Source organism: Cibotium barometz, chromosome 14 (assembly GCF_041138505.1).
Source record: "Cibotium barometz isolate CiBa-2024 chromosome 14, ASM4113850v1, whole genome shotgun sequence".
NCBI lineage: Eukaryota > Viridiplantae > Streptophyta > Polypodiopsida > Cyatheales > Cibotiaceae > Cibotium > Cibotium barometz.
The window spans coordinates 32,511,068-32,583,156 of record NC_141059.1 but is presented as its reverse complement, the minus strand read 5'-3'; the positions used below and the strand labels follow the sequence as shown (position 1 = coordinate 32,583,156).

General features: G+C 40.1%; 3 protein-coding genes across 3 annotated transcripts; all 3 read left to right on the top strand.

Annotated features, from left to right (window-relative positions):
* The first annotated feature begins 51,681 nt into the window (after positions 1-51,681).
* Positions 51,682-53,181, top strand: LOC147631937 (microbial Terpene synthase-like protein 13). The gene has a single exon (XM_086807905.1). The coding sequence runs from the start codon at positions 51,696-51,698 to the stop codon at positions 53,028-53,030; it is 1,335 nt and encodes a 444-aa protein (XP_086664031.1). The 5' UTR covers positions 51,682-51,695; the 3' UTR covers positions 53,031-53,181.
* A 7,143-nt stretch (positions 53,182-60,324) lies between these two features.
* On the top strand, positions 60,325-61,572 carry LOC147631936 (pentatricopeptide repeat-containing protein CRR2, chloroplastic-like). The gene is made up of 2 exons (XM_086807904.1): positions 60,325-60,905; positions 61,155-61,572. The coding sequence occupies exons 1-2, from the start codon at positions 60,335-60,337 to the stop codon at positions 61,196-61,198; spliced, it is 615 nt and encodes a 204-aa protein (XP_086664030.1). The 5' UTR covers positions 60,325-60,334; the 3' UTR covers positions 61,199-61,572.
* Positions 61,573-61,580: 8 nt separating this feature from the next.
* On the top strand, positions 61,581-62,210 carry LOC147631935 (pentatricopeptide repeat-containing protein At2g34400-like). Its single transcript, XM_086807980.1, has one exon. The coding sequence runs from the start codon at positions 61,581-61,583 to the stop codon at positions 62,208-62,210; it is 630 nt and encodes a 209-aa protein (XP_086664106.1).
* The last annotated feature ends 9,879 nt before the right edge of the window (positions 62,211-72,089 follow it).

The window sequence follows — 72,089 nt, the reverse complement described above, 5'->3', positions numbered from 1 at the left end:
TAGATGCACATACACAAGCTCTCTCACTCTACATCTCTCACAACACACACATACAAATCCTCTCTCCAAACATAATTAAGAAGGTAAGAAGAAGGATGGAGAGAGGGGAAGGAGATATACACACACATCACACATACATTTACCCTAATTCTCTCCACACACACACACACACACACACATAAGAGGATAAGGAGATGGGGAGAGGCAAAACGCCCAAGGAGAGAGAGGGAGATCTACACACACATTCACTAATTCTCTCCACACACACACACACACACACACACACACACACACACACACATCAAGGTGGGTTGAATGGAACAAGGCGAACGCCTGAGGGAGATGAGGGGAAAGACACACATACCTTGTCTTGACATTCCAAGCCTTGCAAAACAGAGAATGAGAGGTTCTTGGCTGTAAAAAAGTTGTGGTCATCGGTATCTGCGTCAAAATATGCGTCGGAATATGCTACGATATAAGCGTCGGTATCTGCTACGGTATATGCTATGGTATAAGCATCGGTATCTGCTATGGTATATGCTACTGTATAAGCATCGGTATCTGCTACTACGGTATCTGCTATAGTATAAGCGTCACTATCAGCTACGGTATAAGCGGGCGTCGGTATCTGCTCTACAGTATAAGCGTCGGTATCTGCTACTGTATATGCTACTGTATAAGCATCGGTATCTGCTATGGTATCTGCTACGGTATAAGAGTCAGTATCTGCTACTACGGTATAAGTGGGCATCGGTATCTGCGTCAGAATATGCATCGGAATATACATTGTCCACATGAGAATACCTTGCACAGTTGCAAGTCTTTGGCCACTCTGCTTTGACATGTCCTTCACTTCAATTCCGTTCCACAAGGTGCGTAACTCATCAATAAGTGTGGTGCCAAATATACATCCATGTTCTTCACCTTATACTTTCCTGGAACTATTAATGAGAGCAACAAATGACCTTTCTTTATTGCTAACCATGGCGGAAGATTATAATTCACAAGGCAAACAGGCCATGTGCTCCATGAAGAGCTCCATAAACCAAAAGGGTTTACACCATCCACCATTGCTAGGCCAAGACGGAGGTTACGACGAGGATCTTCCCTAAAAGCCAGCCATTTCTCTTCAATGTGTCTCCATGCGGGTGAATTAGCAGGCACACGCATCACTTCATCTGTGGATCGAGTTGTTGCATGCCATGTCATCAAGCTTGCTTATAGATTTGTACCTGGACATGGTTTTTATTCTTGGGATGATTGGAAAGTGCCTAAGAACCTTTACTGGGACAGCTTCCCCCTGAACATCTTCTCTATATCTGTTAGAGCCACAATGGGGACATTTCTTGCAAATGCTCGTATTCATGGCAGAAGAGAATACAATCATTGCGACAAGCATGAATATTATTGTAATCCATGCCTATGGATTTCAATAACTTCTTGGCATCTGGCACGAGATGGAGGCATCTCGTTGCCGTATGGCAATATCTGGTCTTTCAAAAGCCTGCAAGTATGGCAATATCTGATCGTTACTATTAAGATTTAGTCAAATACAAGTTGAAAATTTATCATTCCAACATTAGGTGTAATCTCCATAAATCACTTACTTGAAGAGTTCAGTGACACTTGTATTAGATCATCCAAAAATTGACTGTAAATTTAGCATTGTAAGAGATGCACGCAATACATATATCTTGGTACCATTGTATAGTGGAAGGCGTGCAAGTTTACGCATGACCTCTTCCTCTGGTTCATAATTTGACCGTTGAGAATGTCGTGGTTGATGATCTTCATGTTCATGCTCCTCGAAGACACCTTCTTGTTGCTCGAGAAAGGCATCCAACATTTCCTCCATTGGACCTTCTTCCATTCCCTCGGGTGCTGTTAATTGAGCTCCATCTGTCACTCCCTCCTTTGATATTCTCATCCTTTGTTGGGGACGAGAATTCATAGGCACAATGTTATCAAGATGTGGTTGCACACTTGCTTGGTTGTACGATTGAAATCGTAAATTTTATAAGCGCTCCATTGGAAATATGACAGCGTCATGAATATGCTGGTTGTGCAAATCCTTCGTTTTTAGAATATTTGGTACTTACATCGCATGCATGGACACGCTATTCTCTCTTCCAGATTGAGAGGCTCCATCTAGCAGGATAACCCTGTTGTAGCTCTAATTCTTCAAAAATTGGCTTACTGTTGGGGGGCGACTTGAATCACAAATAGCCAGCGTGGATCTTTTGGATCTGCTTTAAAGACAACCTGCTCACAATTCTGTGGGCGCACAAAAGTATCTTGCTGATCGGTCCATACCTTTGTGGAGTCCACTTGGATGAGGCCACTCTTGTCTCTACGTACAGTTGCATGTGGCCCATTTGTGATTACCTTGAACCACTTCACATCAAAGATAAACAACTCAAAACTTCTAAAGCGAACCTTTAATATGTCTTGAATGGTTCCAAAGTAATCAAGCATTCCACTAATTGTGTTATCATCACTTTCACTTGCTCGACTTTCTTGATGAACAAATTGTGCTGTGACACCACAATCAAAGGTTACTCTTCTTTGGTCTATTCGTTCTACTAAAAAACGACATCCATGTGACCAAAACGCCCCATATTTGTGATACTACAAATAGCACATAAAGATTGTTGATGGACAAATAATAACTGAGACATGTAGAGAAAAAAAAGAGAGACATGTAGAACTTAAACACTTACATGCCAATCGCATCCTTTTGTAAGCTCCTCCTCCTCCTCTGTTATAGTTAAACCAGCACGTTTGGCTTCTAAAATTGTAGCTTCTAGCCATCTACCTATGGGAAAGTCAGGAAGAGCTTGCAGACCTTCTGGATATGGGAGATTTCTTATAGTGCGATTCCTTCTGAAACTTAAATGATCTTGTACTCGCTGTCGCTTGAGAGCTTCATATGTCTCAATCCACTTCTCCATTACATGCGAGTTCAAGATGCAAAATTTGTTGATTTTTTCCTGCAAATTGTTATCCATCTTTCTCTTAATGCCTTGGCCTTGAGGTTCCTCACCAATGACTCGCCTGTTAGACTCTTGAGACCATAGTCGAGGTATCTCTGGATCTGATGAACTTAAATATTCAGTGATGTAAACAAGGGACTCTTGTATCAGCCACCCTTCTGACATACTTCCCTCCGGGCAATTTGGCGAACAAATCCCTTTAATGTCTTCATAAACCTCTCCAAAAAGAACATCCATCTTGAATGTACTGTTCCAGCAACTGCAACCTCATCTACAACATGAACTAGCAGATGCATCTAGATTGTTAATAAACTTGTAGGGAAAAACTTCTCTACCATGCAAAGTGATCTATGGAGTTTAAACACGCTGTCTCCAAAGTGTCTCTCTTTATCTCTTTTGAAGAAATCCAATGCACCAATGTGCTAATCTTATAGATAGTAGCTCTAATGTCTTCAGTGAGGCAATCCTTTATTGCTATGGGGAGCACAAATTGTAAGAACTTTTGCCAATCACAACTCTTGAGGCCACTAAGATCATCATCCTTTGTAAATGCACTTTTCAAGCAATGCATACAACCTGTAGGAGTCTGAAACTCTGAAATTGTCCTCTTCACTTGTTGTTCGTCCATCTTACTAAAAACCCATGGGGCTCTTGGAAGTACCACCTTTCCATTGAGTCTAGTGGGAGCCCACAACTCTTGCATGCAACCCATCTCTTCTAAGTCGTCCCTTTGGCCTTTAGTCTTCTTTTTTCTTGTCATGGTCTTCCACAGAATGTCAGCTACATTCTTGAAAATATGCATCGGCGGGTCAAGCAAATGGTTTATAAGAAGATCACCCCAATAGGGGAGTTGGTGAAAGATAGAAAGCCTCTTCATCCCAACACATGCCAAGTTGCCACATTCCTCCCATTTAAGCTTCCAATCGCTTGCCTTCAGTGCACTTGAAGGAGGTCTTCCTAGATTACCATCCCGCAATTCATGATTTTCTGGAAGATACCTAACATGTCCTTGGTAGACATTCTTTCGTAATGCTTTTGAGTATCTTGAATCAAGTTGAGGACCACATAGAGGACATGCATTATAACCCGATATAAACAAACCTGAGCATTCTCCATAGCCATGCCAATCATGCATTGTCCACATGAGAATACCTTGCATAGTTGCAAGTCTTTGGCCACTCTGCTTGGCCACTCTGCTGCTTTGACATGTCCTTCACTTCAATTCCATTCGACAAGGTGCGTAACTCATCAATAAGTGGTGCCAAATATACATCCATGTTCTTCACCTTGTACTTTCCTAGAACTATTAATGAGAGCAACAAATTACCTTTCTTTATTGCTAACCATGGCGGAAGATTATAATTCACAAGGCAAACAGGCCATGTGCTCCATGAAGAGCTCCGTAAACCAAAAGGGTTTACACCATCCATTGCTAGGCCAAGACGGAGGTTACGAGGATCTTCCCTAAAAGCCGGCCATTTCTCTTCAATGTGTCTCCATGCGGGTGAATCAGTAGGCACACGCATCACTTCATCTGTGGATCGAGTTGTGGCATGCCATGTCATCAAGCTTGCTATAGATTTGCACCTGAACATGCTTTTTATTCTTAGGATGATTGGAAAGTGCCTATGAACCTTTATTGGGACAGCTTCCCCCCCTGAACATCTTCTCTATATCTGTTAGAGCCACAATGGGGACATTCTTGCAAATGCTCGTATTCATGGCAGAAGAGAATACAATCATTGCGACAAGCATGAATATTATTGTAATCCATGCCTATGGATTTCAATAACTTCTTGGCATCTGGCACGAGATGGAGGCATCTCGTTGCCGTACGGCAATATCTGGTCTTTCAAAAGCCTGCAAGTATGGCAATATCTGATCATTACTATTAAGATTTAGTCAAATACAAGTTGAAAATTTATCATTTCAACATTAGGTGTAATCTCCATAAATCCCTTACTTGAAGAGTTCAGTGTGAAGAGTTCAGTGACACTTGTATTAGACCATCCAAAAATTGACTGTAAATTTAGCATCGTAAGAGATGCACGCAATACAGATATCTTGGCACCATTGTATAGTGGAAGGCGTGCAAGTTTACGCATGGCCTCTTCCTCTGGTTCATAATTTGACCGTTGAGAATGTCGTGGTTGATGATCTTCATGTTCATGCTCCTCAAAGACACCTTCTTGTTGCTCGTCAAGAAAGGCATCCAACATTTCCTCCATTGGACCTTCTTCCATTCCCTGCCCTTCTTCCATTACCTCAGGTGCTGTTAATTGAGCTCCATCTGTCACTCTCTCCTTCGATATTCTCATCCTTTGTTGGGGACAAGAATTCATAGGCGCAATGTTATCAAGATGTGGTTGCACACTTGCTTGGTTGTACGATTGAAACCGTAAATTTTGTAAGCGCTCCATTGGAAATATGCCAGCGTCATGAATATGCTAGTTGCAAATCCTTCATTTTTGAAATATTTGGTACTTACATCGCATGCATGGACACGCTATTCTCTCTTCAAGATTGAGAGGCTCCATCTAGCAGGATAACATGTATATGTAGCTCATTAAATGCAAATCATTACGCATTACACAAAGCATTATGCAAACCACAAAACAGGGCTTCTTTTCCCTAGTCCTGAGGGAGATTTTAAAAATAACATTTAAAGCGTCAAACGGGCTTCTTTTCCCCAGCCATTGAGGGAGATTTTAAAAATAACATTTAAAGTGTCAAACGGGCTTCTTTTCCCCAGCCGTTGAGGGAGATTTTAAAAATAACATTTAAAGCGTCAAACGGGCTTCTTTTCCCCAGCCGTTGAGGGAGATCAAGTATACATTAGCAATGTTTAGGCATATACATTAGCTTATGGATATGTGCTTTAGGCATATACATTACAGTATATACATATAGACATAGCGTTGACATGCATGTCTTAGACATTAGATTTCAAGTCGAAAAAGAGACCGAAACGCCTTGGGTATGCGCCAAAAAGAAAATCTCTCTCTCTCTCTCTCTCTCTCTCTCTCTCTCTTGCAAAGTGTGTGTGTGTGTGTAAAGATAAATAAGCACATACATTAATTTCTTATACACTCACATATATGCTAATATTAGCATATATGTGCATAAAACAACAAGCTTGCATACTCAATTTCAATTAATAATTACAAATTGAGAACAAATTAAAACATAACAAAAAGAGAAGTAATAAAACAACATATTTGGTAATGTGCTTACCTCTCAAATGTGGATTGGATAGTGCGTGTTCGTCGAAGCAGATCTGCAAGCTAGGACACACGTGGGAGGAACAAACCTACACACACACATTGCATACATTAGTAATAGATGCACATACATAAGCTCTCTCACTCTCTACATCTCTCACAACACACACATACAAATCCTCTCTCCAAACATAATTAAGAAGGTAAGAAGAAGGATGGAGAGAGGGGAAGGAGATATACACACACATCACACATTTACCCTAATCTCTCTCCACACACACACACACATAAGAAGATGAGGAGATGGGGAGAGGCAAAATGCCATAAGAAGATGAGGAGATGGGGAGAGGCAAAACACCCAAGGAGAGAGAGGGAGATCTACACACACACTTCACTAATTCTCTCCACACACACACACACACACACACACACACACACACACACACATCAACAAGTGGGTCGAATGGAAGAAGGCGAACACTTGAGGGAGATGCACGCATACCTTGTCGGACATTCGACGCCTTGCAAAATAGAGAATAATCGGTTCTCGGCTGTAAAAAAGTTACGGGCATCGGTATCTGCATCGGTATATCCGTCGGTATCTACGTCAGAATATCGGTCGGTATCTACATCGAAATATCCATCGGTATCTGCATCGGTATATCCGTCGGTATCTACGTCGAAATATTCGTCGTCGTCTCGGTATCTGCATCAGAATATCCGCCGAAAAAAGCATCGAAATAGGCATCGAAATATGCATCGGTATATGCGTCGATATACGCACTTTTAAAAATTACCTGCCCGACTTTTTGCCTCCAAGTTTAGGATGTACATACCGACGCTCGACATTTGCATCGGTGTTCTAGCGTCGGATGCCTTAAACCTCTAGTAGTGAGACCTTCTGATCCCGACCGGGGAGGCCATTTCATCGCCTCGTTAGGGAGATTATGGATGACTTGAACTTGAGCCGGCTATCTCGATGGCATCATCGGGCCAGCAATAGTGAGGCTGCCACACGATGGACAACAATAGCTTTGGAATCTCTTCAAGAGGCTGCTGAAGCTTTTTTGGTGGACATATATGGTGACACAGTATATGCAGTAGTCTCTCATGCCAAGAGAGTCACCATCACTAACAAAGATATGCGGCTAGTTCTACGCATGCGAAAGTGGAGGGAAGATTATGGTGATGAGCCGTAGTTTAGGATTTAGGATAATGTCATGTATATTTCACAATGTAATCTCATGTGATCATGATGTAAATGCTTTACTTAATGAAAATATTTTTTTTGATCCTTGCCAAGTGTCTAATTGTATTTTTTTGTGGCAATCATAATTGTATTATGATTTTAATTTCAAATTAATGAAAATATATTATTTGTTGATTGCACGAATACAACAAAACTTCAAAAAATAATTGTATTATTTGCTGATCGCACGAATACAACAAAACTTCAAAAATATATTTTTATTAATATAGAGACTATTACACATCATGACATAGAAGCAAGTACAAAAATGCTAAACTCTGTGCCTCTTAGTACTAGGCACAGCAAAGTCAGTAGATAGGAGGTTTAAGAAAAGGAATTACAACAAAATATTCTTCAATGGATAGCATGAAGATCAATCCTCCCAGTAGCAAGGCCTAGGCCAACTGGTGAATGAATCTTCCCTCCACGCTAAGCTTCGAACAAATACAGGAGCTTGGAGCGCTTCACAAGCACCACCTTCTATAAGCTTGGTTTCACAGGCATGGACTTGAATGCAACACCCTTTGTTAAAGATTTAATCTTCATGAGAGATACTTGTCCATCAGGGGAGCATACTTTATGAAAGATAAATGATATCTTGGAAGATTTTGCCAATATACTCCTTCAATGCTGCATCCTGGACTCTTCCTCCGCCACCTCTTGTTCCACCAGCTCTTGATGCAAACTCATCGACAGAGACAATTTCTTGAAGAAAATATTTGCATGCAAAAATAAAATATCAAAATATTTCAAAATACAATTTCATCAGAAAAATAATTTTCAAACGAGTTTAAATTGTCTATGTGGGGCCTCAGGGGCCTGAGGACCCTACACATGTAATTTGGCATGCATCGAGGCCCTCCAGCCGTGCAAAGGTTGGCAAGGACGGCCCTGAATCTGCAAATTCAGGGCCATCCTCACTAGCCTTCGGCTGGCATGCTTGGAAGGCTCTAATGCATGCGAGATTACATGTGTGGGGTCCCTAGGCCCTTAACCAAAATTTTCAGGAAGATTTAAAATAATAATAATTTACGTACCTTCTCAGCCTCATCTAGGTCTACTGTCCCAGGGATCGCTCTATCACCATGTATAGGGTCCGAGAGGTGAGGTCCAAAGAGCTCCTCCTACAACCTCTCAAATTCTTCATCTGAGATATCATACTCACGAGCAGTAGAGCTCTTCCTCCCTAAGATCCAAGACCTCAAGGGCATCTTGCATGATCAAGTACTCAAAACCATCTATAATGATGGCACTCAATAATGCAAGTTTTGCATTCTCAGTAGTAGGATGGGTTGCCTCTTGGTGGATAGTCGACAAGTCCAAAGACAAGCTATGTGCCTCTTCTTCTTGCTTGTCTAGGATTGTCTCCTCTCGCTCCTTCTCTTCATAGGTGAGAAGAGGCACCACTGGCTCCTCATCATTCTCCTCTTCAAAATCAGAGCATAATATATAAATAGCAAAGGCAATATCCCGCTTGATGAGATCGATCGGGTTTACCTCCTCAAAAGTGAGGGGCACAGAGGTAGATTGGAAGGGGGTTGGGGGGAACATGTGCAAGTGCTCTTTGAACAACCTTTCTATAGTTGTCATCACCACTCTTCATGGAGAAGAGGAACTCTAGGGGTATTCACCGAGCAGTGGAGTCAGGGATAAAAAATGTGATATCATCACATCCCACGTAAAAAATGCAAGCACTAAGCTATCAAGCTCTAGAGTCCTAAATATATTCTCTAGCTCAACACTCTGACAAAACCTAGGATAAATCTGGTCCCACATCTGACTGGGGAGGGCAACCCCCGGGGCACTCGGCACCCACGGAACCTCGCCGGCACCACCCGGGGAAGGCCTACGTGCCTACCTGATGTGCGAGTGCATTCCTAGTGTGCCTACCATGGGTCCATGCCTTGCCTCTCCTAGCACTTCCTCCTCATATAGATGTAATATATTCGGGGCGGGCTAGCATACCCCTCGGGCACCAAGTCCCTCCGGATAGAAATCCCACCTCACATACACCCCCCCCTTTATAGAATTGACGCCCTCATCAATTACTTTTGAAACTAAAGGTTGAGTGCATGCTCCTCATATAAAGCATCTATGTGCATAGTGGTAGATAATATTTAACCGCGAGAGGTCTTTACCTTGCTTTATAGCCACCAGCAAGGTCAGTGTCTATTACAAAGAAAAATTGTGCATATTTTTGTATTTTTTTGTTTTTTCATCTAAAAGGCCCGGACTTCAAGCCCCCGCTTGAGAGTCCCCCAATCCCCACAACAATGGCGAGGTGACTGCGTGGTCTCACCAAGGCTCCTGTCTGAGCTGAGTAAGAGTGATTACCTGAGGCAATGTAGTGTTGCCCGGAATGCATAAGCCTTCAAGGAAGTCGAGACTTGTCTGCCGAGTTGATGCCAACTTGGTTGCAACATCTTTACTTCAAATCTAACTTCACATTCCTCTTTGTTGGAGCGTTGTCTTGAGCCTTGTTGCTCACCGATGCCCCTTGAGCTCTTTGTGCAAAATCTTCATTTGGACAAGAGTTGCCCACCTCACTGACTCCAGCTTGGTTTGCCCCATCTTTTGCTCCTTCCAACTCTGCACTTCTTCGGCTTTGGTTCACCTGACTTGAGTGCTCTAGCTTGCCTTGACACCAAGACCTGCTTTGCCATGCTCCAGCCAAACTATCCCAAAACCTGTTCAGGCGGTCTTGACCTTTACGCCAGCATATGCCTGTTCCTGTTCACCAAGGCACAAAGTCCCTCCACTTGGTCCTGCTTAGGCCCCCATGACACCATGATGACCCTCACACGGCTTCGTTTTCTGACTCTGCACCATCACCTTGAACCTTGCGTTGTTCTGAGTGTGTCTTGCTGCACTGCGAAGAGCCAGTCTTCTTAGACGTCATCCCAACAAGCTCTGCTTGGACGGCTAGGACCCAAGTTTTACCTGCTTGAACTTCGTCTCGGGCCGGATCTTCAGTTTTGCACCCACTTTGCCCTTTGGCTAGATATGAGTGCTTTCCACATCCAAGCTGCCATCGAACTTTAGTGAGCCAGCTGCCACTTTGCCCCACCCAACTACAGGCACACTGCCACTTGCACATCCAGCTGTTTCCATCTTCTGGTAACCTGGTCCAAGACACCTTCGCACTTCAGTGAGCCAGCTGCCACTCTGACCCACCCAACTGCATGCACACTACCACTTGCACATCCAGCTGTTTCCATCTTCGGGTGAACTTGGAGAGCCAAACGACTCGGGTCCACTTGCCCAATTCCGGTTGTACAAGTTCACGCCCTCACCCAGAGTGCTATGTGCTCAGCACTACGGTTCCATGTCATGTGCTTGAGCGCTCGCAAGTAGTCACCTTCATCAAACTTGCTTTCCAAAGTCATTCAACTCGTGAGCCATACAACTTGAGTCCACGAGAATGAGTCCAGCTGTGCAATCAAGAGCTCCCAATTAACTAGTCCCCTTCTTCAAACCTGCTTTCCCAAGTCTTTCATGAAAAAAGAACTAGTTTGCAGAAGATATAGCGAAATTGAATTCCACCAAAAAAATGGGAAAAATGAAAAGGTAGTGAAATGCAAAAGGAGGGAAAGTAAAAAGTTAAACATAAAAAATGGGAAAAAATGAAATTTGGTTTTCAAACTTCCATGTGCTGACCATAAGGTACATCTGACATGAAAGATATGAAATCTGATATTTCTCTATTTTTTTAAGATATGGGTTGTATTATTTTATTATCTTAAAAGATTTAGGCAAAGATATGACAAAAAGATCCATGTTACATGGATCTAGAATCCTAGCTCTCTCATTGGCCAGGCCAATCTCTTTTTATTCACTCCTTAAGGGGCAAAATGGAGAGTCCATATTTCTCCTAGTGTTTCTTCACAATGGCCTAGGCCAGTTATGAGGCAATTGTACCCATGATCTTTTAGCACATGAGGGAATCCTTTTAAATCATGAAAATATTTTAGAAATTATACTCCTGTTCTTTTATAACATGAGGGATTCCTTTCATATCATGAAAATCTTAAATAGGGTGTTTATTTTTTGAAATAACATGTTTCTCTTTCCCATGATTTTTGAAGGATTTTCCTTAAAATGATCTTTGAAGTGGTTTAGAAGAGAAGAAAGATTCAACCAAATAGGAACACAAAGCTGAAAATCTTTGAGGAAGGATATACAGTATTGTTATTTAACTCCAAGATAGGTCTGCAACCAAAAACATTAAAGATGAGATGGACAAGTCCATACAAGAGACACAAGAAATCTGGAATGGGCATGTTCAAGCTAAGGTGGAGTGAAGTTGCTAAAATGAGTGATGAATGGTTACAGGCTTGAACCATACTTTGGTAATTATTTGGACAAAATGCCATGTTAACCAGGACCAACACGGGAAGGACATGGTGGCAACACCAGAATAGATCTACATGAGGACAAATGCATGCCATAGTCAATGTCAACATGATTTTTTGTGTGCATGGCCAAAACTAATCTAGCTATCAACCACATGTTAAATCTTTAGTACCTAAAATAGCCATAGATCACATGCATTGAGGGAAGGATAAGAAGGTCACATTAGTATTTTCCCATGCCCAAGGGGGAGTCAAACCCTTTGGGGTTCACATAAAAATATGTAAATATACCACATGAGTTCAAATGAGGGGGTTATCTAGTTCAAAATCTTAAGGTAAATTTACAGATCTGTGTGTTATGTAGCTATGATCTAACGTATTCATCTCAGCACATAGGTAGAAGTTTTGTACATCTTTAGCGTCTCTTGAAGCTTATTTTTCTGCATCATGTGCATTAGCACAGGGGTGGTAACTACCTCTACACTGGAGCTGGTGTTTTTGTCAATAGGCTTCATGGTGGGAGTTGTGTGCGAGGAACCTCCCTTTGATGACTTACACGTTCTCTTCTTATTTTCTCATGGTGGGTATTTTTTTTGCATGGTGTTTTTTCTGCGACATGCATGAGTTGAAAAAGGCATGCACGAGTTTTTTCTACGACATGCACGAGTTAAAAAAGGCATTGCATTGTTTTTTCTATGTGTTATGTAGCTGTCATTTAACGTCTTCATCTCAGCACATAGGTAGAAGTTTTGTACATCTTTAGTGTCTCTTGAAGCTTGTTTGTCTGCATTATTTGCATTAGCACTGAAGTTGAGTGATTAGGTGTGCAATTAAAACTTATAGTGCTTAACTTTACTTGGGTGCTGATTATGTTAGTTGGGATGCCATAGCACATGGGCTATGCTATGCATGATGGAGTTAATGATTCGAAGCTTTGTGAGTAGGCATTTATGGAGTTAAAGATCACACGTAAGTTTGGGAAACAATTTGAACTTTCCGTTGGTTGTATATCACATCATGCTGAGGGCTATGGCTAGAAGGCCATCACCTTGATAGAGCATGGATGAAGACATCTTCTAACCTTTGAGCTTTGGATCCAATCATTCAGAATGGGTTGCAAGTGGGTCTTGCCGAGGTTACAGCTTTCGTGCAGACCAAGACCTCAGCGGTGGTGCAGAGGGTACAATCATCAGAAATAGCACCGCCTGATTCATCCCAAGTTGGGGGCGTTGCAAGGAGAGACAATCTTGCTAGAGTTATGTGTAAAGAGAGAGAGAGAGAGAGGACAAATGTGAGAACTGTATTTGGTGATCATGACTCAGCTGATGAGAGTAACAATAGTGAGTGAGAGATGAAATAGTGCTTGGATGTTCAAACTTTGGACACAATGTTGGTATTTTGTTTATCTCTAAGACATCATATTTTGTAGGTTTTATAAAATATCTTCCAAACATCTTTTGGATTATTTAATTAGGATGTTTATTTGGTTTTGAAATCTCATATGCCTACTGATCCTCATTCGGTTTTTGTAGATGGGAGGAGGGGAGGGGGTAAGATAAATCTAGCTCATCCCCTCCTCTTTAAGAGAGCATGGTGTAGCCACATTCACTGTGGTGATAGGGTTCAAGTCCCCAACTCTCTATTTTGTTTTCTTACAGTTCCCTTCAATGCAATTGCTCTTGGTTTTGGACATTTAAGATCAAATGTAGATAAGGAGCTCTCTAGCAATGAGAACATCAATCTTATTCAAATGATGCTAGATTGTGCAAAGACAATGACCAGTGTACTGGATGATGTGACAGACATGGGTACATGTTTGATATTGATGTGCGAGCTCTGTCTGTGTTGCATAGATTGACCCCAATGTAAATTATGTAGATGATGGATTGTTTTTGACACTTATTTAAGAAATTTTTGTTCTCCTACTGCCAACAGGCCAGTGGGAGGAGGGTGTCATGGAGCTAAACCTTGAAGAATTTGACCTTTTTGGAGTAGTCAAGTTCTTGTCATGGGGTTTGAAGGACTTGTTGTATAAAAAACAGATGTCCTATGTAGATCCCATTGTAAAGGCAGTTCTGAGTTGAAATCATGTCTTAGGTGACAAGCATAGGGTCCTCCAAACTCTAGGTATAGACCTCCCAGGATTGTAGTCTTTCATAATTATCAAGTTTTCCATGTTCGCTTTTGAAGAAATTTCCTCATTTCACCTAGCAATTTCATTGTCTAATTGCAAGGAACTTCCTTAGTAACATTGTAAAGTTCAGCCCTTTGCAGGGGTAGATTGGAGTGAAATATTAAATGTGAAGAAGTTTTTCAGAGTGATGCATCCTTTCCATGTCAGTCTAGGGTGCCTCACAAGGTGGCATCAGACCAAACACAAGACTGCTCTCTCTGTTCCATGTTAGTCTGATGAAGTTTGGGAGATGCACTTTGTGTAAAGGGCGGTGTGTAAAGGGGGCGCCCATGCATGGGCAGTCACTTTATTAAAAAAAGCAGGCATGGGCAGTTGGTGTGTAATGGGGTACGCCCGTTCAAGATTGCACAAGGCACTTTTTGGCTGCCCATATGTTGGGCAGTATTGTGACACCCTTGGGCGGTTTGTATCCACCCTAAGATCCTTTTCAGTTTATTTTTTGAACTTTATTTTGAGAGCTTTGCCTGAATAAAAATCTGGTGAAATGCCCATGAGTTTCATTTCATTTTTGCAAACTTTTTAAATATTAAAAAATGACTTTTATAGCGACCGGCGGGAGGTTTCATGCATTGGTTTCCCTGGTTTCAATGAAGGGGCGGCCCCGTTGCCCAAATGATAATATATTTAACTGATAAACTTCCCAGCAAGCAACAGGGGCACTCTAGACTCTACAGGTAAGTGGGGTCCACCTTCTAGACTCTAGTCGAGCGTTCGTTGTCGTGGCAGGCCTTAAAGAACGATGTGTAGTAACACACACATCGTTATACAACCACCTGGAAACACCACGTGTATTTCAACTGATAATTGGACAGTTATTTCTTTGATATTACCCACCTGGCGACAATCTCCTTGCAGCTTTCCAACCCTTGAAAACAGTCCCAACCCTTTTAGATTGAATTAGGGTTTAGTTTTTGCATAAAAGTATCAAGATTGTCTCCAATTGCTATTATCCACACTTCCTCTTTGCATTGGGAATATATGAGACCGATTCAAAAGCATGCACCATATCAATTTGCATCATTGGGCATCCAAATCTAACCCCAAGTTTCTTGCATTTGTGCTTTTTGTGAAAAATTTGGCGGCATCTCCTTTGTATTTGCAATAAAATTTCAAAAAAAACTTAATTGAATTTCACTTGCAATACTATATCTATTGCTTGCCAAATCTTTCACTTGCATCTTGGGTCAAGTAGTTTAATTTGACTTTAAATACCTCCTTGAAGGCATTTCATTTATATGTCATACCATTGTATAATCACTATGCCAAATAATGAAAGAATATATATATAAAGTCACATGACTCCTTGCCCACCATACGGCTAGCACATGCGATTTCAAAAAGTGCAATAATAAGCTCAAACGTCCCAAGGTCATCAGTTCAAATGTCCCCCTCTCTATAGTTGTATTTTTAAATTTCTGCAAAAAAGCTTGATATTATATATTTTGTATGCTTTGAAATTATCAGAAAGTGTACGTAAAGTTCTAACTTTAAAAGTAGGAAATTTGTAAAGCTGCTAATCCTTGTGATTCGTGAATATCATCCTCTTTATCTTGTCTCCTCAAATTGATTCCTCCATGTTATTTTGACATACATGCAAGGTTGTTTTTTGATGGGCGTCGTGCCCATTTTGGGGTAATTTGACCGTAAAATAAAGCCACTTATTTTGAGTGACCGTCAAAAAATAAGATAAATTGTGAAAGAACGGGCATTATTCCTTCTAAACTTATCATTTAGAAGCATGAACTGGCCCGTCAAAAAACATTCTCGCCAGTACATGTATATCCAACAAAAAAAACTAGTTAGTGCAAGCTATTAAAACATAATTAATATACTAGATTGTTGATAAATTTGGATCAAATAAAAAACTTCTAGATAGCTCGTGTGTGAGGATACATTTATCACTCTATAGATTAGAATATCTAGTGCACACTAGACTTAGCATGCTTCCTCTCAAAACAATATGTAATTAGAGCATATTATTTTATCGTATTATTTTCACTTCTTTTGGACCATAAGCGTCAGAATGGTCAGAATTCAGAGGAAAACCGTGTATTGTATATTTTACGTGTGTTCTCGTCACTTGTCTATTAAAGGTGAACCATGGGATCCTAGGTTGAGAGTGCTACCTTTAGAATAGGGGTTTACACTAGCTAGAGTGGCCAAATGAGCCCGAGGACCAGAATTTTAACTTTGGTTTTCCAAGAGTGTGAACCCTAGAGGTGACCTATAACACCTTAAATATTACTCTCATGACTTATTCTATAATGTGTCTTGCTTGCCTAATTTGATTAGAGCTATTATATTCTCATTGTGTATATGTGAGTGTATGTGTGAGAGAGAGATTGAGTGAGAGGAGGGTCGAGCTTCCTTTAGAGTGCGAAGATTTGGAGTGTGGCTGCGTGGAAACATCGCCTTCTACTACAATCCAAGCACAAGTATTCACAAGGTGAGTGACAAACCTTGCCTTTGCAATTGTGAGTTAGGTCAAGTCATATTGGCTTCTCGGTTGAGTTGTTTTATGCTCTCGAGTGTGGTTGGGAAAAGCCCACGATATTTAATTAAATTGCTACAATTTTAATGTAAATAGACAAGCTTAGGGACCAAGTTACTTTTTGATATTAATGGCCGAAAGTGGAATGTATCAAGCTATATTTGTGAGCACTTGCTTTTTTGCTAATACATAAATACATGCATGAGGAAGCATGCTCACTCATGCATGGGGGGAGATTGAACCCACTCTTTTTGTTGTGCATAGTGTCTATGTTTATCTTCTTCTTGTTTATTTGAAAAGCTTGAAGATATGGTTATGGAGGTATATTGACTGCAGGCATAAGAACCTTGAGTAGCCTCCAATCATTATGCATCCAATTCCCAAGGGTGTAGGGCTCTCCACAATGAATTTATAGTAAATTCTAGCCAGTTACTTCAATATTCATGACCCTCTTCTTTGGACTTCCAAAATGCATCCAACAACCCTTCAAATCCTTCCAATGTAAAGGCGAGTTGCCAAGAAGCTTCTTCCTTAGGTAGCCCTCACCATTTGATCAAGTACTCCACTAATGTACGGTTGCGAAGGAGTACTCTTTCTCTTATACCCAAAATCACTTTCGGTGGCATACTCAATCATTCCCTCCTCATCCACTAGAGGAAATTCATCTTGCATAAATACCTTTGGCCCAAGGTAAGCTTTCAGATGTGATACATGGAACACATCATGAATCTTTAAGGTTAATGGAAGTGCCAATTGATAAGCAACTTCACCAACATGCCTCACCACCTTGTATGGCAGCCCATAGTAGCAATGAGCTAGCTTGGTATTTGTCATGCCCTTGAGAGATCCATGTCTTGTGTTGGGAATCCTCGAGAATATCCAATCACCTCTTCCATGAACTCCAATGGTCTCTGATGAGCATTAGCATAAGGCCTCATCCTTTCTTGAGCTTGCTTCATATTAGCTTTGCAATGTTGCAAGATTGTGGCCAGCATTTCTATCTAGTTTAGATCATCTTACTCACTTATGACCTTTCACTTATATCCCTGGTGAGTCTTTTCCTACATCGGTCTCCTCCCTACATGTGTAGTGGTATTGCAAAGGGGTTGGTGGATTATTGTATAAGATCTTTGGTTGAATAATCCAGCACTACCCATTGGATGTACATGGGCAATCACAAGGTCTACTCTAAGGATTTATTCTCATCAAATTGTAGGTAGATATGGTTTTTTAACCAATCATGGACCATTTTAGCATCACACATAAACGGTCTTCCTAAAAGCATCTCATAGTCCTACATTCAGTTCCCCATCACAGTTCCCCATCAATGAGAGATTTCAATGCTCTAAAGAGTTCAGGATCTTCACACAAGTGAGTAGTCATTGTGGGATTTGTTTTCAAAGCCATGAAATCCAACAATTTAGGAATGTTGAGAGGATTCCCCGACACTTCTCTACCATATGAAGGAACTAGGGATACTAGAACCTCCAGTTCTTTAATGGGGTTGAGGTTTTGAAACGTAAACATTATCCTAAATAGTTCGTGGTCCAAACTTGAGGCCAGTGAGTATAATTTTTCCTCCAAAATGACACTAGGAATATACTACGGTTTATGTGCCTCCATGGGCCTTACATTGCCTAGGTGTATGGTATCTAGTATTGTTACATGTCTTGGTTTTGGCTCCACAACTCCTATTGGGTATTGAAAACCAAATCTATGAGTTAATGAAGGTTGGTTCTTCTTTTAATGACACCTCTCTTGGGATGTTATTTTGGGTCGACTACAAGTGGTCGCCGATGGTGGTGTAAAAGATGCACCTTGAGTGATTCGAGGCTAAGCATACTTAAGAGGACATTTTGAGACTGTGTGGTCCTTGGTAGTGATAACATTGAAGAGGAATTCTTTTAGCGACGGCATTAATATCATGGTCAAACAGTGCAATGCCTTTTTCAACTCGTGCATGTTGAAAAAAAAACAGCATGCAAAAACACCCACCACGAACAAATAAGAAGAGAACATGTAAGTCATCAAAGGGAGGTTCCTCAGACACAACTCTCGTGGAATCTATTGACAAAAACACCAGATCCAGTGTAGAGGTGGTTATCACCCCTGTGCTAATGCAAATGATGCAGACAAACAAGCTTCAAGAGACACTAAAGATGTACAAAACTTCTACCTATGTGCTGAGATGAAGACGTAAAATCACAGCTACATAACACATAGAAAAAAACAATGTAATGTCTTTTTCAACTAGTGCATGTTGTAGAAAAAATAGCATGCAAAAATAACATGCATCATTAAGCTGGGTTCTCCTTGCCTTTGAAATTAGCTATATTCTTATACAAAAATTAAAATTATAGCAAAAAATACAGAGTAGAGTGTAGAAAATAAAGTTAAGCAGAACATGCGGCATAAACAGATAAGCAGAGAGAAAAAAATACAGAGCATGCAGCAAAAAATAGCATCTAGATAGCTGAGAGCATGTTGATTTGCAGAAAATACAGAGAGCTCCCAAAAAAAAACATTGGCTAACCTAGAGATGGCGGTGAAAATTGTACGCTTCTGGAAATTGGTTTGCAAAACAGGCTGGATTTACGAACGCTCTTTGTGGCAGGAAACCCAACAGCACCAAGGACGCACCAACGAAGCCGATTGGATGGAGAGACTTGTGCCCAAAGATTGGGCAGCCATGTCCCGCTGCCTAATCTCAAACGTAATTTGGGCGTGGCGTGAAGGCCAACGTGGGAGGAGGTGGTGTGTAAAAGCTCATTGCATGGCAGTGTCCTCCATCAGCCCAGTACACCATGCATGGACGCGAGTGGGTGTGTAAAGGGCCTCAATTTTTTGCATTTGCCTTCCAGCCAAACAAGCTGAATTTACCTATTACTTTTTTTGAGTTTTTAAATTAAAAATAAAAATTGGTATAATTTCCCAAGTCAATTTTGACATTAAGGGTTTTTTCTCAACAATTTTAAGATTTCTTTTCTTGAATTTGTAGATTGTCAGAGATTTTCTAAATTGAGAAACTAAAGCTTGTAGGTAAAAATGTAATGGTCCAAATGGTACATATGGAAGCTGCAGGTTTTCTCACACTGGTCATTGGTGCGAATGCTGCACTACCTCTGTACCTACGAGAGTGTAGGCAGAAGTGTAGGAATCCAGTAGAGCTCCATTTACCCAGCCGGCCCTTGTCTCCACCACGACTTGCGAGAATCCCATCGGCAAAGGACGGGCGCACTACCATGGCACAACCTCTCTGGGCCCCACTTTCGATCCTAAGGATTGTAATTTGTAATCACACATTACATAATGAATATACCCATTTATGATGCTATGATAGGCATGTTCGCAAGATTGCACACACTTATGTAATGGCCATATTTTCAATGTGAAATAATGACATTTCTTTCATGAATTGGGATGTATGAATTTGGCATTGTGGCTTGTATCTAAAATTGAGCTATATGTAAGTTCAACTTCTTGGCATAATAGTGTCTTGAGAACTAGCAATCGTAGGTATAAATTATAACAAATACATTGAGAGTGAAGAAATTCTCTACCACAAGAATCAACTACACTTACATTGAAAGAGCACTCTTATTCAATGTTCTTAGTTGTTATTACAACATAACATGTGGAACACATCACACTACACAAGATCTATAGAGAGAGAGAGAGAGAGAGAGAGAGAGAGAGCATGCTTATTCAATGTTCAACATAACATGTGGAACACATCACACTACATAAGATGTGGAGAGAGAGAGAGAGAGAGAGAGAGAGAGAGAGAGAGATTCATCATTAATAACACACCAATATATATTCACATCTTTATGAAAAAGAGAGAGAGGGTTATAAAAAAAACTTAAAGATACATTTGATACAACACAACACTTGCAATTTCTAGTAATATAACTCATCCACATATTCATGAGAGACAGAGAGAGAGACAGAGACAGAGAGAGAGAGAGAGAGAGAGAGAGAGAGTTGTAAAAATAATCTCATAGATACATAAAAGAGTGGTATAAAAAATCTCAAAGATACATTTGTTGCAACACAACACTTGCAATTTCTAGTATCACGTACTTGCAACTTAAATGATACACATTAAAAGCTCACCGTGGGGCACCAGGGGGAGAGGGAGTCACTCAAGAATATGAGAATATATCATTTGAGTGAATAAAAAGGGTATATTTTATTTACTTTTTTCGTAAAAAGAAGGGGTCTATAAAAAATCAAAAAATAAGTATTGTTATGATAAGGGGTTTATAAAATAGGCCTTCCTCCTCAAAGATTTAAAGGCAACACACAAACATTGAAAGAAAGTGGCAACTAGATTATCCTAGATTTAGCCTTATTAGCCTTGGATTAGCGTATATTATGAAGATTAGCCTAGGTATAGAGAGATAAGAGAGAGTAAAAGACTTGTGTATTCTTGATTATCAAAAGGTACCAAAAATATGGTGTGTGTAGCCTATATACAAGATCTCCCTTTTCACACTATCATGAGTGTTGTCCATGGGAATGATCAATTGGCCTTGGGCCCATTATTCATATGAGACCATTCCACTTTGTTATTACAAACCATCCCCACGCAAAAGGTTTCGTCCTCAAAACCATTGATATGTACAATTACAATTCTCATGGATAGAGTATATGTCAATGGACTCATGTTAATCTTGAAGCTTATGCTCACACCATGTATGGGATATCAAAATTACATGTATATGGCTATAAATTGCTCAATAATCCTTCAAAACAAGCCATAACTTCTTCCCCCTAATGGCATTGTTATGGAAATGAGAATTATGGAATTAATTTTGAAATTATTTGATATTTTATGTGATATTATGGTACGCTCATTTGCCACATGGTTGTGATTGGCTACGCGTGAGAACGTGGAGCAGAGGTCGCATCATGTTGGGCGGATAAGCAAGATTTAATGTGTCTTGTGTTTTTGGTGAGCAGATCAGTGCACGGAGTAACGTGTGTGTGATGGATTTTGGCCGGTGCGTGGTCGTCGTATTTCGATGTGCAATGATGGTCGCCCGCCCATAGTTTCATTTAATTAAATTGCTACAATTTTAATGTAAATAGACAAGCTTGGGGACCAAGTTACTTTTTAATATTAATGACCCAAAGTGGAATGTATCAAGCTATATTTGTGAGCATTGCTTTTTTGCTAATACATAAATACATGCATGAGGAAGCGTACTCACTCATGCATGGGGGGAGATTGAACCCACTCTTTTTGTAGTACATAGTTGGTATATTTATCTCCTTCTTGTTTATTTGAAAAGCTCCAAGCTATGGTTATGGAAGTGAGCCTACAAGATTATCTGGTGGCAAGGGTTACAATGGCTTATGTTTTTTTGAAAAGCTCGAAGCTATGGTTATGGAAGTGAGCCTACAAGATTATCGGGAGTCCAAGTGGTGGCAAGGGTTACAATGGCTTATGTTTTTTTTAAAACCTTGAAAGCCTATTATAAAGTTTAAACAGACAAATCCGGACCAAGCGGGACACTAGTCAGAAACCCGGCATGGCACGCAGCGGCTACGCGAGACATTAGTCAGAGAACCGTCAAGGCCATCATACAGTGACGCGGCCACACCACAGCCACTGGTGCCAAGGCGACACAAGACAAGAAAAATGGCGTACAAGAGCCGTGTGGAGAGAAATGTCACAGACGACTGCACAACAGTGTTCAAAAAAAACCAAAATCCTATATCTTTTTATACCTTTAATTTGAAAAATCAAAAGTAAGTTCTTATAATGCCGTGTAAAAAATTTTCTCTAAAATTCTTGAAAGTTTTATAAGTTTTATTCAGAATTTTACACTTTAAAAAACTCTTGCGACAAAATAACTCGAGTATCAAGAGAATGTACTTAAAAACGACTTTAAAACACTCTCGCAACAAAATGATTGGTGACATCAATAGAGTTTACTAAATTGTTGATTGCCAAATTCATGAGTAAAATGATATTTATCATTAAAAAAAATAGAATTTTGCTTTCACAAGAATATCATCCATGCTTGTGCATAAATGCACTACAAATATTGCATTGCATCCTAAAAGAAGCTAAGACTAGTTGAAATTATTTTACTCACAAGCTCCCAAATCCTTCATGCTCCTCCATCTGCTAATGAAAAGAAGATTGTATTATATGTTAGTACTTTGCTCTATGAAGGCATTAATAATGTATTTAACCTCTAAAGTTTTTAGAAATACCTTTTAGTCTTCATTTGTAAAAGCATGTCTTGTCGTAATGGCATCAAGCCTCCAAAGCTCTATTGCTGAGCTAAAGTCGAACTCTGACATTGGAGGACCTTCGATGGATACTCGCGCATTAAGGAAGTTGTACTCTTTGTCGTCAATCTATTCCTCAACTTTGATTTGATAATATTCTGTATACTAAAGCCACGCTCACAAATTACAGTACTAGAGCATTGGACTAATGCAACTTGCGCTAGCTTTAGCAACCCTTCATACTTTTCTTGTAGAGTGATATTGTTACTTATGTAAGACCAAGTGTCCCGCAAATTCCACCCTTTCCAATCATTAGAAGTGGCTTGAATCTTGAATGTAAGGTATTCTCTTCAAAGAGATATTGGATCTACAAATTTCTCCATTAACTCACCATTTGCAAGTTTGCTTTCTCCATAAAATGATATCAACCTGTCTAATTCATTAGCTCCAAAATTCTTAAGTAGCTTTCCAGGACGATAGCAAGATGGAGAGAGTATTTTAAAACAAGCCAAGGTAGAGTTATCCACAAATCTCTCTTTCAAATCTTTAATAACACTTAATGTGAATGCTTTTTGAAAGCTAATAACCAATTCAATATCAGAGCCATCAGAAGAGCGAGATATCTTTTTGCTATGAAAATGGTCACCTTTTATTGAAGATCGTAAACCATGGAGAAAACCCTTATCTGGTCCATAATCAGGAATAATAGGAAAACCCCTTGTATCTTCCTTTCTTGCATTCATGTCAATATCCAGTTCTGACACAAACTCTATTTCCAATGCACAAATCTCAGCATTCACAATGCCATGAATACTAGTAATATCAACATATGACTTTTGAAATATTTTACTTAACTTTGTCAAATGTTGATATAGATCTGTTAAGAAATGTAATGCATAAATCAGTTCTAGAGAAGACAATTTGCTAAAGACTACGAGATTCTCACTCTCAAAGAACTCAAGAAGAGGCTCTAGTGAGTCACAAAACTTTGCTAAAACCATTGATCTACTCAACCATCTAATTGAATGAATTTTATCCAATTGAATTATTGAGTATTCAAATTCTTCTTGTAATTCTTTTAATTTCTCTTTGCGGATGACACTCTTTCTAAAAAGAGTTGCGACTTCATTAACTGTGGAATCAATAGCTTTTGCAAATGGAAATGTTTCTATGCTTTTAGATGCACAAAGATTTGTGCGATGAGCCATACAATGCATAGATGTCATGAAAGGACAAGACTCCTTTAATCTAGTAGACACCCCGGATCTGTTTCCTATCATTACGGATGCACCATCAGATCCAAATCCAACCAACTTTCTTAAGTCCAATCCATTTTCTAAGATCAATGTTATTAAAGAATTATACAAGCCCTCGGCAGTACGATCCCCAATAACATCTACAAGTCCAAAAAAAGATGTACGTGGACAATGATTCTCTAGATAAGATGCATATACTATCATGTGCTCATCGATAGATATATCTGTAGATTCATTTATCATGATCCCAAAACAAGGAGAATTTTAATCGTTCTACTATATTATGTGACAATGCTTTTCCAATATATTGAACAAAAGTTGCACAACTCTTATCATTGTTGTACATATGTTCGGGTACATTGGGAGTTTTGCATTCTCGCAGAAACTCTAACGTTGACACAAACTTGTTTAATGGGATATCATTTTTAGCAAGAAAATAGGCAGTACGAAATAGATTAGTAATCTCTTCGTCATGTGTTTCATTTTGTTTGCTCAATCCTACTTCAAGACTTCCTCTTGACATAGAACGAATCAATGATAATCTATGTGTGCGAGAGCGTGCATGTGTACTTAGGGCACTATGCTGCATGTTTTGTGCACCTATTGTTGCAAACTCACTTTTGCAATCAGGATTCAGGATCCTCCATGCAAACCTTACAATACATGCGTGCTTTCTCTCTATCAAATTCCAGCCAATGAAATTCACTTCTCTAATTTTCACACCACGATAACCTAGCTCTTTTTCTACGCGTAGCCTCTTTTTCATCAATCTCTTCGCTGCTTACAGTAAAATCATTAGCAATAATTTCTTCGTCAATTTCTTTACTTGACCTTTTACCTTTTTTCTTCTTATCCACAATAACTTCTTTACTAAATCCTCCAAACCCGAGTAGTGTGGATTGCACAAAAGCCATCTGAAATATTTGAAATGTATTATTATGATAATATGTTCCTTGTAAATTAATGTTTTACCAAGAAATAGCAAGTCATGTCAAGTTGTATGCCTCAACATATCTAAAAATTAAAAGAAAAAAGATGTTGAGTAGTTGTGAATGAGAGACATAGAGAAGAGATGCAAGCCAGAAAAGAGATGGAGAGAGGCAAGCTAAAACAAAATTTACCCTGACCTTAATCCTGCAAAGTTTGATGCCAATCAATGATTTGTGAAGTGTTCGAACTTCGTACCCGAGCCACAACCTATATCAACCCTACACAACCTATAGCATGTTATTTGACTAATGTGAATCCTTCTCCCTCTCAATCGTCTGCTATCAATTCTCTCTCTCTCTCTCTCTCTCTCTCTCTCTCTCTATATATATATATATATATATATATATATATATATATATATATATATAAATATATATTTATAGAAATCAATTGATTCTTTCTCCCCCTAGATCAACAACGCTTTGCTCTATTCGCTCTATTTGAATATAGATTTTCGCTCCATTAAACAACCTATAGCATGTTATTGTGACTGATTTCTCTCTCTCTCTCTCTATATATATATATACACACACACACACACACACAAATCGGCTGATTCTTTCTCCATCTCTTTCTATTCCGTCTATTCACTCTTCGAATAGATATATACAAAAATCGACAGAAATTGCTCTATGCGCTCTTCGTCAATTGCTCTATTCGCTCTTCGAATATATATATACAGAAATCGGCAATCTTCCTCCTTGGACTTCTTGGCCGGCCACGCCGCCTCGACTACTTCTCGTGATCAGCACGGCCTCTCTCTCAAGGCCCGTGAGAGCGCCTTGCTCTCCCTCAACCGCATCTACGACCAGATCAACACAACTCACATGAAACTGCCAGCTACTGCTCATGAAATATTGCAGCAGGAGCCGTCCTCGTCACAAAGTAAACGTGGATCTGCAACTAGCACCAAGTGGTAAGGCCCTTTACTCTAACGATCATATTCCCCCAAAAGCTTGCAGCAGGGACCTGGGCGCGAAGCTGCTAATTGCTTGGTTTGAAGCATAGGGGTCCCTTTTCCTACCTTATCTCCCTCTCTATTCGCTCTTACACAGACACACACTCTTATCGTTTTGCATACCTGGAAAGAGAAGTCGTAGCCTGTGTTCGATGTGGTAGTGACGCCTTGGTCCTTCCCTTCTGCGGACTTGGAAGTTGGGACTCGCACAGTCCGTGACTCCGTTGTTGCAAGAGTGTAACTTGGGCCTTGGCATTGTGGCAGCACAGCGAGGCTAGCACTGAGTGGACTCCGAGGACTCGTGGCAGCACAGGGAGGCTAGCACTGAGTGAGTGGACTGTAAGCGAGGACTCGAGCGAGCGATAAGATAATAAGTAAATATTAGATAATTTGGGAAAAATCGCATATTTTGGGAATCAATTACTCCATATATTTTTGGCCATATCTTAAACATACAAACTCCAAATTTGTCGGAGATCATAGATTTAGGTTCTACTCTTCAAGATCTTTCTAATGATATGTCACATGAGGGGGTTTTGACAAACTGTTTGATAAGTTCACCATAATCCCATTTTTCAAATGGGAATGGGATTTTTCCCAAATCATCTAATATGGTGTTTAATGGATTATGGATAAAGCCTAAAGGTGACTCCATAATTTATAGTGTAATTTTATAAACGTGTAGATTCCATAACGATTAAAAATATACGTTTTAAAACGTTTAGATTCCATATTACATAACGTTTATTTTTTTATTTATATTAATTTTTATAATATATATATAGTGTAAAAATATGGTATATAAAAATTTTTTATTTCAACCAATAAAGGTGAAGTACCGTTGACTCTTATAGTTTGAAAGGTATTTTGATTATTCCTTTTTTTACTAAAAGTTATCAAACCTTTTGTAAATTTTTTTTGAAGGTTTTGAATACCTTCATTCGTAGAATAAGAAATTAAAATTTGAAAATTGAAGGTGCAAACTACACTTTACCTCGGTTTTTTTCGAACACTGCTGCACAACGCTAGAGGGGGGGCTTGAACGTCTGAATTTGTGATTAACAACAACACGCTCTAACCAATTGAGCTACTAGATAGCTGCGTGACCAAAGTGGGCAAGAGCCGCCAATAACAGTAGCAACCCCAGTAGGACAGACTGCCAACAAAAAACCGCATATCACAATAGTACGATCGATAGCGTGACAAAAAACCAAACAAATGGTAACCAACAGCCTTTTTTTTTTTTTTAAAGAAAAAGAAAAAAGAAGAACAAAAATATATATATATATATATATATATATATTTTTTTTTTCTTTATTAAAAAAAAGCTCAAAGAAGTATATATTTCTCTCTTCTCTATACAGCCATGGAGGGGAGAAGTACAGTATCTTTCAATCTCTCTCTCTCTTCTTTATTTGAAGGATATTGACAAACAAGGAGGACCTCATTCAACGTCACCACTCACATGCCGTCATCAAGCGACGTGCCGTTGCAACATAATTACGACATGGATACTCCTTTACGCGAGACTACTCCGAGGCTGACATGGATACTCCTTTACCCAAGACTACTCCGGAACAACAAATTTATTTGTTGGAACAACAACTTCAAGATGCAGAACGCCAATTGCAAGACCACGACAAATGACCGCACGATTCAGACGCCGTGGATGACCGAATTGGTAAAATTTTACGAGCCACATTCAACACTCAACAAACCCGCGAAGAACAAGAGATAAATAAACAATCGTAACTTTCGTAAACCATTCGTTACTCCATGCATTGACACTTTTAACAACACTCGTGCACCCACTTTTCCAAATAAAAATGTATTTAGTGTGGCTAATTCCAAGCCGAATGATGTAAATTCAAAGCCCCAGCTTAGCCACAATAGCGTGAATGCACCATGTGCTGATTCACAGCACAGATATCCCATCTTTTGTTATAAGTGTTATAAACCGGGCCATAAATAATCTCAATGTCCTGCTAAGCTCCTAAAGGACAATCCTTCATCGGCAAAACTCCATTATATTGCAGAGGATAGCGCTATTGATGATCCCGACTTCGCTCTAGATTGAATTGAATATGCTCTTCAATCCGAGGTGAACAACACAAAATCTATTGATCCAGGTAGGCCTCCCTCGATACATGCTTTCGATACATACTTTATTGTGAATGAAAGGTCATATAAATGGTTCTGAAGTATGTGTTTTACACGATGATGCTAGTTCACTTGTTAGGAAAGTCCAACTTGGAACTTCTCCTTCTGCTTATAAAGTTAAATATGCTTTTCAAGGAACTAGGTACAATGGCACACATGAAATAAAAGATCTCAAAATTTCTATTTGTTCTTATAGGGAAAAACAAAATTTTCTTATTGCACCTCTGCGCTCCACATATGTTATTCTTGGTATGCTATTTAAACACCAACATAATCCATAGATCTCGAAATTTCTATTGGTCCTTATAGGGAAAAAAATAAATTTTCTTATTGCACCTCTGCACTCCACATATATTATTCTTGGTGGTATGCCATTTAGACACAAACATAATCCATAGATTGATTATCATACACACACGATGTCTTTCAATTTCAATAATCAATCTCTCTCTTTATCTAGTCACTCTTCTCTTGAAATGTTTCCACCCATCTCTCACACACAAGCACGTCGTGCATTAAGGAAACATGAGAAAGTGTACATGATTTATGTTAATGAAGTGCAAACGAAAGAATCTTCTCTTTCACAACAAAAAATTATTATTATTTCTTCATTTAATGATTGTCTTGCCGGATGACTATCCTCCCCATTTACCTCCTTCTCGTGGTGATGTAGACCATAAGGTAGAACTTCTTCCAGGCATTCAACCGCCTCACAAAGCACCATATAGACATGACCCTTTGCACCAACAAGAGGTGCAATGTCAAGTAGTTGAATTGCTTGTTGATAAAGGTCTTATTTTCCCTAGTAGTTCCCCATTTGGTGCACTTGTCTTGCTTGTGCAGAAAAACAATAAAACTTTTAGGATGTGAATAGACTATAGAGCACTAAATAAAGTGACTCTTAAGAACTATTACCCAATCCCTAGAATCAAGATGACCTATTAGATAAATTGAAAGGTGCAAGTGTACATTAGGACTTGTTTGGGGTCTTCTTGGGCCCTTTAATTTGCCCCAAGCCTAATGACAGTCATTAACACTAGTTCTGTGATGATTGGACACTAAAGTGTCGTGAGGACACTAAAGTGTCCTGAAAGTTAGCATTTTTCTTGAATTTTTGTGGGCAATCTATTAAGAGTTTTGAAATGCTTAACATCCACAGATGTTCCTCAAGACCCAAAAAAAATTTGAGATTTTTTAAATTGCACTTTTCTTAGCTTTTGCAAGGCAATATTTTAATTTTCTTAGACACATGCTGATAAAACGCATGATTTTTGCTGTTTTCAAAATAGTAGTAATTTGTACATAACTTTTAGAAGGGACATAGTTTGATCATGAAACTTGGCTTGATGGAAAGCCCATGATGTAAACTAAATCTTGGAATCATCAAACGATAATTATTGGATAAATTTTTGACTCGCTAATATTGAAATGATGTTTTTTATACAGGTGGAGCATGAATTTTTCTCCTTCCATATGCAAGCTAATAATGTAAAACTTGAGGTGCACCCATGTTATATAGGGTAAATACTACTTTGTTTTGAATTTTTCAAAACTTTAGAGCCACTTTTTGGGCCTCTTCTCATACATGGCCTTTTGCGCAACCTGTTTTTAATACGTAAAATGTCTAATTATGAGCCTAATTTTGATTTTCATCAAAGGGGAAAGCTGTGTAAGTGCATTATTTGTTGTAACTATAGGTGTAGACTACTTGTGCAAGCATAGTTATGATTAGTTTTTGAAAAAAAGATGATAAAATTTTGTATTTTTGTTTTTTACAGTTTTTTTAGAACTAGGCGATAAGAACCTACTTAAGTGGAGGCTAAGTTAGTGTCATACACACCAAATTATGGCTTATTTATCTCATCTCAAGCATGAAAACCAATAATCAACATTCTTATTGATAGGGCTACAATTTTTTTTAGTGGCGTGATTGAGTTTTGATAATACGCGTTACTTTTGCTGATTTTATACAACTTTTTTGGAAAAATTTCTAGGAAAGGAAAATGATTTTTTTGGTGAACTTCTACCTCCTTGGACTGATGTATGCTATCAAAATATCTTGGGAAAAATGCTATTGATATCATTGGATTTTTTTTTTGAGAGAATGATACTTGCATATTTGGAAAAATCCTGAAAAATCCTAAAAAATGTTCATTTTCAAGACATATGCTACTTTGTTGCTTATGTACTTCCAAATAAAAAGGCATTTTATATGTTTAGCATTTTTTACATAAGCATAGGGTTATGTTCTACATGCCCAATGAAGCATTTTGGTTTTTAAAGCCTACATTAGGAGTTTGATTTTTTTTCGCAACCCCCAAAAAAGGACACTCAAGTGTCCTGTTTTGGTACCAAACTAGTGTTAAGGAATGGTGCAATGGGAGAAGGCCATGTGGAGAAAAATGTTGGGTTTCCCTGCCCCTAATATGTAGGGGTCAAACTTGAATCATACGTTTTTTTTTTTAAGAAATTGGGCTGAAAATGCAAAATCTTTCAATAAAATCAGATTTCCCACCTTTTTTTAATAAAGACAGCTCAAACTGGCATAAATGACCCCACCTCAAAAAGTGGGCTAGGGCCAGAAACGCCCCCCCATCATTATCCCTCATTTAAAGCTACTTTTCCCTCTCCCCACTCCCTCTTCCTCTCTCTAAAACTAGCAATTCGGTTTTGAGTCTCTCTCTAACTAAAAGAATCTTTTTTGGCCTCCTCCCTCCCCATTCTGCCTTCCCCTTCCCTCCTAAAGTTAGATCTATCTTTCTGTGCCTTCTTGGCTATGGAAAGCTTGGAAAACAGTCCACTTTTTCCCCCATCAAGTCCATCCTCTCTTGCTTGCACATTCTCCTCTTGCTAGCTTATACACATTCTTGACTCCTCTTGCCAGCTTATATGCTCTGCTAGCATTAGGTTGCAGAGATCTTCTTGGCTATGGAAAGCTTGGAAAATAGTCCTTTTTTCCCCATCAAGTCCATCCTCTCTTGCTTGCACACATTCTTCACTCTCCTCTTGCTAGCTTATACACATTCTTGACTCCTCTTGCCAGCTTATATGCTCTACTAGCATTAGGTTGCAGAGATCTTCTCACACACCTACAACTTCATAGCATTTAGCTTAGTCGGTTAGCCAAGCACAATGAGTCGCCGACCTCGTTCAAGGGTGGAGTCCTTTAGCAGCAGCAACGAACAAGACGACACTGGCTTGTGGGTTACAAGCACCTTTGCAAAAGGAATGTGGGTGACGATGCGTCCAAGCACAAGGGGAGCCCACAAAGTCTCTCGCAGATACATAGGGTTAAAGTCACACCATTGGAAGGGTCACATAGTGGATCTCAAGCAGGGGGCTGACGGAAGCAAGCTGGTGATGATCCAACACGTCTACAAGGCATCGCAACTCCGTGTTGACAATGCCAATCACAAACGCTTTCCTGCAAATTGTAAGTTTTATTTGTGCTTCTTGTTTTATGGGCTGCACTGAGACATGCTAATATCATTTCATGTTACGGAAGCTTGAGTTTTTCAAGTGTGTTCTTGTAATGTTCTATGCAGACATCTTTCCGTCGACATTTGTGGATTGGGAGCCTTTAGAGGCCCTTTCTGGAACCTTTGAGGCGCACCACTTTGAAATCGGCAAGCTACTATATACTGGTTGTTCAACATCAGAGCTTTTAGAGCGCTTAGTTTTCTTCTTTCATGCAGAGTATATTGTACCCACGTCAAGAGATGGTTCTGGGACTCTACGGAGGCTCCCTACACCAAGTATCACGGACCATGATTGGCCAAAGCCCGACAATACTTTGGTTGCACTAACCAGACGTCGGATTGAGATTGATGTGTGCAATGCAATGAAGTGCACCTATGGGTCACATCGTGCGACTCTCATGTTCTTCATGCCTTTACATTTGTTTGTGTTTTTGTTCAAGGAGGCTGATGTTCACCGGACTCCTACAATGTGGATTGCAAAGGGAGGCACAGTAATGAGTGCCTTTTTGCCACCTTCGTGGGATTTGAAGGTTATTCAACATCAGGGTGACAAGATAAAGTGCATGGTGGTGTCGGAGAAGATGGTCGTTCGGTACCAGCTTGGAAAGCAACAACTCTCTATTATCTTTCCTTACAGACATTGGAAGTTGACTGGAGGCGAATGGCAAGCACTCGATTCGGACATCAACGATGCAGAACAGCTTGATGTACATGTTAGCACGCAAGCTGATGTGTGGGATATCGTAGTAAATGCTGATTGGAATATGGCGAACCTAAGGGAGTACTTAGACCTTAGGTTTGCACTGAAAGGTGACTTTTCATTTGTGATTGATAACACACCTCTACGTAAGAGGAAAGAGGCATCTTACTTTTGTAAAAGCATTCCCTTCCCCAGATGTATCCATATCAAGCAAGCTATGTAACAGATTTTGAGAGATTAATTCAAAACAATTTTGGCTACTCGCAATTTGCGTTCAATTTTGTGCACTTTTAAGTTTTGTCGCGTGTTTTTATTTTTTTGGAGGTTTTAAGTGAGTTTTTAAACATAAAAAAAGTTTTAAAGACCTCTTTATAAGTCACTTTTGGCCACTTTGAGTTCATCTCCTCACTCTCGGCATCTTTGCGGTCCCCTCGCCTTCTTCGCTACTCAAGCATGGCCACCCCCGCCCAAGCTCTCCTATCTCAATTGCACAAGCTTGACCTCGGTCACTTGATCGAGAAGCTTGCACCCATCTTTCAGACATCTATTGACATGGAAGGCACCGCCGAACTCCATAATGACGTGTTTGGGGCGTTCACTAGCTACATGGACACATACATGGCTGAATATTGTGTCAACTTTGAAGACGAGGAGGGAACTTGGGTGCCTGTGGATCTTATCAAGCATACCTACAAAGCGGACAAAAATTTCAGGTTCAGGCTTGCAAGATTCCTCAAAGGCCTTAGTAGCGCATATCTAAGGGAGGAGGAAGAAGATAACCTGGTAGGTCTTGGAATGGGCAACATTGGCACAAGTTTTTTGAGGTGGGACATGACTCTTGCCCTCCTGATCTTAGAGGGAACAGAGAAAAGCAAGGGAAAGAGGAAGGCCACTCCTCCAAAGAAAGCCACACCTTATCTCTTGATCAAGGAAGCTGACCCAAAGGAGGAGATTGTCACCCCAGTGCAAGAAGCATCTCTTGCACTTGTGACTCTGGCAGAAGAGCCGCAAGCTGAGGCTGTGAAACGGGACATCAAAGGGGACGATGTCATGGATGAAGTTCCAGAGCTCGAAGTGCAAACTCTACACCCCATCATAGTAGAAGGTGTAGAGTTCTTATTTTTGGATGACATCGCCCATGTCCTTGGGCTGCACCAGGATGAAACTCTCTCAGTCATTGCTATGTACGCGGGCATGCGAGACACACAACAGCCATCCAAAGATGATGACATCCACATTGACTTCAGTTCCGCAGATGTCACAAAGGTGCTTGCGCTCCCGGAAAATCATGCCTCAATAGAGTCCCTTGTGGCAGAGACTCTTGTACAAATATCCCAGTGCAAGGATTTCTATGAGAGTGTGCCAGAAACTAGCTTTGCCCCTCACAAGCCGCTTGCCATTTCGGATTCCGTCAGCCTCGGGAGCATCAATATTAGTGATGCAGACCTTGCGGATCATGATGATGCCACTGAGGTAGTACACCCAATTTCTTTCCTTCTTAATTTGTAATTTTTTGAAGTCAACTCATTCTTCTATCTACTTTGTAGACTGCAAGAGAAATGGACTGGTTCGCAAGCCGAAAGGGTGGAGCACGAAAGGAGGTGGAGGGGAAAGATGCTGCGCTATGGCACTACATCCCGAGCTTCAATGCCGAGATGCTTCACGTAATTCACAACGACTTTTCAAATGAATCGCAAGCTGAATTTTTGAAGTGCAGAGCCCTAAGCGCCATCCTGTCTGAAGCCCCTATAGCTCAAAATGCCCATAAATGTATTCTTGTAAATAGGGAAGCAGCTATCTATAGCTTTGGTGATAAAGGTGCAGGGTCTTTCCTAGGATTTTGTGGCCTTAGCCTTGGACAAGGCATCACTGATGCCAAAGAGATAGCCAAACGCATTGGTGACAAACCATCAGTAAAGACTCTCACCCACGAGGCTTTCACCAAGCTCATCAAGCGAGTTGGCTAGATCCAATGTACTCATTTGCCTTCTGTGAAAATCAAACAATTAATGACATCAAGATGTTGTTCGAGCTGATTTTAAGTTTTATCTTCTTGATGTGTTTATATGTTGTTGTCGTGTCCTGTCATGATGTTTCAATCAATTTTTGTGAACGCTCGTCTGTGAAAATCAAACAATTAATGACATCAAGATGTTTTTCGAGCTGATTTTAAGTTTTATCTTCTTGATGTGTTTATATGTTATTGTCGTGTCCTGTCATGATGTTTCAATCAATTTTTGTGAACGCTCGTCTGCCACCGCCCGTCCGACTTTGGCTCGACTCGACGGGCCGATTTCTCCCGCGTATGGCCCCAGAAGGGTATATCAGCTGTGCGGGGTGCGCCGGGGCCGAGGGGGAGGGCCGATGGTCGCTCCGTGGCACCTGTGTGCCACGGAGCGACCATCGGCCCTCCCCCTCGGCCCCGGCGCACCCCGCACAGCTGATATACCCTTCTGGGGCCATACGCGGGAGAAATCGGCCCGTCGAGTCGAGCCAACTGTGTGCCACGGAGCGACCATCGGCCCTCCCCCTCGGCCTCAGCGCACCCCGCACAGCTGATATACCCTTCTGGGGCCATACGCGGGAGAAATCGGCCCGTCGAGTCGAGCCAAAGTCGGACGGGCGGTGGCAGACGAGCGTTCACATGAGGTCGAATGTACATAGCGACAACAATTACATGCAAAAGACTACAATTACCTTGACAAGACAACAATCACTTGCAATAGAAAATAACTTTTCTGAAAATAGACATGGTTTTTCATTAATCAAATTGAGATTACAAAACACGGTTTGTTGCATTACAAGGCTTCCCCTATCTAGTGAAAGAGAGCTTCCTCTCCACGGATACGCCTAGCTAGATGAAGATCAGATGGCTTCAAAGTGACACGTTTTGCATGCACCATGCACAAAACCGCGTCTTGGAAAAGCGAAACCAAAATATCCTCGGCACCTTGTTGCAGAGCGCCTAGTGCCGCCGCTTGCACACGATTGACATCCCGGCGCTGGTCGTGGATAATCTCTTTGACGAGATGCCCAAAAGGTGCCTTTGGAATAATTGGTGTGTAAGTCTTTTGATATTTGCGAATTTCTCTAAGGGCAACTGTCCCTGGTCTCCACCTTTGATTCTTCTGCGTTGTTGGGGGCGGTGGTGCTTGCGCGTGGCGAGTCCAAGCTGGCGTATCATTTTTAAACTTCTGTCGCTGCTCTTGGAAGTTATCGGAAGGGGGTTCTGTGCGTTTAGGAATGGTTTTCCCCTTCTTAGCCTTTGCAGGTGTTGGAGTTTTCTTTGCCTTTGCAGATGGAGTCTTCGGAGCTGCTCGCTGCTCTGCCTCCTTTCTTACTCGCTCCTCTTCATCTTTCCTGTCTTTTTCCTCACGAAGCCTCCGTGTGTTTGCTGCCTTGGCTTCTCGTTCAAGCTTCTGTCTCTTATTTTCTACTTCCTCAGCTGAGAGTTTTCTCTTTCCTTTACCAAGTGCACGAGCCAAGACTCTGTCTAGCATTGCATTGACAATCCTATTGCTCGGCAAGTGCTCCCTTTCTACTGTGTCTTCATTTCTCCTCTTTGTATATTCTGCTCGAAGACTTTGTATAGCCGCTTCCAAAATTGTGTCATCTTCGTATCCGGCCATTCGCAGGTCAGCAACAAATCCGTGAGCTTTTCTGTTAAGCCAATCCTCCTCTGCAGCAAAGAATGCTAATCTTCTCTTGTTGCTTGCGGCGGCCTGAGCTTCGTCTACAGCCTTCTTATCTGCCTCCGCCTTCCTAACTGCCTCGTCTTCTTCCTCCTTCTTGGCAGCCTCATCCTCTTGTGCTTTCTTTGCTGCCTCGTCCTCTTGAGTTCTGACGGTCTCTTCGGCTTCTTTTCTTGCTCTCTCAGCTGCCTCCATGTCCTCTGCTTCTTTGTGTAATCTCTTCGCTTCTTGGCATTCTTGGGCTTCTTGGGCCTCTCGCTCAAGCCTCACACGCTCAGCTTCCAGATCCACTTGGGCTTGCGGGTAAATGTTTGGGATTGCAGTTCTATGTGCCACCGGTAAGGGCCCAAGGTCTTTGAAAATGTCATCCTGCGTATTGGAGGGAGGATCATTTGGGGGCTCCATGTGCGTGAGATATTAGTGCACGAGCGAGAGAGAGAGAGAGAGAGCGCGCGAGAGAGTCAAGGGGAGAGGAAGAGAGAGAGCTCACAAGTCAAGACTTTTAAAAATGACTATAAAACTCATTGATATTTATAGGGGGCCAAAATTACAAAAAAAGTCAATTTACAAAATGAACTCGCCAAAAAGTGGCGAACAAGAATTATTGGGTGGGTAACCACACACGGCCATTTCTTAGTCGACCACTGTGCCATTGCCTCGCTCTTTCACGTGCCATTGACGCATTGCACCCTTCTCTTTCGCCTTGCACCTAACACCTTCATGATTTTGTGCCTCAAAGACAAATTTTTGGCTCGCTTTTGGGCCTTTCTCCCAGTAAGTGCACGGTAAAACCAATTGAACATTTCCTGAAACGCATTGCTGCGAACCTTGCCACCACCATGACCCGTGTTCTTAAAATAGGCCACCTTGGCTTGGTAATGTGATCGTTCCATGCCTTGGTTGCTCCAGAGTGCAAGAGACCCATATTCATCTAGAAAGAAGGAACTGTGCGCATAGAGAATATGCATGTAGTGTGTTATATGAGTTTCCCCCCAAGCATCGATCATTTCTTCTGTGAATCTGTCAATCGAAGTCTTGAATGTAGCTATCTCTGCTTCATCAAGATACGGGCGCTCAAGAAGCCTCATCATCTCATCACAAGCTTCCCACACATGTGCACGCTTCAATCCTAGTGTCGCCTCATTGCCTCGATAGGTTGTTACATCACAAATCTGCTTCCATAATTCAAAATGTGTATGGCTTTGAGCCTCACCATAGTTTGAGAGCAGGTGTCTTGCTTTTGCACCACCCATACATATCTTATTAGGGTTATCTTGGGTACTTGATGGGTTTTTGCGATCCTTAGAGAGGGTGACAGCACCTGCGTGAAGCCCCACGGATGATAAAACAACTTCAAGCTCTTGGATGCCCTGTTCTCGCCGTGACTCTGGCTCCATGTTCCAAGCATAATTGATGTGGAGCATCAACAATTTGTCCAGAATTCTAAGTCTTGCGTGCAAGGTACACACATGTACTTGCGACAGTGGAATTGAAAGAATAGGGTTCCAAGTAGCATCCTCCTCTGCGCGAGATGGTGCCTTGCTTTGATTGCAGCTCATAATTCCATTGAGCCAGACGTGCATACCCTTCCCTTTTTGTAATTGATTTGAGCCCTTTGCACTTGCTTGCTTACGACCTTTCACCTTGGTTGCTTGTTTGGCCTTCCCCACTGCAACACTTGGCATCCTTGGATGACAACAAAAGATGCATGGAAACAAAGTGTTAGCACCGCTTTTAGTTCCCAACATGCATTTGAGGGTCTTGAGATCACCACCAAGGTGCCACTCTATTTCAAAGTGACCAGTGCCAGGCACATGCAAGACTTCACCATTTGATTGCCTGTGTATCACTCCTTGAATACCTGTACGGGTGAAGTACCACCTCAGACTGTCATGGTCCTCGTGCGGAAGGGTCCATGCCGCCTGCCACCATATGTTCTTCTCAGACTGCACTCCAAAGTAATCTTGCTTGCGTCGCTTTGTGTGCAAGTTATTCTCCGCATCACCTGTTTCATCTTCACCGTCTAAGCTCTTTCGCTTCAATGCCCTGCTCATGAGTGTCAGACTTGTAAGTTCCACCCTTTGGCCCTTTACAACCTGACATTCATCCAATTTGAGGACAAATATAGCCTTTCCATCCGTCTCCTCTAATGTCATATCATAAAACTGAATCATAGCTCGTTGAAGCGCCTCCACCTCGACGTAAACATTGTTACACTTGTTGTAAGCAAAATCTTTTGAATTTGACATTGGCATGCTACCATCCACCCATCTGTAGCCGCCTAGCAAGTCGACGATATTGTTGTTTGCTGACTTCCTTGCCATAACTATACTGTATGGTGTTGGAAGTATAGATCGTGTCATTCCTTTGCCTCGTAGACGTGCTGTGATGCAAGTATACAAAGCCCTGTATCCCTTATCACTGATACCTGCTGTGTCGCACACAGTGAGCATGTCAATGGGACTGACAATCTGCTCGAATTCCTTGAGAAAATACTTTTGAATCCTGTCACGCAACGCACCATTTACTGGATTGGTTATCTTATTGATTACTTTCTGCTCTGGAATAATGTGCTCAAGGATAGACTCCTCAGTATTGGAACAACCTAATATTGCTTTAGCACATTCCCTGGACATCACATAGTTCAGAGTCAATGACATAACTATATGAAAAAGGAATGTAATGCTAGTTTTGAAGCTGTGATTACCTTGTTTGACGCACACGTCGCTTGCGAGCCCCCCCATCTTTGGAAAGAAGACTCAGAGGCTTGCGCTTTCGCTGCCTTGCATTATATCCCACGGGGAGGTGAGTGAAATGATCGACACGTCGGCGAAGGTTCCGAGTTGAGTTTCGAAGACGGAGATAGTTCTCTATAGCTCGATCCCTCCTTTCCACACCTTTATCAAGCTTCATCTTCTGCTCTGCATCCTCCTTCTCTAGATCCTTGACTCGAGCCAGCATATGTTCCTTTGTGGCCATGAAAGTTGACGCACATTCTTCCTTTTCTGCCTTGCATAATTTTAGAAGCTTCCTGAGGTGATTTTGATTTGAGAGTTCCTGCAAGTACAAAGAATAGAGCCTCTGACAGTACCCTAAGAAACCATTATAACCATCACCCAAGAAGCGTACGACCTGCGTGATATTACGAAAAGGGGGAGGTGCACCAGTCTGTGGATCAAGGGGATAAATGCTTCCATCAGTCCAAAGATCAATGGCTTTTGCACCTTGAAGTCGTAGCACCTCAGCAGGAATACATCCCTTCGTTCGATTACTTCGCATTGTGGCATACTCCTCGTCTAAGTCCACGTGCAAGCGAAACTTTGATTGCTTGTTGGTGATGTCCCGTAGAGCCATTGTACCTAGCAAATGGAGATGGAGATGTAGATGGATACAGAGATGGAAATGTGGATGGTGATGGAGATGGAGACGTAGATGGATACAGAGATGGAAATGTGGATGGTGATGGAGATGATGGAGATGGAGGATGGAACTGTGGATGGTGATGGAGGAGATGAAGATGGAGATGGTGATGGAGATGGAGGTGGAGGAGATGCAGATGGATATAGAGAAATGGAGGCCTTGAGGAGATAGATATGGAGAGCTTGCTAGTGATGGAGATGGAGAGCTTCAGCTTGCAAGGATGTGTAGATCTGTACCTTCACAGGAGGGGATGGTGAGCTCTTCCATGAGAGCTGGTGGAGAGGATGATAGATATGGAGAGCTTGCTAGTGATGGAGATGGAGAGCTTCAGCTTGCAAGGATGTGTAGATCTGTACCTTCACAAGAGGGGATGGTGAGCTCTTCCATGAGAGCTGGTGGAGAGGATGATGGAGTAGGAGGTCCAGATCTGCAGGCCATGGCTCCTAGAGAGAGAAAAAGAAGCCCTTACCCAAGTAAAACACCCTAAACGCGTTTTAGAGAGAGAGTGGGATCTGCAGCACCTCCAAAAAGGGAGGGAACAAAGTGACGAAAATTTTCAAACATTCTTTGTGAAAGGTACTTCACTACAAGACAAAAAGGCATTTAGGTCCATATTCCTTCCCAAGGACAGAAGATCTAATGATTAGATTACCTTTAGGCCTATTTTCTTTTTTGTAGAAAAGGAAAAATGCATTTTCAGGCCTAGGCCACTAGCTTGGTCAAAGCTTGATTAGCATTTTAAGCATTTCACTAAGTGTCCAAATAAAAGGGCCCAAGAAGACCCCAAACAAGTCCTAATGATTTAGTAAAATTGACTTGAAGTCTTGGTATCATCAAATCCATATGGATCCTGCTGATATCTTCAAGAATGCTTTTCGTACACAGTCAGGACATTTTGAGTTCGTTGTCATGCCCTTCGGTCTCACTAATGCTCCTACCACATTTGCATGCATGATGAATAATTTTTTTAAAGATTATCAAAACTTTGTGATTGTTTTCTTTGATGATATTCTTGTTTACAGTCACTCTAAAGAACAACACAAGGATGACTTATGCATTGTCTTTGATTTGTTAAGGAAAAATCAATTATATGCTAACCCTGAAAAATGTTATTTCTTTCAAACTAAGATGGAATATCTAGGCCATATTGTATCGGCCGATGGTATTCGAGTAGACCCTAAGAAAGTCCAAACTATTCAAGATTGGCCTACTCCAAAAAATGCCCATGAAGTTAGATCTTTTCTAGGTCTAGCAGATTTTTACCCAAGTTTGTAACAAATTTCTCGCTCATTGCTCTCCCATTGACTATCTTGCTTCACAAGAAGCTAGTTTTTCGATGGGGTGATAGTCAGCGAAAATCCTTTGAAACTTTGAAGTACTTATTGACCCATGCACCTATCCTACAACTACCTGACTTTGATCATTCTTCCTTTTTAGTTATCACAGATGCTAATGGATCTGGCATAGGTGCAGTCCTCATGCAAGATGACCATCCCACAGCTTATGAGAGTTGCAAGCTTAACCCCAATGAAGCCAAGTATTATACCTATGACAAGGAACTTTTGTCTATTGTCCATGCCCTCAAAATATGGAAGCATTATCTCATGGGATCTGAGGTACTAATAAAGACGAATCAACAGGCTATCAAGTACTTGTTGAGCCAATCTTTAATATCGGATCGCCATATCCAATGGGCTTCTTTTATCCAAAATTTTTACCCTATGATCCAATATCAACCAAGCCGTGTTAATGTAGTTGCATATACTCTTAGTCGCAGACCTCTTGATGATAACCAAAGTTCTATTTGTAATTCTAATTCATTTGATGAACTTAAACATGCTTATTTGAATAATGTGTCAACTATTCAAGTGCAATCTTTTGATGCCATGATTGAATCATACGCTAATGATCCTGATTTTTCACCTGCATGGAATGCCATACATGATAACAATTCTTTGCAAATAAATGATTATTCTTATGCAAATGGATTTTTATTCTTTCAAAAGAGTCTTTGCATCACTGCACCATTTAGAGAACTAGCAATAACTGAGATCCATGCTCCTGCATATATGGGACATAGAGGAATTCAATCCATATTAGTTGAATGTAAAGAATATTTCTTTTGGTCTAACATGAAACATGACATTGCAAAATTTGTGTCTAAATATATTGTTTGTGAAAGAATTAAATGCCATCATGGTAAATCTTTTGGTATTTTAATGCCCCTACCTATTCCCAAAGGTCCATGGGAAGAGATTTCAATGGACTTTATTGTGCTGGTTTGCCGACTACGTCCTCTCATAATGATATGATATGGACCATAGTTGATAGATTTAGCAAGTAAGCATACTTTGTACCTTGTAAGAAAATCTTGTCTGCCCCTCAAGCTGCTAAGCTATTCATTAAGACTATCTTTCCTCACCATGGCTTACCTAAAGTCATTTTTTCTGACCGAGATGGCCATTTTTGCAATCATTTTTAGGTTGCTTTATTCAAGAACTTAGGTTCTAAAATGGACTTTACATCCGCTTTCCATCTAGAAAGTAATGGCCATACTGAATATACCAAGAACATTATTATGGATTTTGTTATCCTCTAATTGGGATCAACATTTGCCTCTACTTCAATTTGCATACAACAATACCCCCCATATGGCTACTGGTCGAGCTCCCTTTGAAATTGTCTATAGCAAGAAACTTTCCATTACTGTCTTTACCATAATTAATTATGTTCCAATTGCTGACACTTTAGCTTATAACCATGCCACTATTTTAGCTGAAGTCACTGAATCTATTAAACGAGCACAATTTGAAATACACCGCTCAAGCCAATAAGAAACAACACAACCAATGAAATTCAACGAAAATGATCTAGTTTGGCTTCACATAGAGAAAAGACGCTTAAATAATATTGCCAATCATACTAAGATCAAGTTGGCTGCTAGATTTTATGGACCGTTCATAATTATCCAACAAATCAATGAAAATGCATTCCACTTGGGCATTCCCACATAACGCATTCCACATTAGTTTATTGAGACTCTTGAAAGGCCCCACTCCTGTTAACCCTTTTATTGATGATCCACCTCTCCTCATGGAGACTCTAAAGTTCTAGTACCTGAAAGTATTATAGACCATGACCAGACAACCACCCGTATACTAGCACTATGTATCATTGTTACTCGGTGAACTATAAGAATCATTCTATTGAGGAATCATAGTGGATTCTTGAAACATCGCTTACCCCATACTACCGACACTTGATTCTTGCATACCACTCACATTCACATGGTTTCTTTATGGACACCGATTCGCCGACTGAGGCAGTGTCAGAGTTTCTCCATATGTTTTGGTACCGATTCACTAACTGAGACAGAACATTCATTTAGTGTGCTGATTCGTCGAGACTGATGCGGCACGTTGATTTATTGCCGATTCGTCGACTGAGGTAGCACATTGATTTAGTGCGGATTCACCAACATTCAGCATTGCATGATTTGACTTGCAAAAAATTATGCCATAGCTCATGCACTTCAAAAAAACGCTTCAAACAAACGCACAAACACTACATGTTTTGAGCTGTAAAAAAACAAAACAAGGCAATAACACACAAAGTGTAAAAGAGACAATAACACAAAACATTTCTCATAAAGCAGTAGCGCATGTTTCTACCGATAAAAAAGCAAATCACTAACCTGCAAAAACATGATGCAATAACTCATGTGCATGGATTATTGCCATTTCTAGCAAGATTTATCTAGTATTTCTGTAAGGTTTTTTACCTTTAACAAATTGTTGAATAATATATCTAGATGATATATATATATATATATATATACTCTCTATATTTGTATGTATGCCCTTGTCCCTCAAGCTTGGACCCATCCCTTTGCAACTCGGCCCCTCTGTATATAGAAAAGCTTTTAATACAATTATTTGAAGATATTTGCAGAATCGGCAATAACATTGGGCATCATGTTATTCAATAAAAAATAAACATAAAACACGCTTGTAAGCTATTGCTTTCAACTACGCATATTGTGGAAAAACTGGTGACCCACATCAATAGCGTGTAAGCGTTGCTGATGTGGAGTAGAGTAATAAAAGTAGTGTTCCTATAAGAGAATAGCATAGTGTTAAGAGGTAGTATGAAGAAGCAGTTGGGCCAATCAGCAACAAAATATAGCAAACGTCTCTACCCAAGTGCTTGCTAAGGGAAGTAAGGCATGATTTTGAGACATAATTGCACTTCAAAGCCTAGCAAGCCATAGAATAGGTCTTAACACTAGTTTGGTAGTAGGACAGAAAAGTGTCCATAGACATATTTATGTCCTCTTTACTAACTAACTTTATGGAATTATTTAGAACACATGGATCATGCAAATCAAAGGTTTTAATTTTTCATATCATCAGGCTGTTTGGAAAATATTTGGATCAAATTCTTTATTAGCCAATTTTTTAATTTCTCATTGCTTTTCAAAGTTTTTGATGTGCATTGCTTCACAAACATATATATGGTGTAATACAATTCATCTAAGGCTCAAAAATCAGTTATAACTCTAAAATTTAGGTCTTAGTGAAAATTCTAAGGTATTTAGCTGTCTTTTAAAAAAATAACTTTGAGGATTTTATAGCTAATCAAACAATTGCAGACCAGGACCAAATCTTGCATAGTTCTATACAATATTATGCTTTGCTGGTGCATTTTGTGAGAGCCAATCATATATACACCTATTCTTTTAGGCACTTTATTTTAGATGAAAGCTTACAAAATTTGAACCATATTTATTACTATAGAATAAGAGACTACTTGACGCATTTTAAATATCTCAAAAGGCTTTAAGTGGAATATCTAGTCGTTTCTCTATAATAATAAACACTATTTTTGTAAGTTTCTTACTAGATGATCAAAATATAAGCAAGGGTTCATATACATTGTTTCGTTATCAATGTAGTTTTGAAAGTTGAGACCATTACCTTGTCTTCTAACTAAATTGAAATGTTTAGATATGTATTCTTGACTGATTACTTTAGTGGAAACATTGATTTATTAAAGTAAATCACCATGTAAGCTCACACTATTATCGTATTTTGGGTGTCAAAGACTCAACAAGTGAAAAGAGATTCTAAGAAGTAAATTTAATTGGATTAATTATTAATGCAATAAATTTGTTTGTTATGGAAAATCTCTCTCTAATCTCTTAAATACTATGTAAGGTTTAGGAGAAATTGAAAATGAATTGAGATCATTTTTTTCTTACATCTAGGAAACAACTTTGTAAATTCGCAACCTAGGTTTTCCACATTTAGAAGGACTTTCATTAAGTTTTTTCTCTCATTTTCTTCAAAATTGGTCTATTTCAACTCTTTAGTCATTTTTGGATGAAAATTTACCAAGTCTCGAGATTTTACCACCCCATTGAACATGGGTCTACTTTAACTCAACCAAATTTCATATAAAAACACAAAAATTAACACTTCATTTTATCAAATTGTTTAAGGTACCCTTGAAGCCACAAAGAAGGCTCAATTGCCAAATTAGTCTTAATTAAGCCCCTCTTTCATTTCAAAAAGCATTTCAAGATGTTGATCACTTTTTGGCACATGTTAGAGTTTAAAATAATAAACTGATCCATCATGATCGCCAATACAACTTGCAATAAAGGTACTTAAAAGCAGCCAAAAATAAAGAATAACAAAATGTTGGTTACAAAACTTAGTTAGCTCCCATGCGTTAGAAAAAAAATTTAAAAATCCATTAATTAGATGGGTGTATTTGATTAAGGTGTAAAGCCACCTTTTAAATAAACTATTTCATAGTATTAAAGGTACTTGAAAGAGGCTAAAAATAAAAAATACCAAAATGTTGACTACAAAACCTAGATTAGTTAGCTCCCATGCATTTGAAAAAAAAAGCAAAATCCATTAATTAGATGGGTAAGGTGTAAAGATTTTATTAAAAGAGGTAGGTGGATATATTTTATGTTACCTACTTCAATTAATATAAAGTTCAACAGCCGGCCTATTATATTATATTATATTTTGACAAATTTATTTAAGAAGGGTTAGATGATCATTGTCACACATGCACATTTGTCATATGGATAACCTCCTTAAGCTAAGCTCACACACCGTGAAGCACCGCCCCAAGCATGAAGTTCTTGTGGCACCAAGTGGATCGCGGTTGGCGTCGCAATTTAGCAGTCGCCCCACCTAAAATAGATAGGTGTAATTGAGTGAGGTGTAAAGCCACCTTTCAAATAAACTATTTCACAGTACTAAAGTTACTTGAAAGAAGCCAAAAATAAAAATAACAAAATGTTGGTTACAAAACCTAAATTAGTTAGCTCCCATGCAAGACGGGAAATCCAATTATGAGATGGCTATATTATTAAAAGAGAAAGGTGGCTATATTATATGTTGCCTACTTCAATTAATATAAAGTTCGGCAACTGGTATATTATATTATATTATATTTCGACAATTTTATTTAAGAAGGGCTAGATGATCAATTGCACACATGCACATTTCTCATATGGATAACCTCCTTAAGCTAAGCTCACACATGGAGTGCTCATTCGTCACCCTAGGCATAAGGCTCTTGTGGAGCCAAGTGGATCGCGGTTAGCGTCACGATTCACCGGGGCCAACCGCAAGCCTTTCATTTCAAGATGTTGATCACTTTTTGGCACATGTTAGAATTCAAAAGAATAAAGTGATCACTTTTTTGGCACATGTTAGAGTTCAAAAGAATAAACTGATCACTTTTCCCAATAAAGGTACAAGACTTTATTTAAATGTTAAGAGTTCAAAATAATAAACGAATCACTTTCCACCAATTGAACAGACAGTCACTTTCCAAGCTGATCACTTTTTGGCACATGTTAATGTTCAAAATAATAAACTGATCACTTTTCACAATAAAAGTACAAGACTAAAATAATAAACTAATCACTCTGATCACTTTTCACAATAAAAGTACAAGACTAAAATAATAAACTAATCACTTTCCGCCAATTGAACAGTTGCAATAACAGTACAAGATAAAGGTAGCTATATTATATGTTACCTTAAATAATATAAAGCTGGGCAGCCGGCGTATTATATTATATTATATTTATGTTAACCTCCTTAAGCCAAGCTCACATATGGAGTACTCATCAGTCACAATTGTATTTAAGAAGGGTTAGATGATCAGTTGCACACATGCACGTTTCTCATATGGATAACCTCCTTAAGCCAAGCTCACACATGGAGTGCTCATCAGTCTAAACATCCATAAGCTAATGTATATGCCTAAACATCGCTAATGTATACTTGATCTCCCTCAAGTTTCAATGGCTGGGGAAAAGAAGCCCGTTTGATGCTTTAAATGTTATTTTTAAAATCTCCCTCAACGGCTGGGGAAAAGAAGCATGTTTCACGCTTTAAATGTTATTTTTAAAATCTCCCTCAACGGCTGGGGAAAGAAGCCCGTTTGATGCTTTAAATGTTATTTTTAAAATCTCCCTCACGGTTGGGGAAAAGAAGCCCTGTTTTATGGTTTACATAATGCTTAATGATTTGTGTAATGCATAATGATTTGCATTTAATGAGCTACATATACATGTTATCCTGCTAGATGGAGCCTCTCAATCTTGAAGAGAGAATAGCATGTCCATGCATGCGATGTAAGTACCAAATATTTCAAAAATGAAGGATTTGCAAACCAGCATATTCATGACGCTGGCATATTTTCAATGGAGCGCTTACAAAATTTACGGTTTCAATCGTAGAACCAAGCAAGTGTGCAACCACATCTTGATAACGTTGCGCCTATGAATTCTCGTCCCCAACAAAGGATGAGAATATCGAAGGAGGGAGTGCAGATGGAGCTCAATAAACAGCATCCTAGGGAATGGAAGAAGGTCCAATGGAGGAAATGTTGGATGCCTTTCTCGAGCAACAAGAAGGTGTCTTCGAGGAGCATGAACATGAAGTTCATCAACCACGACATTCTCAACGGTCAAATTATGAACCAGAACAAGAGGCCATGCATAAACTTGCACGCCTTCCACTATACAATGGTGCCAAGATATCTATATTGCGTGCATCCCTTACGATGCTAAATTTACAGTCAATTTTTGGCAGTCAATTTTTGGATGGTCTAATAAAAGTGTCACTGAACTCTTCAAGTAAGTGATTTATGGAGATTACACCTAATGTTGGAATGATAAATTTTCAACTTGTATTTGACTAAATCTTAATAGTAACGATCAGATATTGCCATACTTGCAGGCTTTTGAAAGACCAGATATTGCCATGCTTGCAGGCTTTTGAAAGACCAGATATTGCCATACGGCAACGAGATGCCTCCATCTCGTGCAAATGCCAAGAAGTTATTGAAATCCATAGGCATGGATTACAATAATATTCATGCTTGTCACAATGATTGTATTCTCTTCTGCCATGAATACGAGCATTTGCAAGAATGTCCCCATTGTGGCTCTAACAGATATAGAGAAGATGTTCAGGGGGAAGCTGTCCGAGTAAAGGTTCTTAGGCACTTTCCAATCATCCCAAGAATAAAAAGCATATTCAGGTGCAAATCTATAGCAAGCTTGATGACATGGCATGCCACAACTCGATCCACAGAAGATGAAGTGATGCGTGTGCCTGCTGATTCACCCGCATGGAGACACATTGAAGAGAAATGGCCGGCTTTAAGGGAAGTTCCTCGTAACCTCCGTCTTGGCCTAGCAATGGATGGTGTAAACCCTTTTGGTTTACGGAGCTCTTCATGGAGCACATGGCCTGTTTGCCTTGTGAATTGTAATCTTCCGCCATGGTTAGCAATAAAGAAAGGTCATTTGTTGCTCTAATTAATAGTTCCAGGAAAGTACAAGGTGAAGAACATGGATGTATATTTGGCACCACTTATTTATGAGTTACGCACCTTGTGGAACGGAATTGAAGTGAAGGACATGTCAAAGCAGCAGAGTGGCCAAAGACTTGCAAACTCTGCAAGGTATTCTCATGTGGACAATGCATGATTGGCCTGGCTATGGAGAATGCTCAGGTTTGTCTATATCGGGTTATAATGCATGTCCTCTCTGTGGTCCTCGACTTGATTCAAGAATACCTTGCAAACTGTGCAAGGTATTCTCATGTGGACAATGCATGATTGGCTTGGCTATGGAGAATGCTCAGGTTTGTCTATATCGGGTTATAATGCATGTCCTCTATGTGGTCCTCGACTTGATTCAAGATACTCAAAAGCATTAGGAAAGAATTTCTACCAAGGACATGTTAGGTATCTTCTAGAAAATCATGAATTGCGGGATGGTAATCTAGGAAGACCTCCTCCAAGTGCACTGAAGGCAAGCGATTGGAAGCTCAAATGGGAGGAATGTGGCAACTTGGCATGTCCTGGGATGAAGAGGCTCTCTATCTTTCACCAACTCCCCTATTGGGGTGATCTTCTTATAAACCATTTGCTTGACCCGATGCATATTTTCAAGAATGTAGCTAACATTTTGTGGAAGACCATGACAGGAAAAAAGGAGACTAAAGGCCAAAGAGACGACTTAGAAGAGATAGGTTGCATGCAAGAATTGTGGGCTCGCACTAGACCCAATGGAAAGGTGCTACTTCCAAGAGCCCCATGGGTTTTTTGTAAGATGGAGGAACAACAAGTGAAGAGGACATTTTCAGAGTTTTGGACTCCTACAGGTTGTATGCATTGCTTGAAAAGTGCATTTACAAAGGATGATGATCTTAGTGGCCTCAAGAGTCATGATTGGCATAAGTTTTTACAATTTGTGCTCCCCATAGCAATAAAGGATTGTCTCACTGAAGACATTAGAGCTACTATCTCTAAGATTAGCACATTGGTACGTTGGATTTCTTCAAAAGAGATAAAGAGAGACACTTTGGAGATAGCGCGTTTAAACTCCATAGAGGCACTTTGCATGGTAGAGAAGTTTTTCCCTACAAGTTTATTAACAATCCAGATGCATCTGCTAGTTCATGTTGTAGATGAGATTGCAGTTGCTGGAATAGTCCATTCAAGATGGATGTTCTTTTGGAGAGGTTTATGAAGACATTAAAGGGATTTGTTCACCAAATGGCTCGCCCGGAGGGAAGTATGTCAGAAGGGTGGCTGATACAAGAGTCCCTTGTTTACATCATTGAATATTTAAGTTCATTAGATCCAGAGATACCTCGACTATGGTCTCAAGAGTCTAACATGCGAGTCATTGGTGAGAAACCTCAAGGCCAAGGCATTAAGAGAAAGATGGATAACAATTTGCGGGAAAAAATCAACAAATTTTGCATCTTGAACTCGCATGTAATGAAGAAGTGGATTGAGACATATGAAGCTCTCAAGCGACAGCGAGACGAGTACAAGATCGTTTAAGTTTCAGAAGAAATCGCACTACAAGAAATCTCCCATATCCAGAAGGTCTGCAAGCTCTTCCGGACTTTCCCACAGGTAGATGGCTAGAAGCTACAATTTTAGAAGCCAAACATGCTGGTTTAACTGTAACAGAGGAGGAGGAGGAGCTTACAAAAGGATGCGATTGGCATGTAAGTGTTTAAGTTCTACATGTCTCTCTTTTTTTTCTCTACATGTCTCAGTTATTATTTGTCCATCAACAATCTTTATGTGCTATTTGTAGTATCACAAATATGGGGCGTTTAGGTCACATGGACGTCATTCAAAACCTAGATTAGTTAGCTCCCATGCATTTGAAAAAAAAAAGCAAAATCTATTAATTAGATTGGTAAGGTGTAAAGATTTTATTAAAAGAGGTAGGTGGATATATTATATGTTACCTACTTCAATTAATATAAAGTTCGACAGCCGGCCTATTATATTATATTATATTTTGACAATTGTATTTAAGAAGGGTTAGATGATCATTGTCACACATGCACATTTGTCATATGGATAACCTCCTTAAGCTAAGCTCACACACCATGAAGCACCGCCCCAAGCATGAAGTTCTTGTGGCGCCAAGTGGATCGCGGTTGGCGTTGCGATTTAGCAGCCGCCCCACCTAAAATAGATAGGTGTAATTGAGTAAGGTGTAAAGCCACCTAAAATAGATAGGTGTAATTGAGTAAGGTGTAAAGCCACCTTTCAAATAAACTATTTCACAGTACTAAAGGTACTTGAAAGAAGCCAAAAATAAAAATAACAAAATGTTGGTTACAAAACCTAAATTAGTTAGCTCCCATGCAAGACGGGAAATCCAATAATGAGATGGCTATATTATTAAAAGAGAAAGGTGGCTATATTATATGTTGCCTACTTCAATTAATATAAAGTTCGACAAAACTGGTATATTATATTATATTATATTTCGATAATTTTATTTAAGAAGGGTTAGATGATCAATTGCACACACGCACATTTAAGAAGGGTTAGATGATCAATTGCACACACGCACATTTCTCATATGGATAACCTCCTTAAGCTAAGCTCACACATGGAGTGCTCATCCGTCACCCCAGGCATAAGGCTCTTGTGGAGCCAAGTGGATTGTGGCTGGCGTCACGATTCAGCGGGGCCAACCACAATCCCCCTTTCACTTCAAGATGTTGATCACTTTTTGGCACATGTTAGAATTCAAAAGAATAAAGTGATCTTTTTTTTTTGGCACATGTTAGAGTTCAAAAAAATAAACTGATCACTTTTCGCAATAAAGGTACAAGACTTTATTTAAATGTTACGAGTTCAAAATAATAAACTAATCACTTTCCACCAATTGAACAGGCAATCACTTTCCAAGCCGATCACTTTTTGGCACATGTTAATGTTCAAAATAATAAACTGATCACTTTTCACAATAAAAGTACAAGACTAAAATAATAAAGTGATCACTTTTTGGCACATATTAATGTTCAAAATAATAAACTGATCACTTTTCACAATAAAAGTACAAGACTAAAATAATAAACTACTCACTTTCCACAATAAAAGTACAAGACTAAAATAATAAACTAATCACTTTCCGCCAATTGAACAGTTGCAATAACAGTACAAGACAAAGGTAGCTATATTATATGTTACTTCAAATAATATAAAGCTGGGCAGCCGGCGTATTGTATTATATTATATTTATTTTAACCTCCTTAAGCCAAGCTCACATATGGAGTCACCATTTTATTTAAGAAGGGCTAGATGATCACTTGCACACATGCACGTTTCTCATATGGATAACCTCCTTAAGCCAAGCTCACACATGGAGTGCTCATCAGTCACCCTGAACCATTTTATTTAAGAAGGGCTAGATGATCACTTGCACACATGCACGTTTCTCATATGGATAACCTCCTTAAGCCAAGCTCACACATGGAGTGCTCATCAGTCACCCTGAACCACCATGTGTGCTCATCAGTCACCCTGAACCACCGCCCCAGGCATGAGGCTCTTGTGGAGCCAAGTGGATCGCGGTTGGCGTCGCGCCGCCCCGCCCTGCTAGCGCCCATGCCTGAAATAGAGCGGCGGGGGAAAGCAGCCTTCCACTGTGTTCGGTCGGTCCACGCGCCACCCGCTCCTAGTATCCATGGCCTCCTCAACCGTGCTGCCGAAAGCTTCCGCGTCCCACAGCACCTGGAGTGCTCATTCCCGGTGAAGCACCACCCCAGACAGGAGGCCTTGGTGGAACTAACTCGATCGTGGGTGTCGTGGGTGGCGTCGCGCTACCCGGCCTCGAAAATAGAGCAGCAGCGCAAGATTCGCTACGATTTGTTTGCGTGCATGCTCTTTCCCAACGGTAGCTGCGTGGCGAGGTCCCTAACTTTAGTGAAGCTCAATTACTGGTTCTTCCTTTTGGATGATCTGGTGGATGATGCAGAGATGATGGGGAAGGATTTGGCGGCAGCGAGGGGTTTATGCGCTCTGCTGATGGAGGCGATGTTCGGAGGGGAGGAAGCTCTGAATGTAGGCACCGGTGGGCCAGAAATTAGTCGAGGTAGTGGCCGAAGCTGTTTCTCAGAAGAAGATCTGGAACTGGTGATAGCTGTGGGAAAGGAGTGGTGGGGTGAGATGCGGGCGCTGGGCATGCCGCGCATCCAGCAGAAGCGCTTCGCCGCGCTCTTGGAAGAGTACTTCCAAGGTATATTGGCGTTTGTCGAGCTGAGAGAGCAAGGGAAGCTGCCGGATGTAGAGGAGTACATACGGCTACGCCGACAGGATGTGGCCATCCCGGCCATCTTGGTGGCGTGCGAGTTCGAGCTGGGCGTAGAGCTCGATGACGCGACGCTGAGCCATCCGCTGCTGCAAGCCTTTCACGATGCTGTGGTGGACCATGCCAGCTGGATCAACGACGTGCTCTCATTCGAGGCCGAGATCGCCGAAGGCGACTATGTGACGCTGCTGGCTGTGCTGCACCACCACAATATCAAGAGCAGCAGCGGTGCTGCAGCAGTGGAGTTCGAGGAGGCGGTCTCCCAAGCTTGTGCCATGATCAAGGCTAGAGACCAAGACTGCACTCGTCTCGCACTTGAGATCGTCGCCTGGAAACCTGACCTCCAAGCCTACGTTGATTCTGCACGTTGTCTCAGCTCGGCAATGTTGGGGTGGTACCATACAAACCCTAGATACGCCACAAAATGCCCCCAACTCTCTATGGAATTGTAGTTGTGATGACAAGACAGGGAACGATAAAATAATATTAATAATACATGCATGTTCATCATGTCCATGCATGGGTAGTTACTATCTTAATCACCAAATATAACCGCTGTACGTAACTTTTAAAAGACATATAACCGTCTATCTATTCGCCTACTTTTCTCTTCTGATGGGGAGGCCTTGCCCTGAAAGAAAATGGGGAGCTTGAGCTCCCATGTTTCTGGTTGTGTGGCAAATCTTTATTAGTTCTCTATTTTGTAACATTCCATGTGCCGATGTGTCAAGGTTTTATTGGGCTTCTATTTTTTAACATTCTCACTACTTATGTATCATCAACTCATTTGCTTTCATTTGAGTAAAATTCTCACTATTGATGTGTCAATATCCTATGGTGCATTCTTTAAAAACAAAGCTTCCTGATTTGGTGGTTGGGATTTAGACCCAAAACCATGATGATTTAGCATGTCCTTCATCTCCGTCCCCCAGACAACCACACTCGAGAGCAGAAAACAGCTCAACCGAGAAACCAATATGTAGGTTGTATGAACTTAATTAGAGATGTATGTACTTGATTAACGATGGGTGGGTTTTGTTCCTAAATATAATGAAAAGTAATCTAAGCTATAGTATGCTAACATCTAGAGTTATAATTGATAACATATTGAGAACATGCTAAATATGAATGTCTTTTATTCAAATATTATGTTTATTATAACGAAAAGTATACATAAATCTGTAGAATCTTGTATAAATACTTGGCAAATAGTAAGTGAAAATGTTTGCATGCTAGTCAAGATAATAAGCAAAAGATGTTTGCAAATAGTAAGCTAAGATGTTTGCATGCTAGTGAATATGTGGGTAAAGGATTGTTTATTTCATAATGTTCAATGATTGTAACAATGGAGTACAACACCTATTGAATGTTTCTTTTTTATGCAATGCATATTTTTTTTTAAAACCTTAAAAGCCTTGCGGTGATTATAAAGTTTAAACAGACACAAATCCGGAGCAGAGGTCGCATCATGTTGGGTGGATAAGCAAGATTTAATGTGTCTTGTGTTTTTGGTGAGCAGATCAGTGCACGGAGTAACGTGTGTGCGATGGATTTTGGCCGGTGCGTGGTCGTCGTATTTCGATGTGCAATGATGGTCACCCGCCCATAGTTTTATTTAATTAAATTGCTACAATTTTAATGTAAATAGACAAGCTTGGGGACCAAGTTACTTTTTAATATTAATGACCCAAAGTAGAATGTATCAAGCTATATTTGTGAGCACTTGCTTTTTTGCTAATTTATAAATACATGCATGAGGAAGTGTGCTCACTCATGCATGGGACTCTTTTTGTAGTACATAGTTGGTATATTTATCTCCTTCTTGTTTATTTGAAAAGCTCGAAGCTATGGTTATGGAAGTGAGCCTACAAGATTATCTGGAGTCCAAGTGGTGGCAAGGGTTACAATGGCTTATGGTTTTTTGAAAAGCTCGAAGCTATGGTTATGGAAGTGAGCCTACAAGATTATCTGGAGTTCAAGTAGGGTTACAATGGCTTATGTTTTTTTTAAAACCTTAAAAGCCTTGGGGTGATTATAAAGTTTAAACAGACACAAATCCGGACCAAGCGGGACACTAGTCAGAAACCCGGCATGGCACGCAGCGGCTACGCAGGACATTAGTCAGAGAACCATCAAGGCCATCATACAGTGACGCGGCCACACCACAGCCACTGGTGCCAAGGCGACACAAGACAAGAACAACGGCGTACAAGCGGGACACTAGTCAGAAACCCGGCATGGCACGCGCGGGACATTAGTCGAGGCCATCATACAGTGACACGGCCACACCACAGCCACTGGTGCCAAGGCGACACAAGACAACAAAGCAAAGAACAACGGCGTTGGAGAGAAACGTCACAGACGACTGCACAACGCTGGGCTTGAACGTCTGAATTTGTGATTAACAACCACACGCTCTAACCAATTGAGCTACTCTAGCTGCGTGAGAAGACATAGCTACCTAACCAAAGCCGCCAATAACAATAGCAACCCCAGTAGGCAGGCCTTAAATTTGAAGCCCAATGTCGAGCTTCCTCAATGTACTGGTGACACCTTGTGTCAAAATCTTGGGCTTCAAATGACTCTCTGCCTTAAAACTCGGGCTTCTCACATTACCAGACATGTATCTTCTCTACTGCACTATCGCGCTTGTGCTCAAAGTGTGTGCAGCTTTTCAGACCAAACAACTAGTCTAGAAGTACCTAGAATCCCTCGATATATGTATATAAACAGCTCCATCCACGAGAGAATCCCCCAAACTTCAGTCAAACTACCATGCAAAAGGCTTGGTTGCCATCACCGTGCCTGTAGCTCACAGATTGATGTTGCTGCGCTGATTTGAGAGAGGATACCTAGGGGCCCAGGCCTTAAAATTGACTCGGCAACCGGGCTTATCTCTGCGCTTATCTTGGTTTGTTTTTTGTGACCACCCACACACACACACACACACACACACACACACATATATATATATATACCCTGTGAAGCCTACGTCATTTATATGGGTGTCCTTTGAAGCCTTATACATATAATTGGGCTTCCTCGTGAAGCCTGGCTGCTCGTTTTGAGGCTTCATATGACGCTTCAAATGGCCTTGGACGCCGAAACGAGCGTCAAATTTAAGGCCTGCCAGTAGGACAGACGGCCAACAAAAAACCGCATATCACAGTAGTACGTACTACGATCGGTAGCGCGAGAAAGAAGCCAAACAAATGGTAGCCAATAGCCAAATTTTTTTTTGAAAAAAGAAAAGAAAAAAGAAGAACAAATATATATATATATATATATATATATATATTTTTCCTTTATTTAAAAAAAAGCTCAAAGAAGTATATATTTCTCTCTTCTCTATACAGCCATGGAGGGGAGAAGTACAGTATCTTTCAATCTCTCTCTCTCTCTCTTCTTTATTTGAAGGATATTGACAAACAAGGAGGACCTCATTCAACGTCACCACTCACATGCCGTCATCAAGCGACGCTTCATTGCAACATAATTATGACATGGATACTCCTTTATACTCCGAGGCTGACATGGATACTCCTTTACCCAAGGCTACTCCGGAATAACAAATTTATTTGTTGGAACAACAACTTCAAGATGCAGAACGCCAATTACAAGACCGCGACAAATGACCGCGGGAGTCGGATGCCGAGGATGACCGAATTGGTAAAATTTTACGAGTCGCATTCAACGCTCGACAAACCCGCATAGAACAAAAAATAAGTCATTGCTTATTTACTTTCTCTCGCTTTGGTGGTCGCAAAGATGGAAACTTTGTTTTATCATGGTTGAGTCAATTTAATGACTACTTTGGCGAAGAAAATTTTTTCGAGCGTGACAAAATTAAGTGTGCCACCACCCACATGAATGAAAAAGCTACTTTATGGTGGAACGTGCTCCGCCATAGCATTGATCGCCCTACCACTTGGGCCTCGTTCCAAGAGAAGGTCAAAGAATCATTCTTACCACCTCAGTTTCATCTTCACGCGCATGGTCAAATTTCTCATGGATTGAAGGTGAGAACATGAGTCAATATACTAAGCGTTTTTGGCAATGCCTCTTACACCTTCGTATGCTCAAAGATGTGCTTGCTAAAGATTCACTTCAACGCAAATACGAAGACGGTCTTCAATGTGGTATACAAGTAAAAATCATTACTTTGAAGCCCTCTTCACTCCATGAAGCAATTTCTTTCGCTCACGACATAGAGAAAGAGTTTCAATCTATTGCCCAGATGGTTCGCTCTTCTCAAAAGGCTACTCAAGCTCGCTAATCACAAGCGGCAACTCAAAATCAACAATCGTCTTGAGTAACAAACAATCGTAACTTTCGTAAACCATTTGTTACTCCACGTATTGACACTTTTAACAACACTCGCTGTCGTGCTGTGGCACGTCTATGCAGTGAAAGCATGTTCATGGAACAACTTATGTGGAATCTGGGCCTTGAGCAGCAAGGACAGATATGGAAGGTATTCACTCAGATACAGTGGCATTGGAAGCTGTATGAAGGTGTACAGGATGGGACACTCCAATTCATGTGGATGCGGCCAGCGGTGGTTTTGTGGTACCATTTTTGTACCCGGAGATAAAGTGGGATTTTAGGTTACCATGTGTGAGGAGCATTGATGTGAGTGGCCATTACTGAGGCAAGAAAAATAAATGAAATATATGATACAAGTGGCCAATAATATAAAGGGCCACATGGAAGCTTTGTGAGGGGCCAACGTAGCTGCCAGCACGTAGCCTAGAAGCTGGCGAAAAATCCAGAAGGTGGCCGCCCAGAGAGGAATCCGGCCGTCGTGGACGAAGGGAGGGGGCTCGCCTACTCGAAACAAGGGGGGGGGGGGGGGAAGCTCCCGCCTCGGCAAGGGGGCAGCTCTGCTCTACCTCCAAGACCATCTTCATGCAACAGCCCAATCTGCTGGAGCTCGGAGCCCCGATCAAGATTGTGGTGACATTCATGGACAATACTCTGATCTGTTGAGGCTTTTTTGGCCGCCACCACCACGGCCACAAATCAGAAGAAAGATGCGGAGGATGAAGGTGAGAATGATAGAGGGTAACTGTGTGTATCTGGGAAGTGGGTGGGGGCCTCACAAAGCCCCACAAATATAACATGGAAAAGGGCGCATCCCCACAGAGGCGGGGGGGGGGGGGGGAAAGCATGTCTTCGCAACATCCCAACAAAGTCGCTGCCGTTATTGGCAAAGAAATTCGAATTGAGCGCCAGCTTTGCAGCAGCTGTGTACTTAGAAGCGGCTCGTTGGCAGCGACGGACTGACTCCATGCAGCGCGGGCATTTTAAACAGGAGAAACAATTCTGTACAAGACAAATTTTACTGAAGTAGCATAGAAATGCTGGAAATGGGGCTGATTGACACCATTCAGGCTGGAGATATGTTTGTGCTGCTATCACCATCAGGTGCTTTCTACCATGCCGAGAAGGTACCTGGAAAGCCTACAATGTGGAGCTTTGATGTGCAAGATGATGCTACTGCAGTCAATGCCAAGACAATGGTGGAGGTGTTGAAGAGTGATTGTGGCGGTTTTGTTGGATTTCGTTCACATCATGCAGAAGGCAAGATTCTGCAAGCATGCAAAGATAAAAGGATGTTTCTTCGTTTCAGCAACCATAACTTTGACAAGTGGGAGCAATGGACCATTTATGGAAGTTCACTGAGCAAAACTTTGCTTGTCAACAGGAAGTTTCCGGAGAAGCAATTTGAGGCATCATTTGATGAATTATTAATCACAACACGGGCATCTCTCACTGTTTTCCTAAAGAAGCTGAAGACCAAGTTCACAGAAAAAAATCAAACTAATTACAAGGGCATGTATAGATGAGGTGCCAGAGGGATCCATGTCACAAGTGCAAAATGCCATGGTGCCTGGTAGTGGAGACTCTTCTGAGGGACTTATTTAGACTGCAAGAGGAATTGATGCTCATGTGTTTTTTTTATTGTGATGATGTTTATATAAATGTGATGCCTCTTGAAGAATTATATGTTGTGGTTCTTTACTGGGATTTTGGATGTAACTCTCACAGCCAGACACCCAGTGTGTTCCCGGCTAGACCGCACACGTCACGACAGCTTTGGTGAACCCGACGTGAAACAGCTAGGGTGAGAGTAGAAAGGGAATCATGGGTGATCAACAGGAGCAGCAAGGATTTCGTCCGGACGTCAACACCATGCAGATGTTTCAGGCGTTTGTGCTCTACATGCAACAGCAACAGGCAGTCGAAAGAAGGCTGGGTGAAGTGGGAAAACAAAGGTAATGTTATCTGATTTGAATACTGGATGAAAAACGATATGATATCTGGAATGTATGGATACATGCAAGATGACATACAAATCAAGATGATGCTTGAGGAAAATTAGAGCAAATAGATACACAATCAGGGCTTTCTGAAAGGCAGGTACAAAAATGAAGGAAATATACTATAATGATGCTATATCTTAGCTGCTTGGAGAACTTCTAAAGCATGACAAGGATGCAAAGGAGGTAAAAATAATGGCAGACAAAGCAAAGAAGGCTATAGGGGCCTATGACACTGATGCATTTCTCGAAAAGAGAGAGCCAGGAGCTTATAGGACTTGTAGTCTTCCATAATAAAACTATTAGGGAAGAAGAAGGATTACAAGGGCTTATGACACTTGTTCACCTCAGGAGAAGGGGGTGGCAAGGAGCTTGTATAGACTTGTAGTTCTCTCTCAGAACTGTAGAATGGCAACAAGGGCTTGTGACACTCATCCTTCTCGACAACTGAGGAAGGAGAGGAGCTTGCAATGACTTGATCCATTCTTGCCACTTCAAGGGCCTATGACACTCATCCATTCCAATAACCAAGGATAGAGAGGAGCTTGTAGTGACTTGAAGCTAACCCTTTGTCTCAAGGGCTTACGACACTCGACCTTTCTGATAGCTGAGGAAGGTGAGGAGCTTGTATTGACTTGAGGTCTTCCCTACAAGTTGCAAAACAGATAGAATGCTCAAGAACTCATGAATGCCGGAAAGGTGAACACTTCTTTGTACTCTGATTGTCAGGATATCTGAAAGAAACTCTTTGAAAAGCAGAGCTAAATGTATGCAATGATGATCTGGATGAATGGTTTGACATAGAGAAAGCCCAAAACATCAGAAGGATAAAAGGAATGCCAATGCAGAATGCTGTAGAATTGAGTGTATGAACATGGAGATTAAAGCTCTACTCGTTGTTCAGGAAAGCCATATATGATGGCATTATATGTACACATGGAATGCTCATTTGTAATACATGAATAAACTATGTGCCAGTTAATGGCTGCAACCAGTTAAAGTCTTTGAAAAGAAGCTCATGGTGATTTGAAGCAGTACAGGGCATCGGTGGAAAGGGAAGTGCATGCCTTTATGACCAGGGGTAGGTTGCAGTCAAATGCATATGTGGGGAACTACCTCGTCTTGATGTTGGTGGAAGTCGGATGCATGAGCGATGCCCAGCAGGTTTTTGACAGGTTGGTGCATCGGAATGAGTGTTCCTGGAATTCCCTCATCACTGGATATGTCAAATGTGGGAAACCACACCTTGCTCTCACCCTGTACCAGAAAATGCAAAAGGATGATTCTGTATAACCCAGTGGACATACTTTTGTGGCCGTACTGAAGGCTTGTGCAAAGCTGAAAGATCTCGAAAGAGGCCTTGATATACATGCCAAGGTTGCTAGAATGGGTTACTCGAGAGAAATGTTGTTGTTGGCAGCACCCTGGTTGACATGTATGCTAAATTTGGCTCACTTGCAAAAGCACAGCAAGTGTTTGACAAGCTTCCAATCCGAAATGTAGTATCCTGGAATGCATTAATAGCAGGATATGCTGAACATGGTCACGGTGAGGAAGCACTCAAATGTTTCAAACAGATGCAACTCGAAGGTGTGCCCCCGAACGCTGTAACATTTGTTTGCAGTTTGAAAGCTTGTGGCAGCATAGGAGGCACAGATATAAGCCGAGAAATACATCATGAGATTGAAAGACGGGGGTTTTTAGAAAGAGACCTTGCTGTTGGCAGCACCTTGGTCGACATGTATTCTAAAAGTAACTCGCTTGCTAAAGCACAGCAAGTGTTTGACAGGCTTCCAGTTCAAGATGTTGTCTCCTGGACTGCACTAATGGTAGGATATGCCCAGCATGGAGAAAGTGAAAATGTTTTTCGTATCTTTGACAGAATGCTAGGAGAAGGTGTAAGGCCAGATCCAATCACCTTTGTTGTTGTTCTGAATGCATGCAGTCGCACATGTCTATTTAACAAGAGCCAGATGTACTTTGAGGCCATGAGCAAAGACTATGGTATCGTTCCATCCCTAGATCATTACACTTGCATGGTTGATCTCCTTGGCCGTGCAGGCCAATTAGAGAAGGCGTCAGTAATAATAAAGAAGATGTCGTTTTGTCATAATCTTGTGGTGTGGCAAACTGTATTGGGTGCTTGTAGAAATTGGGGAAATGTGGAGCTTGGGAAACAGGCCTTTGAACATGCAGTGTGTTTGGATGAAAAGGATGCTGTAGCTTACGTCTTAATGTCTCACATCTATGCAGGTGCTGGCATACAGAAGGCAGCAAACAAAGTTAAGGCAATGTGAGTGTATAAATAAGCATGGAACAGGCCACACGACACTGCCAGAATTGTGCACTCATTTTTCATTGGGTTATGGGTATGATAGCAAACTTTCTGATGCAGAGCTAGAAGATCTTTTCTCTCATTGCATGGAAGAGAGCCACCTGACTCTATAACCTTCATCAGTGTTTTAAAAGCGTGTTCCAGCTTAACAGACCTAGATTATGGGAAATTAGTTCATGATTACATAATCAAGTGTGGTTCTGAGCTGGATGTATTTGTTGGCAACACTCTTATTGATATGTATGCCAAGTGTGGACAACTTGAGGAAGCAGGTGATGTGTTTGACAAGTTGCCCACTCGAGATGTGGTATCTTGGAATGCATTGATTGGATTACATTCACAAAATGGGAAGTGCCTTTGAGCAGGATATTGTCATCCAGACTGCCCTCGTTAACTTGTATGGAAAATGTGGCCGATTTTCACATGCGTGCAGAGTTTATGAAAATATGTCGGAGCGTGATGAAGTGACACTCATCAGCATGATTTCGGCATGCGCCAACTGTACAGCCCTATCTGAAGGCAAACAGCTACATAAATATATTATTTGCAATGCATCTGAATCTAACATTGTTTTAGGGACTGCCCTCATAAACATGTACAGCAAATGTGGGAGCATCAAAGATGCTCGGAGGGTGTTTGACAGAGTGCCCCTGCGGAATATTGTGTCTTGGACTGCCATAATTGCAGCATATGCACAAGTTGGGCATGCAGAGGAAGCCTTTCAGTTATATCAACAAATGCTTGCTGAAGGGATATATTCAGATAAGCGCACCTGTAGTACAATTCTTGCTGCATGTTCCTCTCCAGCAGCTCTAGAAGATAGCAAAAGGATCCATGCTAGAATGGTTGATAGTGGGTTTGAGCATGATGTAGAATTACAGACTTCCCTTATCAGTATGTATGGCAAGTGTGAGAGTATCAAGGCCGCAGTGAAGGTCTTTGACAAGAAGCATGTACAAAATGTGGGCTTATAGAACACCATGTTGGCTGCATATATCCAGCATGGGGATGCAAAAGAGGCCATGCAACTTTATCGACGCATGCAAAAGAAGGATCTTGAACCAGACAAGGTGACATTTAGTACCATTCTTAGTGCATGCTCTGTTCTGGCAGACCTACCCGAGGGCAAGGAGATCCATGCAAGCATCAGAAATGCAGGATTGCAGTCAGATGTCATTATAGGGATTGCCCTTATCAATATGTATACGAAATGTGGGGGTCTCGAGAGTGCAGCCAGGGTGTTCAAAACTTGGCATATCAAAGATAAGAGATATGGACTACCCTGAGCGTAAGGCACCAGCCTATATAGCAACTTGGTGGCACATACCGGAGGATGTGCAGGTTTAGAGGGGGTCGATGTCGTGCTGTGGCACGTCTATGCAGTGAAAGCATGTTCATGGAACAACTTATGTGGAATCTGGGCCTTGAGCAGCAAGGACAGATATGGAAGGTATTCACTCAGATACAGTGGCATTGGAAGCTGTATGAAGGTGTACAGGATGGGACACTCCAATTCATGTGGATGCGGCCAGCGGTGGTTTTGTGGTACCATTTTTGTACCCGGAGATAAAGTGGGATTTTAGGTTACCATGTGTGAGGAGCATTGATGTGAGTGGCCATTACTGAGGCAAGAAAAATAAATGAAATATATGATACAAGTGGCCAATAATATAAAGGGCCACATGGAAGCTTTGTGAGGGGCCAACGTAGCTGCCAGCACGTAGCCTAGAAGCTGGCGAAAAATCCAGAAGGTGGCCGCCCAGAGAGGAATCCGGCCGTCGTGGACGAAGGGAGGGGGCTCGCCTACTCGAAACAAAGGGGGGGGGGGAGCTCCCGCCTCGGCAAGGGGGCAGCTCTGCTCTACCTCCAAGACTATCTTCATGCAACAGCCCAATCTGCTGGAGCTCGGAGCCCCGATCAAGATTGTGGTGACATTCATGGACAATACTCTGATCTGTTGAGGCTTTTTTGGCCGCCGCCACCACGGCCACAAATCAGAAGAAAGATGCGGAGGATGAAGGTGAGAATGACAGAGGGTAGCTGTGTGTATCTGGGAAGTGGGTGGGGGCCTCGCAAAGCCCCACAAATACAACATGGAAAAGGGCGCATCCCCACAGAGGCGGGGGGGGGGAAAGCATGTCTTCGCAACATCCCAACAAAGTCGCTGCCGTTATTGGCAAAGAAATTCGAATTGAGCGCCAGCTTTGCAGCAGCTGTGTACTTAGAAGCGGCTCGTTGGCAGCGACGGACTGACTCCATGCAGCGCGGGCATTTTAAACAGGAGAAACAATTCTGTACAAGACAAATTTTACTGAAGTAGCATAGAAATGCTGGAAATGGGGCTGATTGACACCATTCAGGCTGGAGATATGTTTGTGCTGCTATCACCATCAGGTGCTTTCTACCATGCCGAGAAGGTACCTGGAAAGCCTACAATGTGGAGCTTTGATGTGCAAGATGATGCTACTGCAGTCAATGCCAAGACAATGGTGGAGGTGCTGAAGAGTGATTGTGGCGGTTTTGTTGGATTTCGTTCACATCATGCAGAAGGCAAGATTCTGCAAGCATGCAAAGATAAAAGGATGTTTCTTCGTTTCAGCAACCATAACTTTGACAAGTGGGAGCAATGGACCATTTATGGAAGTTCACTGAGCAAAACTTTGCTTGTCAACAGGAAGTTTCCGGAGAAGCAATTTGAGGCATCATTTGATGAATTATTAATCACAACACGGGCATCTCTCACTGTTTTCCTAAAGAAGCTGAAGACCAAGTTCACAGAAAAAAATCAAACTAATTACAAGGGCATGTATAGATGAGGTGCCAGAGGGATCCATGTCACAAGTGCAAAATGCCATGGTGCCTGGTAGTGGAGACTCTTCTGAGGGACTTATTTAGACTGCAAGAGGAATTGATGCTCATGTGTTTTTTTTATTGTGATGATGTTTATATAAATGTGATGCCTCTTGAAGAATTATATGTTGTGGTTCTTTACTGGGATTTTGGATGTAACTCTCACAGCCAGACACCCAGTGTGTTCCCGGCTAGACCGCACACGTCACGACATCGTGCACCCACTTTTCCAAATAAAAATGTATCTAATGGGGCTAATTCTAAGCCGAATGATGTAAATTCTGTTGGAGCTATATATAGCTAGCCCTAACTCACTCTAGGTCTTGCCTAACTCCCTCCTTCGATATCCTCATCCTTTGTTGGGGACGAGAATTCATAGGCGCAATGTTATCAAGATGTGGTTGCACACTTGCTTGGTTGTACGATTGAAACCGTAAATTTTGTAAGCGCTCCATTGAAAATATGCCAGCGTCATGAATATGCTGGTTGCAAATCCTTCGTTTTCAAAATATTTGGTACTTACATCGCATGCATGGACACGCTATTCTCTCTTCAAGATTGAGAGGCTCCATTTACCAGGATAACATGTATATGTAGCTCATTAAATGCAAATCATTACGCATTACACAAATCATTAAGCATTATGTAAACCATAAAACAGGGCTTCTTTTCCCCAGCCGTGAGGGAGATTTTAAAAATAACATTTAAAGCGTTAAACGGGCTTCTTTTCCCCAGCCGTTGAGGGAGATCAAGTATACATTAGCGATGTTTAGGCATATACATTAGCTTATGGATATATGCTTTAGGCATATACATTAGAGTATATACATATAGACATAGCGTCGACATACATGTCTTAGACATTAGATTTCAAGTCGAAGAAGAGACCGAAACGCCTTGGGTATGCGCCAAAAAGAAAATCTCTCTCTCTCGCAAAGTGTGTGTGTGTGTGTGTAAAGACAAATAAGCACATACATTAATTTCTTATGCACTCACATATATGCTAATATTAGCATATATGTGCATAAAACAACAAGCTTGCATACTCATAATTTCAATTAATAATTACAAATTGAGAACAAATTAAAACATAACAAAAAGAGAAGTAATAAAACAACATAATTGGTAATGTGCTTACCTCTCAAATGTGGATTGGTGGATAGTGCATGTTCGAAGCAGATTTGCAAGCTAGGACACACGTGGGAGGAACAAACCTACACACACATTGCATACATTAGTAATAGATGCACATACACAAGCTCTCTCACTCTCTACATCTCTCACAACACACACATACAAATCCTCTCTCCAAACATAATTAAGAAGGTAAAAAGAAGGATGGAGAGAGGGGAAGGAGATATACACACACATCACACATTTACCCTAATTCTCTCCACACACACACACACACACATAAGAAGATGAGGAGATGGAGAGAGGCAAAATGCCCAAGGAGAAAGAGGGAGATCTACACACACACTTCACTAATTCTCTCCACAATAACACACACACAAACACACACATCAAGAGTGGGTCGAATGGAACAAGGCGAACGCCTGAGGGAGATGAGGGGAAAGACACGCATACCTTGTCTTGACATTCCAAGCCTTGCAAAACAGAGAATGAGAGGTTCTCGGCTGTAAAAAAGTTACGGGCGTCAGTATCTGCGTCGAAATATGCGTCGGTATAAGCGTCGGTATCTACTATAGTATATGCTACGGTATAAGCGTCGATATCTGCTACGGTCAATGATTTTATATTCACGTGATCACAAGATTTTTTTTGTTAATAACACTTGTGAACATGTTATTCACATGTTCACATGTTTTCATGTTCTCAAAATAGCAGGTTACCAATGACCTGGTAACCTGCCGAAGTCCGCCGAACTTTTTGTTTTCCCGACGGGCCCGCCGAGAAAATCCATTTTTCTGGCGGGAAAAAAAGTTAAAAAAATGGTCAAAATATTTTCATGTTCACAGTCATTCCTACCACTTTTGGGCCTTTTGGACTCATTTATGATGTCAAAAGTTCAAAATTCTTTGTACAAAAAAGTTATCTCTAAATTTATCACCTTAAGCTCGATTACCATCAATTATCTTATTATACTTCCAATTGAGTCTAATTGACATCAATTAATATCCAATTGAGTCCAATTGGTATCAATTAAGTCTAATTGGGTGTCAATTGATCGATTGGGCTCAATTGACATCAATTGACACCCTATTGGACTCAATTGGGCTTAATTGGACTTAATTGGATTCAATCAATTGACACCCAATTGGACACAACTGGGCTTAATTGGACTCAATTGACATCGATTAACACCCAATTGATGTCAATTGAGCTCAATTGACATCAATCCTAGTCAATTGATATCCAATTGATGCCAATTGAGCCGAATTGACACCAATTGCACTCAATTGGTACCCAATTGATGTCAATTGAGTCCTCAATTAACATCAATTAACACCCAATTGAGTTCAATTGACATCAACTAATACCCAATTGAGTCAAATTGATATCAATTAAGTATAATTGGGTGTCAATTAATCAATTCGATTCAACTGATATCAATTGACATCCAATTGGACTCAATTGACATCAATTGGGTGCCAATTGAGTCCAAGTGACACCCAATTGATATCAATTGCATCCAATTGGGCTTAATTGACATCAATTCACACCTAATTGATGGCAATTGAGTCTAATCCGGTTCAATTCACACCCAATTGATGTCAATTGGGCTCAATTGACATCCAATTGATGTTAATTGGACTCAATTGACATCAATTAACACCCAATTGATGTCAATTGAGCTCAATTGACATCAATCGTAGTCAATTGACACCCAATTGATGCCAATTGAGCCGAATTGAGCTTAATTGATATTAATTGCACTCAATTGGCACCCAGGCACCCAATTGATATCAATTGAGTCCGATTAGACTCAATTAACATCAATTAATATCCAATTAAATCTAATTAACATCAATTAATACCTAATTGAGTCAAATTGATATCAATTAAGTCTAATTGGGTGTCAATTGATCAATTGGGCTCAATTGATACCAATTGACATCCAATTGGACTCAATTGACATCAATTGGGTGCCAATTGAGCCCAAGTGACATCAATTGGGTGCCAATTGAGTCCAAGTGACACCCAATTGATATCCATTGCATCCAATTGGGCTCAATTGACATCAATTCACACCTAATTAATGTCAATTGAGTCCAATCACGTTCAATTCACACCCAATTGATGTCAATTGGGCTCAATTGACACCCAATTAACTCAGCCCAATTGATAACAATTGAGTCTAATTCAAACCCAATTGAGTCTAATTACATCTAATTGGACTCAAGTGACATCAATTAACACCCAATTGATGTCAATTAAACTCAATTAACATCAATTAACACCCAATTGATGTCAATTCAGCTCAATTGACATCAATCGTAGTTAATTGACATCAATCGTAGTTAATTGACACCCAATTGATGTTAATCGAGCCAAATTGGGCTTAATTGACATCAATTGCACTCAATTGGCACCCAATTGATGTCAATTGAGACTCAATTAACATCAATTAACATCCAATTGAGTTTAATTGACATCAATTAATACCCAGTTGAGTCAAATTGATATCAATTAAGTCTAATTGGGTGTCAATTGATCAATTGGGCTCAATTGATATCAATTGACATCCAAGTGGACTCAATTGACATCAATTGGGTGCCAATTGAGTCCAATTGACACCAAATTGATATCAATTGCATCCAAGTGGGGTCAATTGACATCAATTCACACCTAATTGATGTTAATTGAGTCCAATTAGGTTCAATTTATACCCAATTGATGTGAATTGGGCTCAATTGACACCCAATTGATATCAATTTGGCTTAATTGATACCTAATTGATATTAATTGGACTCGATTGACATTAATTAACACCCAATTGATGTCAATTAAGCTAAATTAGGCTTCATAGATATCAATTACACTCAATTAGCACCTAATTGATATCAATTGAGTCTAATTGAGCTCAATTAACATCAATTAACATCCAATTGAGTCTAATTGATATCAATTAACACCTAATTGAGTCAAATTGATATCAATTAAGAGTCTAATTGGATGTCAATTGATCAATTGGGCTCAATTGATATCAATTGACATCCACTTGGACTCAATTGACATCAATTGGGTGCCAATTGAGTCTAATTGACACCCAAGTGATATCAATTGCATCGAATTCACCCAATTGAGTTTAATTGCATCTAATTGAACTCGATTGATATCAATAAACACCCAATTGATGTCAATTAAACTCAATTAACATCAATAAACACCTAATTGATATCAATTGACTCCAATTGGGTTTAATTGACACCCAATTGATGTCAATTAAGTCCAAATAGATACAATTAGGCTCAATTGACACCTAACTGATGTCAATTGAGTCCAATTGGATTCAATTGAGTCCAATTGGGTTAAATTGGATGCAATTAGGCTTAATTGATGTCAATTGAATTAAATTGGATGCAATTTACCAATTGATGTCAATTGAGTTCAATTGGATGCAATTAGGCTCAATTGACACCTAATTGATGTCAATTGAGTTCAATTCATACCCAATTATTGTTAATTGTGTCCAATTGAGCTCAATTAACACCCAATTGATGTCAATTGGGCTCAATTAACATCAGTTAACACCCTATTGAGTCCAATTGGGTGTCAATTGATATCAATTGAGCCTAATTGATCAATTAATACCCAATTAGACTTAATTGATGTCAATTAGACTCAATTCATTCAATTTAGCATCAATTATAATCAATTGACATCCAATTGATATTAATTGACAGTTAATTGATGTCAATTGAGCCCATGTGACATCAATTGTATGTCAATTAAATCCAATTGATGTCAATTGAGCCCAATTGACATCAATTGTGTGTCAATTGATACACAATTAGCTTCAATTGGGCTCAATTGACATCAATTGACACCCAATTGATGTCAATTAGGCTCCATTGACACCCTATTAGACTCAATTTGGCTCAATTGACATCAATTGACACCCAATTAGACTCAATTTGACTTAATTAAGTCTAATTGGACTCAATTAGACTCAATTTGGCTCAATTGATATCAATTGACACCCAATTAGACTCAATTTGACTCAATTGACACCCAATTAGACTCAATTTTACTCAATTGACATCAATTGACACCCAATTTGATGTGAACTGATGTGAATTGAGCTCAATTGCATCGAATTAGGCTCAATTGACATCAATTGATACCTAATTAATATCAATTGAGAGCAATTGATGTGAATTGATGTCAATTAAGCTCAATTGCATGGAATTAGGTTTAATTGACACCCAATTAATATCAATTGAGTGCAATTGAGCCCAATTCAGCTCAGTTGTAATCAATTGACACCCAATTGATGTCAGTTGCATCCAATTTGGCTCAATTGAAACCCAACTGATGTCAATTGAGTCCAATTGATGTTAATTGGCACCCAATTGATGTCAATAAGGTTCAATTGATGTTAATTGGCACCCAATTGATGTCATTTATGTCCAATTAAGCTCAATTGACACCCAAATTATCCAATTGAAGTCAATTAGACTTAATTGACTTCAATTGTGTTAATTGGATATTAATTGATATCAATTAACACCCAATTGCTATCAATTGAGTCTAATTCGGCTCAATTGATACTCAATTTATATCCAATTGGGTGTGAATTGAGCTCAATTGTATCATATTAGGCTCAATTGACATCAACTGACACACAATCGATCACACAATTGAGTGCAATTGAGCCCAATTGAGCCCAAATGATATCAATTGTGATCAATTGACACCCGATTGATGTTAATTGCATCCTATTGGGCTTAATTGAGCACAATAAGATGCAATTAACATCCAATTGAGTGTCAATTGAGTGCAATTGAGCCCAATTGAGCTCAATTGATATCAATTGACACCCAATTGATGTCAAATGAGCTCAATTGAGCTTAATTGACATTAATTGTAATAAATTAACACCCAATTGAAGTCAATTGGGCTTAATTAATATCAATTAACATCCAATTATTATCAATTGAGTCCAATTCGACTCAATTGATACTTAGTTTACACCCAATTTATGCAAATTGGGTGTAAATTGGGCTCAATTGCGTCGAATTAGGCACAATTGACATCAATTGACACCCAATTAATATCAATTGAGTGTAAATCAAGTGTAATTGAGTCCAATTGGGCTCAATTGAGTGCAATGATGTCATGGACAATTGAGTCAATTGATGTAAGTATAGTTAGATTTAATTGGTGTGTCAATTGAACTTAAGGCCAGCAAATTATACAAAACTTTTTTTGTGCCAAGAATTTTAAACTTTTGACATCATAAATGAGTCCAAAAGGCCCAAAAATGGTAAGAATGACAGTGAACATGATTTTTTTTATTTTTTTATTTTTTTTTTATTTATCCACCGGGAAAATGGGTTTTCTCGGCGGGCCTGCCGGGAAATGAATTTTCCCGGCCGGATTACTGGCAGAGAAGGTTTTTTGCAGGTCATAAAAAATGCCCGTGAATATACACTGTGATCACAAGAATTTTTATGTTAACAACAGGTTTTGTTAACGTGATCACGAAATTGTGAAGACGTTAATGAAATCCCTGATCCTAACTCCTCTTATCACATCCTAACTCATCCTTTATGCATACCTCTACAAGAATTTCAATTGTGATAAAAGTAACACTTTTACAATAAAATAATCATTTTTTTGTAATACTTTTATAATAAAATAATAATTTATTTATTTTTTTTATTTCTATGCATAAAATTCAATATGATGAAAATAATATTTTGATAATAAAATAATTATTTTTTTGCAGTTTTATAATAAAATAATAAAATATTCATCTTTTATGCACACCTCTATGCATGAATTTTAATTATGCTAAAAGTAACACTTTTATAATAAAATATTCATCTTTTATGCATACCTCTATGCATGAAATTCAATTATGCTAAAAGTAATACTTTTATAATAAAATATTCATCTTTTATGCATACCTCTATGTATAAAATTCAATTATGCTAAAAGTAACACTTTTGATATAAAATTTTATCCATTATGCATACTTCTATGCATGAAAATAAAAATGATAAAAGTAACACTTTTGATATAAAAATTTATCCATTATGCATACTTCTATGCATGAAAATAAAAATCATAAAAGTAACACTTTTGATATAAAAATTTATCCATTATGCATACTTCTATGCATAAAAATAAAAATGATAAAAGTAACACTTTTGATATAAAAATTTATCCATTATGCATACTTCTATGTATAAAAATAAAAAATGATAAAAGTAACACTTTTGATTTAAAAATTTATCCATTATGCATACTTCTATGCATAAAATAAAAATGATAAAAGTAACACTTTTGATATAAAAATTTATCCATTATGCATACTTCTATGCATAAAATAAAAATGATAAAAGTAACACTTTTGATATAAAAATTTATCCATTATGCATACTTCTATGCATAAAATAAAAATGATAAAAGTAATACTTTTGATATAAAAATTTATCTTTTACGCATAATATAAAAATTTATTTTTTTCATAATTACAATGAAATTCTTTCAATTAATCTAGGATGATAATTCTTAGAATATGGTAGGAAGTCCTCTTTTCATGCTTTGAATGAAATTATTTTATGTGTAAATTTTTATAAAATTTTACCATAGCTCCGCTACTATGACTGATAAATCTCAATTATTTTAAAAGATAAAGCTTATCTTTAAGAGAATGATTAGAATGATCCCTAATTGGATCATTAACCCTTAATGGATTAAATAAAAAATAATCATAAACTAAAAGCATAGATAAAAAAAACTATTAATTTGTTCTCAAGCATAGATTAATCTTGGATTAAGGAAAAGCTTTATGAAAAGCTTCATTTGGA

What these genes read in the sequence shown, in the direction of transcription:
- LOC147631935 (XM_086807980.1), top strand. Translation starts at nt 61,581, where the DNA reads ATGGGAAGTGCCTTTGAGCAGGATATTGTCATCCAGACTGCCCTCGTT.
- LOC147631936 (XM_086807904.1), top strand. Translation starts at nt 60,335, where the DNA reads ATGTATGCTAAATTTGGCTCACTTGCAAAAGCACAGCAAGTGTTTGAC. An exon ending in GGCCATGAGCAAAGACTATG is followed by an intron (nt 60,906 to 61,154) that starts GTATCGTTCCAT and finishes ACATCTATGCAG; the next exon opens with GTGCTGGCATACAGAAGGCA.
- LOC147631937 (XM_086807905.1), top strand. Translation starts at nt 51,696, where the DNA reads ATGCACGTTTCTCATATGGATAACCTCCTTAAGCCAAGCTCACACATG.